Genomic DNA, 72,089 nt, shown 5'->3' on the forward strand with positions numbered 1-72,089 from the left:
TTTAGACATTAATGGCTGTGTGTTGAGTTATTTTGAGGGGACGGCAAATTTACACTGTTACACAAGCTGTACACTCACTACTTTACATTGTAGCAAAGTGTCATTTCTTCAGTGTCGTCACATGAAAAGATATCATCAGATATTTACAAACATGTGAGGGGTGTACTCACTTTTGTGAGATACTGTAAATAAATAAATAAATAAATAAATAAATAAATAAATAAAAATGACTGTAATTAAGAAACAGGGCAACAAAATGGACCTTTTCAGCAAGAAGACAGTGTAGTCGTTCGAATCCCTTTAATTCTTGGAGCTTTGATTCATCTTTAGCTCATGAGCAAGAATGAATCCCCCCCCCCCCCCCCCCCCCCAGCATGAATGTACATGTAATCTCCACTTAAACGTCCTCTCTATGCTGGTTTAACAACAGACATTACAGTGTATTTTTCTGCTTGAGGTACGGCATGCTAAATGTAACAAAAGTGCTTAATGATAACGGAAATGCATCGAATAACGGTTATTATCGAACCTTCCGTATAACCACTACTCGTACGCGTTCACGTTACGCATTTTCTACAAACATCCACACACCATCCCCAAAGAGTTTTATTCCTCTTATACCACAATCCTTCGGCAACGCTTTTCGATTTGTTCAAGAACGACACGGGGTACCTTTTAAGTCACTTCCTGTTCTCGTTTACATTATAACAGCTCGTTCCATCACTGGCGTCTCGTGTTTTTCTCTCAAAACCCCGGAGTGTCTACGACTAGAAGAAAACAGTAACTCCGGTTAAGTACTGACACTGGAGACTCCTTCCAGTAATGTCAAATAAACATCTCCTTACAGAATCCTTCAACATATCGACGATGCAAACGGTTTCATTCGAATCGGTTCATTATTAACCTCAGACTATCGTTGTTTAAGTTCTAATGATACTGTGGTAGAATTCATGTAAACCGGTGATTACAGACACGTAATAAACACCTCCTGACCAATAAGAATGGAGAACCGGTATAATGATGAATCATTTTGTGATGCAGTTCTGTTATCATTTGATGTTTTGCCATGTTAAAGCTCTGGTTTAATGGGACTGGTTTAAATATGCGCTGGTCTCGGACATGTCCATGATGATTACGGGGCTGAAGAGCATGCTGAAGAAGTCCATCCCGACCGCTATTGATTTGCATGACCTCTGTGTATCTTTTCTTTTCTCTACTGAATCGATAATGATATTTCTGATATCTTTTTTTTCTGACAAACACGTTTAACATGCTTGATTTGGTTGACTGAACATGGACTCACTGGACCGGCCACGAAGCGTCCGATCTCGTCTTTGACTGGACCACATGGATAAAAATGTTTTCTGCCTTATTTTACAAAGCTATAGTGAATGAAATATTTGCCTTGAAGCTAACGCTCTTTGATATGCACATGTACCGTTTGTAAATGCAGTGGTGTGTGAAGCATCTTCTCTACAAAGCTGGGCAGTAGAAGATTTTGTAATGAATTACGGCATTGAAGTAAAAATCTTTATCCACTGAGGGCATGGTGTCAAATCTTTTTTTTTTTTTAATGAGTACTTTAACTGTGATGGACGTGTGACTGGTGAAACGTGACCGTGTCTCGGTGACCCACTTGGTTTGCTTCATGAATATATATTAACGTGTGTAGTGTATGTAGTGAAGCATGAGAGATCGATAGCAGGAAAGGTCATGAAAGGAAGCTCACGATGCTGCATGCTTTAGGACATTATTATTATTTCACATAACAGATGTTTACATATAGTCCAACAGCGTCTATATGATGTCGAGGTCCACCTTTTCACTCTGAGGACGACCGAGGAGCTCGTACACGACCATTACAAAAGGTGCAAACGTTCACTGATGCTCAAGAGTCAGGGGGGTGTAAACATTTGAACAGGATGATGTAAATGATTATTTTGAATGCGCATCAGAAGAATATTTACATGCTTCCCAGAAGACGAAATAATAACTATTTACACCGATCATCCTGTTCAAAAGTTTACACCCCCCTGGCTCTTAATGCATCATGTTGCCTTCGTGAGCATCAGTGAATGTTCGGACCTTTTATAATAGTTGTGTGTGTAATGTATAGTCGCTGCTGGAAAGGACTCAAATATGCAGAAGATGCTGGAAAAGTAAGGAATGTGCAGGACCTGGAGGATTTTTCTGAAGAACGGTGGGCGGTTTAACGGCTCAGGACAAACAAGGGACTCGTGAACGACTCTCACAGAACATAAGCACGGTCGTCGATCATCCAGGTAAGACACACGGGATTAAGAATCGAGCGCGTGTAAACTTTTCAACCGGTTAGTTTGTGTAAATTTCGTTATTATTGTGTCTCGTGGACTATATGTAAACATCTGCTATGTGAAATAGTGGATTTATATTATAATGATCTCTCTTATTATTTTTAATGAGGAACGTTTTTCAGATTCTGTAAGCCGTATGTAAACTTAGGACCTCAACCGTATCTAAACCAGGAAGCACACCGAGCGAAGATACGGGAAACAAATACTCGGACTAAGATTAAAAAAAATAAATAAATAATACACGGCATGGCATGTCAATGAGAAACGTTCCGTAAAAATGTTACAAAGCGCTGAGACTAGAGACTCCTTCCTTAAAACTGTTACATAAACTTGTGCGTACGGGAAAAATTTCACCGTAATCAACAATCACACCTTTTACACAAGTGTTAAGCTACGATGATGCTGAGAATCTGAGTGTTGAGTGAGAGATCGCAGGATTTGTTTTGGAAAACAAAGAACAGTCGACGATAAGCCCGTAGTTGTTTACATCTGAAGGGTTCAAATTAGTCCTGCAACGATTAGCTGACTTTATTGATTATGAAAAACGCTCAACACTCATTTTATATTCGACGCATCTACGACTTAATATACAACAGTATTGTGTTACAATGTCCAGAGCACATCTAGCGTCGATTCCTGGGTAGAATGTAATGCAACAGTGACGCCACTGGGGGCAGCAGAAGCAGCAGCGACACTGATACTATACGCGCAATGCTCTGTTCATGCTGATCTATCATCTCAAATTCTAAACAAATACATCGATTATACACTGTTTAAAAAAAAAAACCCAGACAGATTAATTTATCGATTTGGATATATTAGGCTTCATCTTAGGTCTTGCAGATTTGGTTGTTTTTGCATTGAGTTCATGTGGGGTTAAGCGTGAACATGCATGAGCCACTACTGCGGAAGAGAACTTTAAAAAAAAGGCTGCAATAAAGAGGAGTGTAGTATTTAGGTGGCAGTGGTGGCGTGGAGGTTAAGGCTCTGGGTTACTGATCGGAAGGTCGTGGGTTCAAGCTGACACTGTTGGGCCCTTGAGCGAAACACTTAACCCTCTCTGCTCCAGGGGGCGCTGTATCATGCCTGACCCTCTGACCCCAACTTCCTAACATGCTGGGGTATGCGAAGAAAAGAATTTCACTGTGCTGTAATGTATCCATGATCAATAAAGACTCGTTATAATGATCCGCAAGCAGCGGCACATGGATGATGCGTTAACATTAAAAACAAAAGCTCCTGATTGGTGAAATACGTAAGCGTTCATGTTCAAGCTTCATATTAGAGTTCATGGAACGGGCTTGATTGATCTGGCTTGCTAACATTAGTACTAGTGATTTAGTATAGCCTTGGAGAGAATTCAAAATGGATTTATTTTTTTTTAATATTTGAAACCAATTGCTCGTTTGCCGTTTAAACTGGGCGATGTGATGGTACTGGGAACAATGGGAATCGAGGGGAGAAAACCAGTAAAAGTAACAAGATGTTAAATGCTTAAAAGTTTTATTATTGAAAAATTTGTTCTCATTTATAAGCCACAAACAGACAGATTTGTTGATTAAGTCACATGTATGCTGATATATTGATTTGTTGAACTTCAAGACTAATGAATTAGGATAGAGAGCATTTAATGCTCCATCAGGGTTTAAACGCTGCAGAACTCTGACGAGAGTGTGTCCAAACAGCTCTCAGCTGCCATCTCTGATTATCAGGACAGATGGCTCCAATTAACCCAATCACCCAATTACTCAAAGCCACAGAAGAAAGTGCACTGTGCAGGCTGAAGCGCTGATATCCGAGACGCTGTATGGAGGTAAGTGGACCTTGTGTTTATTATCGGTTTAGAAACAATCTGGCTGTGATCTATTGTTTATGAGAACAGTTCACTGCAAGCATTCCTCAGCGAGAAGCTTGTACGTGCATGGGTAAATATTTACATCAATAGGAAGGTCACCAGGGATGTTTCAAGGACGTGTGTGTGTTCTTGTTTGAGCAACTGCTGGGCTCACTGGGGTTACACATGGGCACATGGTTCCACCAGTGATTGAGTAATACAGAGACACTGAAGGGGAAAAAACAACCTGTGGCGTTTCCACATGATGCAGTCATGTGACCTGTTGTGCTGCGAGTCCTGTAACTCCACTGCATGTACAACACTCATTCACACTGCCCTGGAGCTGCATTGAATAGACAACTGAACACTAGAAAAATGTTTTACTTTGTCTTTATTTAACACAATTTTAACTCTGCACATTGACGGAAAAGCTACATATGCAGTATCCTAATTATCTGTTTGTGTAGCATTTCCTTACCACTTTTATACTGTTAAATTATCAATAGATGACTATAAAAAGCTGAGTGCATTAACATAAGGGTGTACTGGGATTGTTATATTTTTTTTTTAGATATTTAATAAAAATATTAATAATAATTCAGTTCAATTTTAGTCTGCGGACCCCTAGTGGTCAGTGGTATAATTGCAGGGGTTCTGTGGGAAAGTTTTAAAAAGTTCTTTTTCTTTGTAACACTCAGTTTTGGGATTTTATTTTAAATATGTGAAAAAATGGTAAAAATAAATAATTGGCCAATTGATTATGAAAATAAGTTAGTTGCAGCCCTAATATTTAATTGATTTATATATTAATTTCTTTGTGTGTGTATATAATATATTACATTTTTGTGTGTACAGCAGTGTATATACAACTAAAGTGTGTGTTTATATATTATATAATATAATATAATATAATATAAGCTGATGTACAGGGGCAGGAGCCAGAGCCTTAAGCACTAAGCCATCACTACCCTTATCTTGTAAATATTACGTAGGACATGAATGCTTTCCCCCCCAAAACGGCATTTTTATGAATGCCACATTTATACCACTGTAGACTTAAAGGTACAAGGTCTTTGATGATCACACAAAGGAAGAACTCCCTGCAGAACTGGATTCATTAGGTCATGTGACATTTCAACCTGCTCACCTTTTAACCTCTACCTCGAGCCTTTTCTGCTCTAGCAATATGCACTTCCTGCACACCATCGAGGAAAATGATGAGTCTGAAGAACTCCTGCAGGAACCTGAAGGAGGAGGCCAGAAGGAGTCGGATGAACCTTCAAAACATGGTGGGGTTACCGGTTCATACTCCATCTATTTAAATTTTTTTTTTTCCTCTTATGCCTTCTGACTGATGCACTTGGGCTGTATACAGGATGGAGCGTGCCAAATTCTAAAAATTCATCCCTCATTAAATTAATCAGTATATAATTCAAATGATGAAATGAATCAGTTCTTTTATATATATATATATATATATATATATATATATATATATATATATATATATATATATATATATATATATATATATATATATATATATATATATATATATATAAATAATTTTTTTAATGTCCTGCATATAGAAACTGTCAAACATGGACAAAAAATAACCCTATATCCCCATTAATTCTGACAATAATCTTGCTAATATCCACAATCATCCGTCGCTCAAAGTGCTGCAATTATACCTGCTGCTGCAGCTCCTGTTTCTACCGCAAGTACTCATGATTTCTTTCAAGAGACAGATTAGCTATTGTATTTGTTAATCTGTAATTAGGGATATGACCTGTTGTAGCCAAATATAGTGACATTTATTCAGAATGAACAGATGTGTTCTAAACAGATGCAAATGGAAGGCTGTTAAAAGGTTTCAATATCTGCTAGATTGTCACATGAGCCCGAGACCCATACTCGTAGCATTACTGAATGAGTATCCGCTGCGGTCGGGACACTCTACTGGACATGTGAGGTAAATCGGTAGTACTGTAGGAGCTCTGGTCCCGGCGAACTACTATTCAATTCGTGCTTTTCAGTATGTATTACAAGATTACGCTGAATTGTTTATATACTTATTTATAGCCGTTTATTAAATGGTATATTGGAAGATTTATTTACGTATTTAATATTTTTTGGTTTGGTCCTCCAAGTTTGACTATTAGAGATGTAGAATTGATGGAACTCCAATGTGTTTCATTAGGCATCAGAAAGTCAAGACATGAGACTGACTCGGAGAGTTACGAGGCCACAATGGCTTACTCGGAGAAAGAACCGGTCTCGCATGGGAGGCGTGCTGACGGTGACCCTAGCACAGGTTTACCCTCAGTGGCCGTGAAGGATCGGAGAAAACCACACGATGAACCGAGTAAGAGCTTGAGCCCGTCGAGACGGAGAAACTCCAGGAGAAGTAGCTCCTCGACACACACGATGTCTGAGAGAAGAAGCTCTTCAGCAGCTAGAAGCCCTAACAGAAGAATCTCCTCAACACTACAGAGCTTTAGAAGAATGAGCTCCTCAACTCCAGGAAGCACTTGGAGAAGGTCCTCCTCAGCGTGGAGTTCTCCGTCCTCAAGTGCACGACGTGAAGTTCTGAGAAGTCGTTCTCCAGCGCGCATGTCTGGGCCTGTAGTCGGGAAGCGTGATGCACAAAAGGTAAGACCAGGTTCTGTTTACTGGTTTGTACTCGCATGATCCATACTGGTTCTGAACATGCGCTGGTCGTTTAAATCTGGAAAAACCTTCTGTACAAGTGATCTGGGTTTACCAGCTATGGAAGTTCAAGCAATTTTGTTCCGATTCTCACTTTCCAGCGTTTGGGGATGCACGTAGAGTAGACAGTTCTGGAGAATAAGTGGAAAGGAAGCTAGAGAAAGCTTTACTGGACAATGCAGCAAAGACTTTAAACATTTTGACGCCAAATGGTTTCATCATTTCTCTACACTCTAACCTGTCCATCAATGGATCCATCACTGAGCAGATATGATTTGGGTGGTGAATCACAGCAAGGACTCGGACATTGCAGTTGAAGAGTTTAGTGCTGGTACAAGGGCGTTATCCCGTAGCCCACCAGTATCAGCTCCTGACCACTGCACTGATATGGGCTAAATACACTGTGGTTGTCCCCATTCTTCTGGGAAGGCTTTCCACTAGGTTTCAGAGCGTGGCTGTGCAGATTAGTGTGAATTCAACCATAAGAGCATTAATGAGGCCAGGAACTGATGTTAGACGAGGAGGTCTGAGGTGCATTCTAGTTTTCCCGTTTCATCTCAAAGATGTTCAGTCGGGTTGAAGTCCAGCATTTCAATCCCGGACAACACCGCACCATACACGCCACCATGTCCGTGCCACTGCCGTACTCCGAACCAAACACCACCCAAGTAATAAAGCTCCGTGGTGGTCCATTTCCTTTGATTGATGTAACCTAAGGTAGTGTATTATTTATATTTCCCATAAAAGACTACTTCAACAAAGAGGACCGGTGAAAAAGCGCCATCTTGTGCACGGAGACGGAGACGGCGTACACACCCAGCTCCTGCACATGTGAGTAATAATACAAAACCGGACAATCTTTTTATTTCACGTGTAACCTTAAACGTGCTGTTCTAGCCAAATAATCCAGTGGGTGTGTTCCTCCAGCAATTCCTCAATGATTACTTTCAAACTTGCAGCACTAATGACCAACACCTCAGTCATACTTCTTATCCATTTAGAGTTCCATTTATTGTTGAAGATTGTGTGTGTGGGGGAAAAAGTTGGTTCCTGTTCTGACTTGTGTTTTTAGCAGCTCAGAAACGGTCATTTCCTCACCAGCCTCTGTTTTTCCTCTCTCTTGAAGAGGAAAAATGCAGCTGGTCATGTTACCGTTGAGCGTAAACTCGACTGCAGAAAACGTACTTATCGTTACAAAAGTGCTGGCACTGGAGACTCCTTCCATAAATGTGAATACACACAGAAAACAATCCTTACAGAAAACCTCACCATATCAATGACTGTTTCTTTTGTTCAAATAAGAATGTACGTCTTCGATAATGCAGAACGCCTTCTGACCAATCGAATTTGAGTTCGACAGTATCCACGCCAATAGCGCTGCTTCATCACACCAACCTGTCGTCGATTATTTTCCTATAAAGCCACACCATGCAGTGTGGGTTTTATTCCCTAGTTTAAGAACAAACAAGTCATTTTAAAAATAAATAAAATATGGGCCACCCCATATTTCAGAAGGGCCTGTGGGGTGCCCAGGGGTTCATGCCCCTCCCACCCTTCCCAGAGGTGCCATTGTTTTATAGACTACACTGTATTTAGTGGTCTAACAGACATCCAGTCATTACTCCGCAGCACATGAGCCTTTTTAGTGCATGAACAAGCACAGGATTGACCCAAATGATCAAGTCCAAAAAAAAAAAAGGAATTTTGCTTGCAAAATACTTGCCTTGTTGAAACTTTTTAAGTTTTTATCGATCGGTGTTGCTTTCACTTGGCACTGGTAAATGGATCGTGATCATCTGGGTCAAGGGCTGAACCACAAATCAAACACAATAAACATCAACTATTTATTTATTTATTTATTTATTTATTTACTGTGTGTGTGTGTGTGTGTGTGTGTGTGTGTGTGTGTGTATTGGTGTACAGGATGACCTTCCTGCACCTCAGTGGCTCATCGATCTTATGTTTGACATTGAAGAAGCCAGCAAGCACGAGCTGACCGTGGAGTGAGAATACAGTATTCTCACAGTATTGTATAGAGATAAGGCAGGTTAACTGAAGACTGGGGATGCTTTAAAGGGGTTTTTTTTTTTTTTTTTTTTTTTTTTTAAATTAAAATCCTGTTATTTTCAACACACCACTGTAAAACTACATGTAAACCTAAATAAACTGTCACAGTTATTCTTTCCTCCTACAGCAGAGGTAAAAATCCACCTCGAGCACCAACCGGTTCTAACCTGCTGCGCTTACATAAGCCTGACGGGACAGGAAGATTTCGTCTTGTTTTTCCAACATCACTGTTGATGGACTGTTTTCCTTTCTTCTTGCACAACCCTGTCCTGCGACACGGGGGCGCTTTGTTAATCATTGGCTCGGCGTCTGTAGCCTATTAAGGCGATGGAAATTTCACATACAGACTAATTCCCAAAGAAGTCTTAAAGGGAGAACTACGGACGTGAGTGTCCTGGGTCTCTCGCAACACCTTAGCTCGAATAAAGTTCATCGACGTCGCACGTTTCGAACAGTTTTAAAGCGTGTGTGTTTGTGCAGGAGATTATTATTATTATTATTATTATTATTATTATTATTATTACAACTGGCGTAACACGGTTAAAGCGTCAGTGTGTGTAGATGATGGGTGAAATTAATACTACACCAGGAAGCTCGTAATTACCGTCTAGGACAAACATGTTGTGATGGAGGCAAACCCCTGAAGAACCCGTCCTGTTACTCAATACACTGATAACCTTGTTATTGTGACCTGTGTCATGGATGAAAGAGAGAAGGTCTGACATCTGATGGGAGCGATCACTGTGACTTTAAGGGGGTTGGGGTAAAACAACAACAACAAAAAACGAGTGAAAAATTCTGTAACCTTAATCTCCGGATAATAGCACATTTAGTAACCGAGGACTAAAACACTTCTAGAAAAATAATCAACGCCAAGATGGTGTGTTTTTTTTTTTTTTTTTTTTTTTTTTTTTTTTTTTTTCCTCCAATATTTTCCAATGACTTACTTCCTGATGCGTTTTATTCCAGCAGATTGCTTATTATTATTATTATTATTATTATTATTATTAAATTAAAGAATTGTCATACTTATCTGTTTATAGTCACGTTTAATGTTACATTTCAGCATTTGGCAGACGTCCTTATCCAGAGTGACTTACAATTATCTCATTTGTACAACTGAGCAGTTGAGGGTTAAGGGCCTTGCACAAGGGCCCAACAGTGGCAGCTTGGCAGTTCTGAGATCTGAACACACAACCTTCTGATCAGAAGTCCATCATCTTATCCGCTGAGCACCCACATTCCCCAGAACGTCTGTGAAACCAGTTCGTTCCTTTCGTTCTCTCTGAAACTAGGAAAAAAAATACACTGGAAAAGTTACAGCTTTTACCTCTGACTGTTACCGGAGACTCCTTCCGAAAAAATCTCCTTATCTTGACACTCAAAAATGTGTTTAAAAAGAAAACGACCTATGCGTTTTAATCTGTTCATTAGTAGTCTTGGATTACGCGGCGCGTCCGCCGTACACGTACCCGTGCGTGAGCTGTTACCGTAGAAACGATAACGCATCGAACTAGCGCGTTAGCGCTAAACATGCGCTTTGTAGCTGCACTACTGTCACCGCTGCCGTTCTAGAAAACAAATCAACTCAACCTGGACCAATCAGAATCCAGGATTAAACAGCGCCATGGTATGACGTGCCGTAAAGACTGTTGTATTTTTATATACTTAGCCTATCGTATGGAATTCTTAAGAGAACTGAAACGGACAACGATGAAAGCTAGAGGAGGATCAACACACCGTGTGAGGGGGAAAAGTAAATTACACACACTATTAGAACCACCTCGTTGTTCCACCTTCTCGGGTACTAAAGCGTACCTTCTCTTATCTCCTGTGCCTTTAATTTGTGATATATAGCTGAGAAACGGCGTTTAATTAGCTTTTAGCGTATAAATTGTGAGATCGGCAGTTATTCGGAGAACGATCGGGTCAGTACCTGTAATCTGAAAAAGCGAGTACGTAGCGCTTATACCGTTTGTGTACTAAATAATCGCAATACTACACTACGTTTGTTAATAGTTCCTCATTGCTAATAGTAATACTTGTAGAAATAAAGATATGACGCTGTACTTTTTAATATCAGTATCATTAAATGGACGTGTTTTACTGTGTATGTTTGGCTTAGGAAAGGGAATGGGGTGTACAGTTTTAAAGGTACATGGGTCGTCCTTCAGGTCTAATGACCTGAGATGATTTTTTTTTCTTTTAAAGGTAATAGATAGATCATATACCAAGCTGGATAAGATGCACCCATGATTGTACCACTCCTGCAACAAGGAAAAGGGCAGTCATTCCTGAGAGTGGAAGTATTCTGGCTAAATGTAAAGTTTATAACTGAAGCCAATGTTTCATCCATTTGAACTGCTGTCAGTGTGACAGGATTGGGCATTAGACCAGTCCTGGCTGTGGAACAGTAAATACAAGCTTCAAAGGCCACAGCAGGAAGACAGGGAGTCCTGGAGAAGGGGGACATAAATATTAACCTGTGTGGAGGCTGGGTATCTACGCAAATCCGCCCGCACTGTTTGGGCGCAAACAAACATTTGCGAACAATTCATACAAGGGGCACGTGTGTCAAACATTAACCCCTTGTGAGGTCAGGGTACGGTATAAAAGCAGCGCGCTCCGACCGTCAGCCAAGTCAAAAAGTCTAAGGACAGGAAATTCACTTCAGCGCGCGCTCTGCTTTGTCTCCGTGTTTACGCAATGCGCGGATTAGTGCTGATTTCCACGCTCGGATTCATCCTGATCCTCATCCCTGCTCCAGCAGAACAGTCCCCTGTTCCAGAGCTGGTGCCGATCCGGTGCGCACCGTGTACCCCGGAGAAGCTGAGCGCATGCCCGGCCGCTCCATCCGGCTGCAGGGAGCTGATGAAAGAACCGGGCTGCGGCTGCTGCATGACCTGCGCGCTGCCCGAGGGCGCCCTGTGCGGGGTCTACACGGCGCACTGCGGCACGGGACTGCGCTGCACGCCGAAAGAAGACGACCCGCAGCCGCTCCACTCGCTCACCCGCGGACAGGCCTTGTGCACCGTGGACCGCTCCGCGCAAGGTGCGTCTCTTCTCTCTACCGCCGAGCCCCCGTACCTTGATCAGCGTGAAGCTGAAAAGTTGCACGACCTAATGCTAAACCATAACCGTCTCCTTACAGAGGAGAGCGGGGAGCACGGCTTCTCCTTACACCAGCTGCTGGGACTGGATAAAGCCGGAGACCCGGAGGCGCACGAGAGCATCAGGGCTAAAGTAAACGCCATCCGGAAGAAGCTGGTGGAATTGGTAAGAGTGCAGATGACAGAATGTTCTCCTCATTGCAGGATTTAACCGGGGTTTACCTCTGAAACGCACTTACCGGCCATGACGTAGACATGACGTCCTAACCACGTGACCCTCTATAATTCATTCACGCGGCTACAAATAAACAAGCGTTCATACCTTCGTACCTTTTAGTATGTATCTTTTACTTATTTGGCACATGATTGGGCCTCTGATGTATCTGTAATGTAGCCTTACAGCTATTTATCTGTTTGTTCGTTCGTTTGTTTATTTATTTATTTATTAAATACAGCATATGTGCATTTACAAATGAACAGGGCACAAATAGCAAAAGGAAAAGGAACAAAAATGGGAGAACTACATTCTATAAACAAACTAGAGCATACATATATAACATTACTAGGCTATATAAAATGTATCATAATAATAATAATAATAATAATAATGTTTTAAAAATATCAGAATGAGAGACTTTTTATTGGTTAAGTAAGTTTTCACTTACAACTAATGTGACTTGGCAGTTTTAACCATTAGCTTAAAACAGAGCATTAAACAGAGTGTGTGTGGGGGGGGGGGGGGGGGGGGGGTATATTGGATATTTTTTTATCCAAATAGGATAAAAAAAAAAAAAAACTTTGAATAGAATACAGCATAAGACATCCATGAAAACAGAATGATATGAAACTACACTATAGATACTCAAAGTTAAATAAAAATGAGGGTTTTAAATAAAGAATACTTCTGAAAATTAATGAGACATTCAATATATATATATATATTCATCTATCTTCTCTATCTATCTATCTATCTATCTATCTATCTATATATATATATATATATATATATATATATATATATATATATATATATATATATATATATATATATATATATATATATATATAATCATTGTGAGAAAATTTCACTAACGAATATTCGCCCATTAAAATCATAATATTGACAATAACCATATCTTTACATGAGAATTATTATGCCATGTCACATCATATAACTTTTACACTTCTTATTTGATGTCCTGGTAAATGAAATCAGCATGTCCTACCAAAAGGTGGAGACAACGGGACAAAGAATAAAAAGCTCTGAACTGATTCACACTCCACTGGACAAAAAGCTGCTGCTAAAATGTCTTTTTTTTTTTTTTTTTTTTTTTTTTTTTTGCATTTTGCTATTTTCTTTACTTATTGGTTGGGTTTATTGTGTAGAATCTTCAAATGAACTTCTCTGGCTACATTGGGGATGAAAGATTTGTAATGAAAGATTTTGTTTTTGTTTTGTTTTTTACAGATAGTAGATAACAATCCAGTTATTTAGCTATTTACGTTTAGCTACGTGCATGTCATGTGATACCTTATGCCACTAACTGTAAAAAGCATAGTTAACCACAGGGGAGAATTCAGCCAATGTCCCTCATGTCTGGCCATCAGAAATGTGCAGTTACTGGATTCCCCAAAGATTGGGGGGTTCAAAATCAATATTTTAGGTGTAACAGAACACTTGAAACTGCATGGTAATGTGTAACGAGGGGTGGGGGAAAAAAAACTTTACACTGTGTGTAATTTAAACTGTGTGACCCTAGGGGGCAGTGTTGCAACACTTTCTCAAGAGTCAGGTTTACTTTCAGACTCACTGTGGATTCAACACCAGGCCATTCAAGATAGTCCTTGCTGCAGAACCAAAATTGCAGGGGGTGGAGATGGATCTGATCCAACTCCTTCTATACGCCTAACCCCTAACCTCTAACTCTTAACCCACACAACACTGTACTATACAAAGCAATCTTTTAAACACATTTATCCTATCTGAAACAAACTCTGGACATTTGGCTCAACTCTGTCCAGCTCCGCCCAAGTAGGAGGAGCTGGATCAGTTCCAACTTCACCCGTTGGAATATTTGTTCTGCAATAAGGGGTAATTGGGCCATTTTGAGGTGTTTTAAGGTCTGGTTACAGATCCAGTTTTGGGGAACTAATGCCAGTTCACATTTTTCTTCAAGCTTCAGTGGAAAATGTGGAATACGTGGAATCCTGAGTGTTAGGAAATGGGAGACAATACATTTTATGAAATTGTGTACTTGCTCTGAGTTTATTTGGCAGCGGTGTCCAATCCTATCCATAATGGGGCAGTGCGGCTGCAGGCTTTCCTTCCACCCGAGCAGGAGCCACATCTGATAGTCGATTAAAGGCCAAGATGAACTGATTAAACTAGAGTGGCTCTTGATTGGTTGGAACTGCAGCCATACAAGCCCTTTGTGGATATAACTGGACACCCCTACCCTTACGTCTGGATTAAGAACGCTTGCCCTAAACCTATATACAGTTCCTTGGACCATAAATCAGATGTTCTCAGTGACCCACAGTCAGTCCTTAAAATGGCTCTATTCCAAGTTTAACCAACCATATCCAGATCATCCAGAGCATGTCCGATCTCGTTCTCAATCAACCTGTGTGGAAGCAGGTATTCATTCAAACCAATCGAGAGCCACCAGTTTAATCCGTTCACCTTGGGCTTCAATTGACTTTCAGATGTGGCTCCTGCTCGGCTGGAAGGAAAGCTGTAACCACGCAGTCACTTTGCAGATAAATTTGGACACCCCTGATTACTGGACTATCTGTCTATGAGCGTCAGAGAGCCTCCGTTTTTAACGCCCACTGTAGACAGGGTTAAGGTATAGGGTCCTTAATCCAGTCTCAGAGCTAGTATACGTTTCCATACATGCACTGTATTCTAGTTCCTAAAATACCCGGTATTCCAAGATTGGACTCCCAGGATCCAGGCGATCAGGAACCAGCAAAGAAACCCCTAAAAGTAGAAAAATCTCTACGGATCCCTAATGACCGGATCGAGCTTCTCCATTATCAATTCAATTCGATTTGCATTGCACTTTTAACAATCGACCTTGTCACCAAGCAGCTTTCCAGAAATCCGGATATAGAATTAGATCCCTAATGAAACCAGCCAGAGGGGACAGGGTGTAGAAGCGTAAAAGACAAACCGTACTGAGTGTGTTTACAGGATGTTCAATATGAGCAGATTGTGAAGAGTCCTAAGATAAGCACAGGACAGTCGTTATGATTACAGCAGCAGCTCTTAGGTTCAAATCAACACTGTCCACGTGAGACGTAGAGCAAGCCCGAGACTTGGCCGTATGAGTCTTTAAGGTGTCTGTGTGGGTCCACGTCCGGCATCTGAAAGCGAGTCACACTATTCATTGACTAAAATTCTGATCAATGATCTGTTGTAGGGTCCATGTCACACCGAACTGCACTCTGCCCTGGACCGTATCATGGCCTCGCAGCATGCACTGGGCGAGAAGTTTACTACGTTTTACCTTCCCAACTGCGACACCAATGGCTTCTACAAGACCAAGCAGGTGAGCGTGAACGTCAAGACCTTGCAAAAATGTATTCGCTCTGACCTCCACTGACGGTGTGGATCCATACGGTCATATGATCGTCAGGTTACATGTGTGTACACGTGTGTCTCAAACACAGTGCGAGACGTCCCTCGTCGGACAGGCTGCACGTTGTTGGTGTGTGTCCGCTTGGAATGGGAAGAGGATCACAGGATCCAGTGATGTCCCCGTAGATGCCCTCTGCCACCAGGAGATCACTCACTGAGCCCTGCTGCTCTTCTCTCACACACTTACACACAAGCTGAAGTTCATTTAAGAAAAAAAAAAAAAAGCACTTTTCTTAATCAGGACTGGCTAAAAAAATATTGTTGGGACATTTGCTTCCAACATAGAGCTTAATATATTATGTACAGACACCAAACCTTTTCTTGACAAAGAGATTGACTTTCTTAATTTATTTGTTATTTTTTGGGTTTCATATCGCTATATATATATTTATTGAATGTTCCTAAATAAGTAATCATTGACAAGTATTTATATTTGCTGGAATTCTCTGGTTACTGTTATATTTTTATTTGTATTTTTAATTTATTACAACTATTGTTTGGACTAAACACCTCTGTTACTACATAGAAATAGCAGTAGAACCATGGGACATATTATAAACCCATTGCAACACACCACTGTTTAAAAAAAAAAAAAAAGGCAGAGTGGGTTTGTGTACTTTTAGTCTCACCCCCAGTTTAGGAGTTTTGTACTTCAACAGCTTCAGCGTTCATTTGCTTTACAACGTGTTGATTCGGCCTACGTTCGTGCGAGTCTACTCAACTTTTTGCCTCAACCTGCGACGCCCGTGTTTGTGAATTTGTCCAGGCTGTTATTTTTTTTGTTTTTTTTTTTCCCCCTGCCCTAGCTCTGGATTTTTCCACTTACACGGGACAGCTGCCAATTGATCCCAGATGTTTTGAAGTAGATCGCAGATCTGGGCCGTGTTTGTGACTCGTATAATGCTGCTACCTCTCCGGAGTGCAGGTTCCTCCGTTTCCTCGCGTCCCCCGCTCTGCGCCGTCGCTCTGGAAATCCCGTCCGTGTCGGATCCTGTGTCTTTTGAGAATATGAGAATCTCAGAAAAGCTGCGTTTTCCTTTAACGGCAAATGGACTTCCTGTTGGTTTGGAGAGCAGGAGTTATAACACCATTGGGATTCATTTTAGCTACAAGCAGGAACGCTTTATGAATATGGTTCCAACATTGCTGCATGCCAGGACATTTTTTACGCAGGAAAAGAGAGAAAAACCAGACAGGGATTTGTAAAAACCCATGTTGCGGGCGTGTCCCTTGGCTCTCTGCATTAAAAAAAAAAAAAAAACACATCCATCCATCCATCCATTCATCCATCCATCCATCCATCCAACCAGCCCGCCATTTAGAGCACTGTCTGAAGTTCACAGGTTCAAATAGATTTGGTGCATTCTGATTGCACCATTGGAGGACTGGGTTACCAATGTCTTCTTGCATTATGCTTCAAACATGGTTATTGAAAGAAAGCGTGATGGACCATTTACGTATTCGTGTGGATTTGTAGTTTGTCTTGCATCAATGCCTTTGACCTCAACAGCCTGAACATTTATATGCTGCTACTGTTCACCTGTGTACCTACCAGGGTATCAAGTTATGTTTTGTTTGTAGTAAAATGTAGAACTTCTCTCAGTGTATGCTGTATAATTTCTGTAGTATATCTATTCTTTTAATAAAGATCATCGCTTACGATATGCCGGGACCGTGAAACTTCCGTTTCTTTCCCCCCTCACACAGGTACGTTTGAGCATGCAAGAAGAAACACACAAAAAAATGCCAGTTCCTTAAATTAGATCTTTAATTGTTGAAAGTAAAAATATACACAGATATATCTCCCTGTTTTAAGGCACTGGGAATAACCTGACACTTATAAAAAATTTTTTTTTAAAAATCTAGCCACACAAGTTAATAAATGTCAAAATACTGTTTACACATGGTGTGCTGTAATGTCCCCAGGTAGCAGATTTGGTTTCTTGTTTATTTTCTTACTTATAGCTTATCACTATGGGGATTTAGTCCAAAACAAGCCAGTATAATGAAGAAAAGAAAAAAGAAAAGCCATACTCTTAGCTACATTGTACTGTACTTGAAGCATTTGAATATCACTAGAAGCCTGAGTAGGTGCTTAATGTGTACTAAGTTTCCCTGTTCGCAGCAAAGTTTGCCTTTGGTCACAAAAGAATTTAAAAAATGTAAAAAAAAAAAAAAGTGAAAAAGAAACATCGAAAATAAAGCGAAGAGTGTGCAGTGATTAAAGTCTTTGGCCTCGTATTTTAATGCGAATTTGATCAGACTCTCGTCAAGTTGTCGAAACAGTTGCTTCGCCGATTTGTACTCCGAACTATTTACAGATTCACACGGGCTTTATAATGCGCTAGCTAAGTAATTAGCATTGTATGTAGCTGACCTAGTGACCCGGCTTGGGTAGCGCTGTAGGGTTTGGGCTTACAATACGATTTTAATGTAGCAAATCAAATATTTAAAAATTTTATTTTAAAAGTAATAATTCCCGATTACACGTCGACTCCGGATGATTCTTCGAAGCAGGTTTGTCGGACTTTTACAGATGGCAAAAAAGATTCGCATCAAACTGGAACGCCTTTCGGCTTCAGTTTTCACAGAGATCGAATCGTTTCCTCGGGTCTTTCAGGATTCATTTACCAAACCTGACTCAAGACGAAGGAATGGAACAGTTAGAAAAAGTTCACTGGATTTCTAGAATTAGAAATAATGGATAAAGTACGTGCAGACCCCATCATCGGCTCCAAACTGGAACACGTGTAAACGTGTATAAGCTAAAACGTTTCAGCTCGTCATTGGCTATGTTAGCATTTTAATCAAGTTCACGTCAGCTGAGGACGTTAACAAATTTGCACCGGTTGGACGGAGTAAGATTTTTTACGCCAGTTGGGAATTGAAAATTTTTTGACGCCAGCTAAAGTTTATGAATTTTACATTAAGTGACCATCTGACAGTTTTACATCCGCTAGTTTCACTCGAATTGCGAATCGTACACAAATGGAATGTGTCTGAGTTTTATTGCACTTTAGGATTTGGAGATTTTACAGTTGAACTCCAGTTAACTCCAGGGCATTGTTTATAGTAGTACACTAGTTGGATGCTTTTGAATTTGACTCTATTTGGGGAATTTTATGCTAGTCTTAGAGTTTTCACTCCTGTTGGAGTTTTTAATCTAGTTGGGGATTTGACAAGCTTATGCTAGCGAGAGTTTTAGTATTTGACTCCAGTTGTGAATGTTCCAATTTTACACAGGTCAGAGGCTCTTGAATTTTACTCCAGTTGAAGATTTCACCATTTTAAAAATTATTTATTTATTTATTTATTTTACACCGTCGGAGCTTTATCTATTTATTTATTTATTTATTTATTTATTACAATTTTACACTATTTGTAAGTTTTAGACTTTCACAACAGTTAGGAATTGTCCAATTTTTTTTTTTTTTTACACAAGTTGGGAATGTGAACGTTTTATGCCAGATGGAGGTTTTTCAGAATTCTACTCTATTAGGGGATTTTTACACCGTTAAGTCAGTTGGCTGTTGTGAGAACATTGAAAGGAGAAAGGGGAAAAAAAAAAAAAAAAAAAAAGACTGAGCAAGTGATCCAAAAATTCCAGCATACATTTAAAGCCACAGTCAGAAATTTCATAACAAACATCACTTCCTAGAAAGATAATGCAATGAAGCAAAATCTAGTGACATCATGACAATCTTTCTATACACAGTCTGGGGGAAAAAAAAAAAAAAAAACACACATCGTATTTTGGCTCATGTTAGGGTGCGTGGAACAAGGACGTCTTCTGGAAAGAGTTCAGCTTCACACACTTGTTTAAAAGCCAGAAAAATGGCCGGCTGTCACTCGAGCAAGAAAAAAAGCGTTGCTATGTTTAGAATGTCTCTTAAAGTGATTGCAGGCATGTTTATAGGACGTTTTCAGACCGACGGTTAAGACATATTGTATATGCAGAGGAAATAATACGGAAGTGGATATGGAAGCCATGAAGGTTTTATGATGAGTCCTGATATGGTGAGTTTATACCCACGCTGTACTCATGCATCATGCACATGCTCGTGATACGGAATCCGTTTCAATCGATTCACTCTTTTGTTCTAATTCCCGATTTTACGCAACAGGTGTGTATTAACGGTGAAACTAAGCTTTGAAAAGCCACTGATAGGTATGAACATGGTAAAGTTATTATAATAGCCACATACACATAACACACACACACACACACACACACACACAACTTTTAGGAAGTGCTCTGTAGCGGTAGTGCCTTCTTCCATGTCCTCTTTTTTTTTTTTTTTTTTTTTTGCGGTCAGCCTCGTCTCAATTGCGTCCACTCATTACAGCTCTACTGCCTCCTGAGACATACCCACATCCCTTCATCCATCAAATTCTTTCTCTCCTGCAAGCATCTAGGGTTCCACTGCTGCAAACGCGTGGAGCACAGAAATAAATTAGAGCTCGTGGAAGCTCAGGAAAGCCTAGAATTTTAAGCTCCCCCATCGATATTTTTTTCCCAGGAGGACCGACGTACAGTACGAGTCTGAGATGGAGGGTCTGAGTGTGGAGATTCTTCAGTGTACACACACACACACACACACACACACACACACACACACACACACACACACACACACTCCATCGATCTCGCGTTCTCGTTCCTTCACCCGTCTGCTCTTTTCTATTGGCTGTCCATGGTGTAGCACTGCGCATTTCCTCTCTCCTTTCCATCGAAGCCTGGAAGGGGCTGGCCGTATTTGTCTACGCACCAGCATATGCCGCGTTTTCGGCCCTTAGACGGCCAGCACTGAGAGAGAAGGACAGACAGGAAGTATTAATTGATTTACTCGTTTGCGTTTTTGTTTTTAAACAGTTTTAAATGACCTCATGACCTTGAGTTTCCAAGTGAACACCTAACACCCCCCATACTCAACCCCCCCCCTTCAACAGAGTACGCAGATGTGACCTGTGACTACGTATTTTCAGGAAGTTGTGATTTTTTTCCCCCCCTTTTCTACGATGCACATCCTGTTTTGTGTTCATATAGAGCAGCTTAAAGGTAAACACAGGGAGGCTGAAATATTTGCTCAGGGCCAGTGTGTGAAGCTCGCCAGCGCCAACTTCTATTTTCAGCCTCCCGCTGGCCAGTACAAATCATCCATTGCTGATTATACCCCCGGCTCCAAATTATGGGTGCTACAAATGACTTACAGAGCTTGGCGCTCCAACCCAGAGGGCTGTTATTTTGCTGCCAATTTAACTAAAGGTCAAAGTCCTGTCTAGTGTGTAAAAAAAATACAACAACGCAACAAAACCAACGGTTCCATGAGAGCATAAGAGGACTCGATGAGTCGTAAATGGCCCATTGATTCATTCCTCGCAGCGTGCGATACCAAGGGAATTTGCTCGAGACTGGGAGGCCTGTGTAGAACTCGCGAAACTAAATGAAGTGAGAGACAAGAGACAATATCCAGACTGGGAACTTTACAAAACTTTGTGTGGGAGGGTGAAGGCGAAGGATCTTGTTTTTGCCGAACTTTCAGCACGATGCTTCATTAATATAATCTCAATGTTCTTTTAAAATAAACAACAACGTAATAATAATAATAATTGAATAGTGCATCACCCGTGAAGGCCACTAAACGTCCACATGAAACCAAAATAAACTCTGAAAACTGACCGCAAAGCAGGCTAGCGTTCTGCTAATGAAATTTGCACGATGCAGCAAAAACGCTCAGGTTTAATCATTAGCACGAGGCTAAGCGTAGTGCTGACCGCAAAAAGTAAACACCCCGTCGTAAAACGGTCACCACTCCCTCTCCTACAGGGGGGGCTTATTTTCATAATTGTCACAGTAATATATATATATATATATATATATATATATATATATATAAAGATAATGATGATTTCAATGTGAAGACAGGTTTTTTAGATTGCAGGTCAACAAAAAGACTCCCATTAAGCAGGACCTGCCATGTTGTATAAATATTGCTCTTGACGATGGAGGATAAGTGCATCCATATGAAGGCGTCTGGGACACTCATTTATTATAAACCAATTGTGGGCCGACCGCGTGAATCTGGAAGTGGCTCAAATCTATTTTCATGCAGCCGGCACAAGGAGTCCGATAATTATGGGGAGAGGCTCAGACCCCAGTAGCCACCTTGACGTCGCTCTCTCAGGGCGGGTTACGCAAGATGGCCACCACGGCAGCCACGCTTGGTTTGGCCCCGTGGGAGAGAGACGGGCCCTTAGCGCTAATCACCCGGAGAAAAACAACCGAAAGAGACTGATACGCACGTCGCGAGATCACGTGTGGAAAAAACAAGGTGCATTTTTGATGTCATGCCCTGAAATGATGCTTGCGAACTGCAAGTAAACCAATAACGTCATGTGTTCATGACACCATGGTGAGAAATGAATCCAGTCACTTTCCTGTAAGGGGAAATTAAGCCTTATCTCCTTATAGTGTAACTTCTGGGTGTTGGGTTTTGTTTTGGGGTTTTTGTTTTTTTTTTCCAGACAGTTTTATTTGATTAATATTTCAGTTCTGATACAATTCACACTCACAGTAAACAACAAAAATGTTCATCTAGCACCTTGATAGGTTCTTCTTAAAAGAGTTTTTCGGAAAGGGTTGCACCTAGACCCCCTTTAATAATAATAATAATAATAATAATAATTCCTTACATTTATAGAGCGCTTTTTTCTAGAAACTGAAGGAGCTTTAAATAGATTGTGGGGGTCACATCATCCCGGTGCATGCGACACACTAGTGATCACCCATCACTAGTGTGTAGCATCCACCTGGATGATGTGTCGACAGCCAACGTGCACCAGAACTCCCACCACACACCAGCTATTAGTGGAGAGGAGAGGAGAGTGATGTAGCCAATTCAGAGATGGCGATTATCAGGGGGCCGTGACAGAGAAGTGCCAATGGGGGGAATTTCGCCAGGACACCGGGGTCACACCAGGACCTCGGTTTACCGTCTCAACCGAAAGACTCGTTAACACTTCAAAACACCTTTGAAGAACATTGAGGTGCTAGATAAGATTTTACCCCAAAAAACCCTTTCCTTAGCTGTTGTGAAATCTTTCAAACATCGCACGTGTCTCTCACCTGTTTTTTCCTGTAGAAGCCTTTCCTGTCACAGTTTGGGATGCGGAAGCCTCGGGGGTTCACCTTGTCGGTGATCTTCAGCATGTTAAGTATGCCATCCATTTCGATTCGGCATGGACCCTGCACACACAGCCGAAAACACCGAAAAATAGTTTCATCTATATATCTATCTATCGATTTAAAAATAAAGACATCTAGCAAAGAGGGAGCTGGATTTGGCGGCGTATTTGCTCCCGGTGCCATTTCCGAGGTAGGGTTCTCATAAAGACCTCCTTCAAAGACCTGGACCTAAAATGCACAAAGGCATGATGGAAGAAACCTTGACAGGAACCAAACCTCCAAAACACAGACTGCGCAAAATAGAGACTGCCATGAATTTGGACATTAGCGGTGATTTTATGAATCTGTCTGTGTACCTTGACTCTAATTTGTCCCCTGGGAAATAAACACTGAGGTTCATTTCCAGGAAATGCAATCCTTTCAATGAAAACAGCATCTGGCAGCGAGCCTCTGACCCAAAACTCCACGAAACCAGCTAAACACACCACACCGCAAACCGTAGCTCAGAAATACGGGATTAGAAGCACTTTAACGCTGTAACAGCTCCAGAACCCGAGCAAACACAGGTCTACAGGAAGTACAGAAACCGGTCTGAAGCCGTGAGAGGTTAAAAACAGAATGGTGAATTAACGAATGAGGGTAATGAGGAAGTCAAATGTGGAAGCCGAGCAGTGTAGTCTCGACTCAAAGACCTTCCTGTCCCAGGGGCTGAAATTCAACACGGCTCATAAAATATCACCAACCAGTTGATTTTTGAATTTCAGAAAATATACATTAATGTATTATCTCATTAACAATCTCTTTTCTTTCGTTTCTTTTCTCCACAAGAATCGATTTTCTTACAGGATGTGTTTGCTCTTAAAATCCCCATCAAATAAAAATGGAAGTTTTGTGGTTACAAGCTAGTGCGCTCCAACACAATGAAAAAAAGTCACATTTAGAACATGTATGCGTTCGTATATGTACAGTTTCCACCAATACGGAGAAACCATTCTGATGACATCATTCTGCACTTCGGCTTCTCATCAGAAGTGTCCCGCCCCCAACGTTCTAAAAAAAAAAAATCACCTTGCATCGTCATTGCTCGGGCTCGCGTCCGCGGTAGTAACTGTCAAGTACGGCTTGGCCCGGGCTACGAGGACGTTTAAACGCTATTGGCTATTTAAAATGCAGAGCAACCACTCGATATGTCCCGCCCTGACTTCCTGTTTCAGTGGAAATTACGCCAAGACGTCGAATAATGCTGGGGACTTCACGGGGACTTCACATGAGAAACAGGATTGGAGTTTTTAAGCACAGAATTAGCAAAACTCATCATTTTCAAATAAATAAATAAATAAATAATCGTTTTATAAGTTAGTTAACAGGGTTGTGAAGACGACTAAAATATTAACAATAAATAAACGAGAATGAGAGAACTTCCTTTTCCTTCTTCCCGCGATCCTCGGGAAATTCGAATGACTTCGCTTCCAGGTGACGGTATGACTGGTTGCTCGTGGAACGTTCCAAATATTTCATAGGGGAGAACGGTTTCAGGGAACAGGGTTGAGTGAACGTTTTGTGTAAAAGGATGGACGTGTTAGACAGATTCAAAACGGAAATATTTTCATGACTATATTTCAGAGTGAAGTGTAGTTATAGTGAAAAGATGTTTCTTGTATGTCGTTCACCTTCACTTTACATACAGCTCTGTAAATGTAATAACGTTCAAACCCAATTAAGGCACTGTCCAGCTAGTGGAGGTGAATAAACTAAAGAAGACCTATTAAACACAACTAGAGTTAAATATAAAGCTCTGCATTTAGACAACAAACATGTTCCTTTTGAAGCGCGATGTTCTGACTAACACTAGCTAAAGCGAGACTAGCAGTGCTGTTCATCGTCTCTGAACAGCTTTACGGCACATGAAGGAAGGCACAAGCCACATGAATCGAATCCCAAAAAACCCCATCCCCTCAGTGGCGTCCAGTCAAAGAGGCAGAGCTTGTTTACAACAGAAACGGACCAAAAGCAGGGAATGTGGCCATCAAAACAGCCCTAACACACAAACCAAGAGCCACCAACTCTAGTTACTCATCAGAGTCCACAAATACCACTCACACACACACACACACACACACACACACGGCTGGAGGAGAGATCCAAAACGCCACCACAGTTTGGCTCGTGCCAACATGGTAGCGCATAAAACGAGACAAAAAAAAAAAAAAGCACAAAAGGTTGTTCACAAATCATGCATTTTATAAAGTTTACAGCTCACACACACACACATACGAACACACACACACACACACACACACACACATACACCTTCCCTACTAGGATCCAAAGAGCTTCATCATCCAAACACATATCACACACACTCACTCACTCACACACACTCACACACACACACACACACTCACAGAAAGTCACCGCTCAACACTCGGACTCTGTAGAGACGTGGATTTGAAGTAGATATCAAGAAACAACACGAGATATCTCTGGAATGTTTGAAAAATGGTGCATGGCTCCAAAATCAACAAATGTTATGAAAGACATACTTTGATAAATCTGGAATATTACTTGCGGTGCTACAGATGGCCGAGCTTTCTATTGCGAAAAAGGTCGAGCTGTACCTTTTGTCCATTCGATTTGGACGAATTCAATGCTGGATACATTCTTTATGGAACGATTGCTAGGCAATACAAAACACAAATATAACCTCTCGAAGACGTGGGGGGATTAAAACCGGATCTAAAGCCAGTCGAGTTTTGAATTATTGCTGGTTTTGGCAGTTTTCTTGCAACTTATATCAATGTGGTACATCCCTGAATGGGGATGGAGTGGAGATGGGTGCAAGAACCCCAAATAAATATAGCTTTGTTGCTCTACATTCCCACCTTGAGCCATGATTTCAGCAACAAGCGACAGTTGAAGTTAGATTCCCAATTCCTAGGCTAATTAGGTATGACATGATAAAGCGACAGTTCCAACAGATTGGCTCAAATGAGTCCTCAGACCATTAGCATGGTGGTTTAGTGGTTAGCATGTCTGCGTCACACCTCTAGTATCAGGGGGTTGATTCCCACCACCGTCCTGTGTGTGGGGAGTTTGTATGTTTTCCCCGTGCTTCGGAGGTTTCCTCCCGCAGTCCAAAGACACGGCTGATTGGCATCTCTAAATTCTCTGTAGTGCGTCAATGTGTGTGCGATTGTGGTCTGGAATGGGTAAGCACCCTGTCCAGGGTGTCCCCCGCCTTGTACCCCACGTTCCCTGGGATAGGTTCCAGACTCCCCCTGTGACCCCGTGTAGGGTAAGCGGTACAGAAAATGAATGGATGGATTCCTCAGACCTGTCCTATGGCATATATGGGCCAACATATCTTCAGTTCTCCACTCACTACTTTAATTCCTACCTGCAATTACAGTTTGGAATTTAAAAAAAACTATAGCTGTGTTTCATCTTATTCGGTCATATACAACCTCTTAATAAATGTCTTTGGAGACACTGTGAAGAAAAAGAATGCTTGGAAGAAAGATCGTTGGTACCTCTGGTGAGTGTACATAGCTTGATGTGCTAATCTGTGAACGAAGCTAGTAGGAAGCTGAGCACGTAACATGCTTAGTGCGTTATTTAATTTGTGTTTATTTAGTTAGCTGTAGATACTATATACACTCAAACAAGCAGACAAAGTATTTATTTCAAATGTTCCCAGTAGTACAATTGTCAAACTATAAATACAAAGAACAATATAAACTTCAATAACTCCAAAAGTCAAAAGACTAAAAAGAGACAAAAACTTGTAAATAAAAATTCACGGGTGGGCGATATGACACTGCATGTTGATACGTGATCCAACGGTTGAGTTCTTGCTGTAATGCGTTTATTTATTTATTTATTTATTTATTTATTTATTTAAGTACCGATTTGACAGGACTACATGAAGTGAATGGCACTGAGGAGCGACGGCGAGAACTTCCTGAATACGGAAAAGGAAGTGGTTAATGTTGAGGGACTTAGTAATGTGATAATCTAGAAAGAGAAATCAGTTTGGTCTTGTGTGGTGTCTTATTGAAGACGGCCGCGTGATTTCTGTGAAAGTGTGCTACGTGATTATTTGCAGTGTTGCGGTTGAATGTGAATGGCAGAGAGAGAGACAACGTTAATAATTGTCTCTCGACTCGGTCACAGCAGGCAGAGTTGGACCCGCACTCCAGGCTGGAACCTCCACCTCGGCAGCGAGTAGCTCCGCTGACCGGAGTACCTTTCAACGGTTACAGTAAACGGTATTGTCCATCCATCCATCTTCTACCGCTTATCCTCTTCAGGGTCACGGGGGAACCTGGAGCCTATCCCAGGGAGCATGGGGCACAAGGCGGGGTACACCCTGGACAGGGTGCCAATCCATCGCAGGGCACACTCACATACACACTCACACACCCATTGATACACTACGGACACTTTGGACACGCCAATCAGCCTACCATGCATGTGTTTGGACTGGGGGAGGAAACCGGAGTACCCGGAGGAAACCCCCGCAGCACGGGGAGAACATGCAAACTCCACACACACCGGGCCACGGTGGGAATCGAACCCCCGACCCTGGAGGTCTGAGGCGAACGTGCTAAATGATATTGTCAAGCTGTTTTATCCCAGGTACGATAACTAAGAAAAATACTTCAGCTAACATTAGCTAAAATAATCCAAGTGTCTCCCCCATTAGACTAGTTAAGGTTAGACTAAATAACAGCATTCTGTTATTTACTGTTATACTTAGAACAAACAATCGACATTATCTGATCCACTTACCACTGTCTTGCTTCCTTTTTTCCTCCTTTTTTCTCTTTTTTCACTTCCTGACGGAAAAGTCCTCTTCATTGATGTTGTTTTCTGAAAATATTATCGCCGAAAAAGTCGACGGTAATGACATGGGGCCCTTTTCAGGAGGTTTTCAACTGTCATGTCATTGCAAGTTGTCGCTGCGGTTGACACATTTTGAGACATTGCTGTGGCGTAAAGTTTGTCAGCCCTCAGTGGCCCCCTAGTGGCCTGGGGCCCCAAGCAGTTGCCTGTTCACAAGTTGCACCCCTGATTAGGGAGCCGGCTGCGTGTGCATCGCTAACCTGAGGAAGAGATGGCACCACGATGCACTGTGAGAAGAAGGCAAGTCGGCGCAGGAGGTGTGATACTCTGGGAAATGTTCCTGCTGGGAAACCTCGGGTCCTGGCGTTCATGTGGATGTTGCTTTGACATGTACCACCTACCACACATTGTTGTAGACCAAGTACACCCCTTCATGGCAACGGTATTCCCTAATGGCAGTGGTCTCTTTCAGCAGGATAATGCGCCATGCCACATTGTAAAAATTGTTCAGGAACGGTTTGAGGAACATGACGAAAAGTTTGTTGGACAAACAAGTCCGATCCATGGAGGCGCCACCTCACAACTTACACGACTTAAAGGATCTGCTCCAACATCTTGGTGCCATATACCACATAAAACCTTCAGAGGTCTTGTGGAGTCCATGCCTCGATGGGTCAGAGCTGTTTTGGTGGCACAAAGGGGACTTGCACAATATCAGGTAGGTGGTTTTAATGTCATAGCTGATCACACACACAAAAAAAAACGTTGGCTGAGACAAACCTTTACCAGTTACACATAGAAATCAGAAAAATCCCAGAACTTAAAGAACACAGAGCCAACTCAACATAAATTATTGCCAACACAAATGGCATTTCCGCAGTTCTACAGGTCTTTCCTTTGGCTCAGTTTAGAACCTTGCATCTACAAAAAAAAAAAAAATGCTACAACCCAAAACACATGGCATGTTTGATTCACTTCCTGCAGTTGAGCCAATTCAGCCTTAAGAACCGCACCAAAGTGGAGAACACACCATGGTTCCAATCAAACTGACGGATCACTGCATATGGGAAAACACCTGAAGTTCTCACAGATGTGATTTCACGTCGGAGTTGATGTGGCAAGACTTATTTCATGTTGGCTCTGTGACTATCCTCGGACTAAACATGGTAATGGTTAACAGAATAATCGCCAGCAATCCAGTAAACAGTGTTTTCGATTTGAAGCATGATGGTATAGCTTGTGTAGGCAAGTGAGTTATCTATGGTAAAGGTTAAAAATAAAGTATGTAGTGTAAAGTAGCACTGTATACAAATTCTGTGCGCTATTCATAAGGCTGGCAACTTTGGAACACTGCTATACGGCTGTTCCTGGGATTGCAGTGTTTCCACGAAAATCAGTCGACAGACTACATATCAGACTGAGCGTAAACATCTAGATTTGTTGATTTTGACAGCATTTAGGACAATTAGATAATAGACCACTGCTTACTGACATGTTCACTTCATTACTTGCTTCTATGTTGGACATGGCTAACGTGGCTTTGAGCTAAGTGTATGTTTGTGTAATCTGGGGTGGCATTGTGGTGCAGCGGGTAGCTCTGTCACCTCATAAGTAAGCTTACTGATCACACAGTAACTTCTGTTCCGTCATGTGCAGCAGTAAAAGACCTTGGAGCGATTTTTGACTTCAGTCTTTTATTTGAAGCTCACATAGATAATATTACTAGGATAGCCTTCTTTCATATCAGAAATATTACTAAGATAAGAAATATAACGTCACTACATGATGCAGAAATATTAGTTCATGCTTTCGTCATGCTTTCATTGGATTACTGTAATGCCTTACTGTCTGGATGTTCCAGTAAGAGAATAAACACGCTCCAGTTAGTCCAGAATGCAGCTGCTAGAGTCCTCACTAGAACCTGAAGATACGTCCACATCACCCCGATCTTATCCACACTGCATTGGCTCCCAGTGAAATCTCGAATTGATTATAAAATACTGTTATTGAACTATGAAGCATTGAATAGTCTCGCTCTACAGTACGTGAGCGACCTTTTGGTCTTTTATGATCTGCCACGCCTACTTCGATCAAAAGGTGCAGGCTATTTGTTGGTACCTCGAATAGTGAAGGTTACAGCAGGGGGAAGGGCTTTCTCTTACAGAGCCCCACAATTATGGAACAGTCTTCCTATTAGTGTTCATGAGTCAGACACAGTCTGTGTTCAGGTCTAGCCCGAAAACATATTTGTGTAGTCAAGCCTTTTGTGAATAGTTCTTTCATAGGTAATGGAGTAGATCTAGAGGTCTCATGGGCATAAAGTGCTGTGGTGAACTGGGATGTTTGGATGCTGTCGCTCCCCTTGCTCCATCTTAAAAACCATGAAGATGGCTTCGGACCTCAGTTCATATGAACAATTATGCTATGAGGGGTTAGGACTTCAATTGCTATGATAGCTTTAGGACTGCAGTTGCCACAAACAGTTTTGCACTCAAGTCTCCATCAGTGAACGGTGGAAACGTTCAACGAAACAAACTTCATGTAAAAACTGCAATGAATTTTCCTGGTTACACAACTGCACTATATTACCATGTAGTATTAGCACATTTATAGAAGGGATTCATTGATAATTGCACTACATAGTGTCACTCAGACAAGGATGGGTTCACTTTTGAGCCTGGTTCCTCTCTAGGTTTCTTCCTCATATCGTCTCAGGGAGGTTTTCCTTGCAACCATCGCCTCTGGCTTGCTCATTAGGGATAGATTCACACACTTAATATCTATATCCTGAATTGATATATTTCTGCAGAACTGCTGTGGGACAATGCCCATTGTTAAAAGCTCCGTACAAATAAAACTGGCTTTCATCTGTTCTCCACCAGGTAGGTGGAGAAAACTGTTGCTAGGTGTAAAAGAGTGTGTAAATATGTGTGTGCATAGATTGGTGTCCAATCCCAGATGAAATCCCAGCATTTCCTGGGCTAGGCTCTGGATCCACTGAGACACTAACCAGAATAAAGTTAGCTAAAATTAGGTTAGCCTATATACTGCATCTTTAAAAAAAAAACAAACAAACAAATAAACAAAAAAAAAAACCTGGGGTTAAAGACAACAACTGTGGAAGGAAACTGTGGCTGCATTTCTACATAGTCTTTAATTAGTTAGCATAGCGTTATGCTAGCTACACTTTTTCATTAATATAGCCTCTTGATTTGTTTTTAATTAAATAAAACATTGCGTTGGGTTTATTTTGGTTTGTTAATGGTTAATTAGCAAGTAATTATGGTCATTTAATTGTCAAGGAATTAGCAGATATTTGCATTCTACTCAGCTGTCACAGGATCTCCATTCCCAACTTGCCTTGTAGTTCCCATGGAGACCACATGCTTCGGTTTTGGTCTTATTCCTGTCTTTGTCTTGTAATTGGTCCATTATCCCTGATTGTGAACACCTGTCCCTTGTTTCCCCTTCATTAGTCTGTGTATTTATACCCTCGGTGTTGCCCTTTGTTTTTGCAAATATCATGTTGTTCATTCGAGTCAATTCTGAGCGTTGTTTCCCCTCGTGTTCCGCACCATCGTGTTTCCTGTCTTTGACTTCTGCTTGTTTACTTCATTTAAGGATTATCCTGTGCTAAATCTTGGCTGCCTGTGTTTGGACCCCTGCTACGGACTATGGTTACGATCCTTACACACACCCTAATAAACTTAATGCTGAGCTTGTGCACTTGCATCCAGTCTCCAGCTTAACATCTCGACTGAACTACAGACGCTAACACAAGCAGCAGCAGGAGAAGCCAGGCAGCCAAACTGCAAAGCGAAGCTCTAGAGCCGAGCGAGAGAACTGAAATCAGATGTCTTTCGTAAAAAGATTTTCCTTGGTGCAATGTTCTTGAGAACAAACAAGTTTAAGAACTATAAAAAGACAAATTCCAGTACCAACAGCAACTGTCAAGGCAGACGGCGTTGAGAGCCATTGTGGGGAAATAAATTATATGCGTCCATATACTGACTGTTCTCACAGAGTCTGCCCATTGTAAAATGTCATTCTTGTTCAAAGCCAGCATTATGCAATCCCTTTCCTGGTGTACCACAGGGAATGCAGGTCTGGTGCCAAGCCTACACTGACACACCTACTTCAGCTCGTTAAAATACTGAGTCGTCTCTGATTTTTAGGCACAGGTGTGTTCGATTAGGGTCAGAATTAAAATTCGACATGAGGCCAGGAGCTCCAGCTTTATATCCATTCAACATACGTTGTGCTACCTTAAAGGACCTCAAAGCCACATGTTGTATAAATGGTTGATTGTGTACTGATCTGAAGCGTACAAAATCTTTTTAAAAGCCAACAAACAAACGTTGCTACAAAGTTATGAAGGGCACTACCATCTGTGCCCACGGCCTTCCAGGTTAAATTTGGTTATCCAACAGATCCTGGCATTGTACTTACATACTCTCGCTCATGCTTGGACTCGAAGGCGATGTTCTCATGGTTGGAAGGGGCAACTGCCAGAGGTTCCTCTATTTTGAAGCTCTGGCTCTTCCGGAGTTGCTCACGTTGGAGGTCCTTAGATTTAGGGTTACGCCAGTAGGGTGGGGGACGCTGACCGAGGGAGGGAAAGACATCCGTTGACTGCTCGTGTCCAGCTGGCACCGACGGACTTGTTGTGTTGCTGCTGGAATCTTCCTCAGGCATCCTGGCACTCTCGACTGAAAATCAGACAGAAGGAATGCTGGGAAGATGCAAAACTAGGATGCAAACCTGCCAACTTTTTTTTTTTTTCCTAGAGAAGAATCTAAGGAACAACACAATCATTGTATATGAATACCTTTTCCACTCGATATATACGTTTTTCTTGTTTCAATGACAGGTTCTTAACGAGACAGTTTTTTTCTCAGAAGGAATAAAATGAAGCCTAATTTCTAGATCTGCAATTTCCTCTCTGTTGTTTATCCTTGCATTCATCACCTACTGCACACCCAAGGTCTAAAGCTGGGTTGTCGGCTGTTAAGGGCCTGTAAAGCCCATTAAGACATGCTTGTGATTTCAGGCTTTATAAATAAACTTGACTAAATAAAAAGTATGCCAAAGTACTGCACTAGAGTCCAGAAGGAAAAGAGGATTCAGGAGACCAGAGAGAAGGGTTTTTTAGCTCTGGAACCTGCCCAAAATAAGGACAAACTTGGAGAAGCTAAACTCTGAAGGATTTCTGAGATTTCTCTACCACAGTTCCAGCCACCTTTATGTTGCATGTGGTACATTTGGAAAAGTCCAGCTTTCTTTGAAACTTCCTGTCCTGAGCATAAACAAATGGCACTATCCCTTCAAACCATACAAAATGTAGTATTTTTTTTCTTTTTTTAAATCTATTAACTTCAATTCTATAATCTAGTCAGGGTACCTAATGGGAAGATCACACTCCATTGTATACATACTAAATTAAAACTTCCATTGGAATACTATGTGATAAACTACACAACGCTATCATTCCTTTACTATCACACTGACCGTACGTTGAATTTATACTCGGCATTTATTTATTTATTTATTTATTTATCAAGGAAGGATAATTATTTCGATCAGACCGCCCCAAACACCTCCCATGCACGCACTCCTCGTCCATACAATCCTATTAAATCACGCAACCGTCGTAAAATGGCGATTTGTGAGCTTTAATCACACCGGACTGAAGGAAAAAGATGGCGTAACTGAAAATTATAGTATCGTTCAGAAATCATTTCATTCGCGACTAGACTGGAGCCAACTCAATCTGGGTGTTTTGAGCATGCGTGCGCAGACAAATTTATAAATCTGAATTCGCCCACTGGGAAAAGTAAAAGCTCCAGCGGCATGTTTGGGCTGAGACCTATTTGACAAGGCTGAAAATTGGAAGCTAGCATAATGCAATGATGACCGGCATGCTAGTTAGCAAGCTTGTGCTTTTATATTAATGCTTGCGCTCTGGTGTGGTCTCTCAACGGTTAAGGATCTGAGTTAATGATCAGAAGGGCAGGTGGTCAAGCCCCGACGCTGCTTAGCTGCCACTGTTGGGCCCTTGAGCAAGGCCCTTAACCCTCTCTGCTCCAGTGGTGCTGTATCATGGCGGACCCCGACTTCCTGACAAGCTGGGATATGCAAAGAAAACAAATTTCACTGTGCTGTAATGTATGTGTGACAAATAAAGGTTTTTTATTTGTTTGTTAGGGAAACGAATAAGTACATGATCACGTGGCACTTCATGTTAGCAGCCTCATCGAGTCACTGGAAAACATTTTGGCTCACGGGATGGCATGTGTCCTCGAATCACACGTAAAAGATAGTATCTGGCTAGTGTGTTCGTTTTTTTGGATTCATCAGTATTTCCACATACATGAGTGTCCCTGATTCTGACAATGATTGTCATCCGTCCATGGCGATTAGTTCGCCTAGTAAAAACCGCTCTACGGTTTTGCTCTACTAGATCATGCCTTGCTAGATGTGTGTAGTGCAGCAGGCAGTGGGATTCGGAAAACTGTGCTATATGTGTAGCAGCAAGGTGGCGTCACATCACTGCCATCAAGGTTATTTTTTTTATTAGTACCGGGATGCCACTATCAGGTCATGGCCTCTTGATAATTTATAACACGTCGGTTATCATATAATACAATCAGGAAATAGTGGACGTAATCTCCGGAAGATGATCGTACCCAACACGGAGGAGACACTGTTCTCATCACCAGAGCTCAATCAGCTATTATTTGTGATAATTGTTCTGACCATGACACAGACTATCGGTTAGATAGAACTGTTTGATTACTTCATGATAGAAATCGTAATCAACTCTCGCCACTTTTTCCATCTCATCCAATAGCATGTACGTGCATGAATACCATTAATCTTGGGGGGTGGGGGGACGACAATAGTTGCACTACAAAAAAAAAAAAAAAAAAAAAAAACCATCATGGTCCATGCATAGCTTTCATTCATGTCAGGAGTCGGTGTGCAGAAACACACTTCAGTTCTTTCACTCACACCTCAGCGATTCCAGTTTCCAAAGAAACCGGATGCATGTTTAAGAACCCGGATGCTGAAGCGAGCATCACGTGCTCAACCTAACGCTGGACACACACACGTGCAGATGTCACGTTTATACTTTGCTGTTCCCTCAGGAAACAGCAGGAGATTTGGTTTATTGAATGAAAAATAGCTTATGCTTTGACTCTGTGCTTCCAACTGGATTTGGAACGCCACAAATCTGGTAGGAAATGGGCTGCACGCGCCAACTTAGCAAAGAAACATGCCACTTCTGTGAACATGTGGACAAAGCAGATGAACCTGTTCATAATACTGGTGAGGTTTCAAGCTGGTTTTATTTAGCTATGAGATTCATTTCTTAGAAAACACATTATATATATATATATATATATATATATATATATATATATATATATATATATATATATAGATAGATAGATAGATAGATAGACTACACATTTCTGTTTTTCTGTCTTGGGAATGGATACATAATACATACATAAGTCTATGTCCATGCATTGAAGGCAGTGATGTCCTGACCATTGTGTTAATATTAAGATCGGATATAAATATCAAGCAGATCTGGCCAGACATGATCATACACTCTCAGAACCAAGCAGTGCTAATGGGACCTTTCACTGACACTGTCAAAGCATTTCGCTGCATCACTGGACTGTCATTCGTTTTTAGAATAAAGATTTAAAGCTACTCATAGATTTCTTAGTGAGAGATATTAAGGGTGCAAAAGGTGTACGCTGCGACAAGGAGAGGTACACTTAGTTTAGTGCACTTTGCATGATCGCGTGCATAAAAAGCAAGTGATTTTAAGCTCCATGTATTGTGCACTAATGCAGGGCTGCATGCCACTCCTTGACAGAGTTGTGACAGCAGAGGGAAGCATGAAGGGGACGCTCGTGGGGGCTGGAGAGAGGGAACGCTCGTGCATCTTCATTATATCAAATCAACAAATGCTCGTGCACACGCCTCAGTGCATTAGCATGCAGAACAAACTTTATGCATAAGTATATGCATTTCCACTTTCAACCCTTTTAACACACTATGAATCACGCACGCGCGCGCGCGCACACACACACACACACATACACACACACACACACTGTGCAACCTCCTGCAGAGTGAAGGACAGTTTTACGCATGTTATAAAAGTGTTGTACCTTGTCGCGCGCTGACGGGAGGAGGTGCGGTCTGATTCACACACCCCCCACGTCCCTCCAGCAGCGCGTGCAGCGGCCTCGGTTCGCCCGGCCGGGGTCGGCAGACCAGCCCCGCACCGCAGCGCCCCGTGTAAACCCCGCACGCTCGACCCTCGGCCAGCGCGCATGTCACGCAGCAACCGCAGCCCGGCTCGCGCACCCGCTCCACGCAGTCCTCGGGCACGGGGTCGCACAGCGTCCGCGCTCCGGCGTCACACGGCTCGCAGCGGATCACCGCTCCCACGGCGGAGGACAGGCGCGCCACCGCGGCCAGACTCACGGACACGAGCAGGGAGCGGAGCGCGTTCACCATGCTCACGGAGATGAAAAAAAAAAAAAAAATCTAATAATAATTATTATTCTTATAATAATTATTCTTATAAAATAATAATAATACTAATACTAATACTACTAAGAATAATAATAATGCCCAAAGATGTTCAAGTTTAGCGTCACGGGTTTCGCCAATCGGCCACGTGAGACGCGTTTTAAATGGAAAACTTCTCTCTATATATAGACACCGAGATTCAGAGACACGCCCCTTTCATGAATAATGCAGCAGCAACTGTGTGACGTCACTCACCGTCTGGTTCAGCACGAGACCTCAATGTTACAGTAGTTTTAACGTCGCTTCTGGTTTTACTATTTTTAACCTTTAATGCTGTGATTTATTTTCGTTTTATTTTCCCTTCTGAAAGAAAAAAAAAACACACCACACAATAGAAACCATCACAGAAATTCTAATGGGTTCCACTACAAATACAATTACAAACCATCAGCTAACCTAGCACGTTCGCCTCACACCTCCAGGGTCGGGGGTTTGATTCCTGACGCTGCCCTGTCTGTGCGGAGTTTGCATGTTCTCCCCGTGCTGCGGGGGTTTCCTCCGGGTACTCCGGTTTCCTCCCCCAGTCCAAACACATGCATGGTAGGCTGATCGGCGTGTCTAAAGTGTCCGTAGTGTATGAATGGGTGTGTGAGTGTGTGTGTGATTGTGCCCTGTGATGGATTGGCACCCTGTACAGGGTGTACCCCGCCTCGTACCCCATGCTCCCTGGGATAGACTCCAGGTTCCCTGTGACCCTGTAGAATAAGCAGTATAGAAGATGGATGGATGGATGGATGGAACCATCAGCTAACCATTAAAACTATGACCTACTTAGTGGTATCCACTAGACATAACATGTCACCAAAAGAAGGTAACAAATCACCAGTAGAGACCCACAGGGACCATTACAGTTTCCATTAAAACCAATACAATTCTCATTAAAACCATTACAAATTTTCTGAGGGTTTCTATTGTTTTTTTGTTTGTTTTTTTTACTTTCACTTTGGTGTTCAGTTACAAGTCATTTATATATATATATATATATATATATATATATATATATATATATATATATATATATATATATATATAGTTTTCTTTCTTTATTTTACTCAATAGCCTCTTACTATTAAAGATTAACAACAATAAACAATAAACATAGATCTGGTGCCGAACAGTTCCATGGGCCAGGGTTCCATACTAACCTGTTCTCCCGGTGTCCATGTGGGTTTCTTCAGGGTTCTCTGGTTTCTTCCGACCTCCTAAAACATGCGTGTAGGTGTACACTAAACTGCCCCTATATGCGTGAATGTATGCACACACACGTTCCCACATACTGGCGTCAAATACAGGATGTATTCCTGCCTCCTGTGCAGTGTATCTCGCATTAGACTCCTAGGATCCACCATGTAACCAGGACCCTGATCAGTGGTAACTGAAGATGAATGAGTAAATGAATGAATAATGCCCTAAGCGAACCTTTTACAGGCTTTTACAGGTGACTGAAGCACCACTGCATACCGCCAATATTTACATCAAGTGTAAGTTCCTAAAGAAAATGGCTGAAAGGTTCTTCTTACTTGATATCACTCTCGAGAACCTTTTTGTGGCACCTATATTTTTAGCAACATATCCACACGTAACACTTTTATCAGATGCACGTTGTAGGTCTATCTGTGGCTCTGCTCAGTGTGTCGGCTCTCCTCTATCTATCCTGGAGTGTGTGTGGTGCTGGGAGGAGTGTATCAGTGGCGCACATACAAGGTAGTTATGTAAATAGTGTTAGCAGACATAGTGCATAACCGTGTAGTCAGTAATATACCACATCTATCAAAAAACAATTGTTGTTTCCTCACCACACACAATTATGCTTTAGAAGACAATTTAATAATCGTTAGATCTAATACACATCCTAGGAAGTGTAGAAAGCTCTAGATCAGTGGTCACCAACCTTGAGATCTACCTTCCTGTATGTTTCACCTCCAACCAAAATCTAACACACCTGATTGAATTGATCAAGAACTTCTTAAAGCAATGATTAGATGGTCAGGTGGGTGCGGTTATGGTTGGAGCTAGTGTCTTCAGGAAGGTAGAGCTCCAGGAACATGGCGATCATTGGTGACCACTGCTCTAGACGAAGAATCAGTCGGAGTAGAGCATCGGGATTGATCAAGCAGGAGAACTGTGTCAGGGCCGGGTATAAGCTAGCTTCACATTCTACATGCTGTGTAAAAATCGTAAACGAATTCTTTGATTGAGATCAGTGGTTTTGGAATGTACAATTTAGTTCTGTTGTGATCAAAGACTGGCAGTTCTACTAGTATCGGTCATTTTGAGTTATGCTGCTACGAATACAGATACAAATACGAATACAATACTACAAATGCAGTCTGTGTTCCAGTTCATCCCGAAGGTGTCCGTTGGGGTTGAGGTCAGGGCTCCGTGCAAGTTGAATTCTTCCACTCCAGCTTTAACACACCATGTCTTCATGGAGCTCGCTTTGTATACAGAGCATTGACGTCCTGGAGCAGGTTTGGGCCTCCTAAGAGAAATCTTAATGCTACAGCACACAAAGACATTCTATACAATCGTGTGCTTCTAAGTTAGTGGGAACAAATTGGGGAAAACCCACATATGGGTGTGACGGTCAAGGGGGCACAAACTTTTGGCCGCATCGTGTACGTCAAGCTCACTTTGAAGGATGTTTGTGCCGATGCGAGCCTGTTTCCTGTACGATCACGCTCGTTAATGACGCGAGCGTGATCGAACGTATTCATCCTCTCTTGTTGGAGGATCTTTATCCTACTGTATATACTGACGCATTATGGTATAAAATTCAGGCCAGATTTTACTGAGGTCTCATACAACGTGACAAGTAATAATATTAAAACACAGATGTAATCGCGCAATGGAACGTACCATTGATGCCGGCGAGGGGGGTGTAATTCATTTGTACGATACAGTAATTTGTTCTTTAATGAGTAATCATTGTTTTCTTGGGTGGTTATTTTTTTATGCTTCTAAAAAGGGATCCAAGGAAATTTGTAATTAGAGGAAACTATTTGCGCCCACTTTACTTCATGCTACGCCAAGAGCAGGTGCAGAGAAACGTGACGATTCATGCTAACGTGCTTTCTATGCAATAAATAAAAGCCCCTCCTGTCAGCTGTGGAGTCGACACTTGGCTCTGTTACAAGATTACACGCAATGCAGATGTAACCCTGTGACAACAGGAGAACAGGACGTGTTAAACTTGTGTATATGAACTATTACAGTGGGGTTTTTTTTTTGTATGGCTGGATTTAAGAGTCCATCGCTACGTGCTACATGAAATAAAATGATAGACAATGCGTTCTCCTGTGTTGGTATTTTGATTATTGCTGGTATTTTTCGACCAGTATTTAATGCCGTTCTTTGATGTGTAACGAGACTCTTTCAGCCTCAGACTGGCCTTTTCTCATGTAAAGTTAATTTACACTGAAATGGGAAGATCATGTCGCAGCGGGGAGTCAGACTCGTTCTTGGCTCTCAAACATAAACAAAACAACACACTGTAAAAGAAAAGAAAAGAAAAAAAAAAAAAAAACAATTACATTTTATTTGGTTATTACCGTGACCAGCTGCTTGGCGTATTTCTTTCTGACTGTGTGCCTACCCCTGTGTAACCTCGACCGGCGGTTTACATTTCCCAGAACAGGAGGCGCATGCGTTTTCGCACTGCATGATGCAGTGTTTCCTCTAATACATACGATTAAGTTCGGCAGATAATTCCTAACACTTTTACTGAGTGGAGTTTGATATTTCAGAATGAGGAGAGCTGATTACGCCTTGATGACAGAACAGTAGAATATGTGTAATAATAATAATAGTAATAATAATAATAATAATAATAATAATAATAAAAGCTGAAAGCAGCATTTTTAGGGGCCGTCACCCGGACTCAGTGAGCTGCACATTCAATAATGCGCTACAATTGTTGCATAAACAATCACAAGAAAGCAAAGCTATAACTATACGCAAAGGGATTCAAGAATAATTCGTAGATTCACACATTTGCCAGTCCATTATGGGAGAATTTTTTTGAATATCAGAGTTCCTTTAGATTAGACTGGCCTCAAGATGAAATGAGCCAAATTTGGTGAGGATTGGATAACATCCTGAGGAGGAGTAGCAAAAAATGGCACTCAGATGGAAGCATTTTCAGCATGCAATTTTAACTTTTGACCAGTAAGTGGCGCTGTGATGAAATTTGTTGCATAGCCTCAAGGCATGGTCCTGAAGCTGCCTACCAAGGTTTGCGTCAGTGTGCAAGGTTGTTGCTGAGATACAGCATCACTTCCTGTTTGGCGGAAGTGTCTTTTATCAGATGTGATAAAAGAATAATACGTCTTTTTTTTTTTCCTATTTATTTTTTTATTCATTTTCATATGATTCATTTACATGTGATTCATTTTCATGTGATTCATTTACATGCGATTCATTTTCAGAATAGTACGTTTTCAATCTATTCCAAATAAATAAAGGACATATAACTGTACACAAAATAGCAGACTGTATAGCAGGCCAGGACAAAAAGGTGAAATCAGACACAGTTCAGATGCAAATGAATTGGAATAGCACAGACTGACGATTTGTGCTTTATTTCAGCTTTAAGATTTAAAATAAAATAAAATAAAAAAAAGAGATCGGAGGGGCTTTGAGGAAGTGAACTGCAAAATTTGGCGTCTATAACACTAAACACCATTCCACGTACCATTAGTGTAAGGCAATGCGTGTATCTGTTTAGTGCACTAAATATCTGTATTCAAATTTCAAGTGGGCGTGGCCTAAACCCAGAGAGTTCTTCTTACTACTAAAGCCCATAGAAATGGTGGCTAGCACTGCAAAAAGAAAACTCAGATGTAGATGTGTCAGCACGGTGTGTGAAGGCTGGCTCTGGCAGTTCCTCAACCTCAGCTACATCACCACAGTTCTCCAGAGATGTCGACTGGACTATTTTTTTTAATCCAATTATTTTTTTGTTTGTACCTGCCTGCGATATTTAGTTCCCGAAATATCAGTGTCATTTAAACCACTGTGACCTTGATCAGGCAGTCACTAAGGATGAAGACCAAATGCATCACTCGACACCACATGTTTATGTTAATCAACGAGGTCTATGTTTGTTATGGGCGCTTCATATCTAAGTGCTCTGTTAACCATCCTGGCAAGCGTGTAAATAAAAGAATAAAGATAAAACACACCTCCTACTTGTATCTGTATTTGTACTGAACGGTGTACTCGTATACGGCTACACCTACCACCTATTGAGGCACGCCATACGAAGACCAGTACCAGAAGAACTAAGTATACAGATAGAGTATCTGGGTCAGCAATATATTGTGGCACGAGACCAAGTTTGTCATAAGAACTGAGAAGGGGCAGGTAATCAATGCAGTTTTGTACAGAACGGCTGCCCTGAGTTTTGAATAAATTGGCTAATTTATAGCGGATGAAGATGAAGACTCTATAGTGTAAATACTAAACCGTGCACCGTATTCCAAATGAAATGCAACTGTTAATCATTTGTTACCCTCCACACAGCTGCTTTGTGGAATGGGAGTGAGGGTGACTGATGGTTTCAAAGCACGAAACTGCATGGGAACCAGGCAGCTGAGTTCATCTGGGTCATGCTGTAGTGGTAATGTCCGTATACTTGCTAACGTTTCATTCTGAAGAATTATTTCCCAAAAATATTTGCTGCTGTGAACCATTTCAATACCATCTGACATTTATTAATCAATAAACATAGCATCATGGCAACTCCCTGCCTGTCACTATTTCTTATTATCTTATCTTTATTCTTATTGCTCATGTCCGAAACCCGCTTTCACATTAGCCGGTGACACAATATGTCATCAAATATTTAGATTTGAAACCCACAATAACCACTTAACCCTGTTACCTGAACACATTCACCCCTACGAAACATTTGGAAGAGTCCACAAGTCGTACGTTCAACGAGAAGCGACGAGAGACCTTCTGAATTTCTCCTAGATGAAAATTCATTCTTTTTGATGTTGATATTGACTGGTGAGGGCACTTTGAAAATAGCACTGTATAACTATAACAAAATAATCATCAAAGTAAATCATTAGAATGCTCTTACTGTCCTCATGCCATTAGCATGGATGCCAGATAGCTACATTTTACGTATTAGCTAATTCTAAGCCAAAAATCTCCACACTAATACTTATTTAATGCAGCCTGCAGCAAAGAAAACTTATAAAAAATCTCGATATCGTTGCTGGTTAACAGCTTTTAATTGTTATTTCGGATTCTTAAAAGTGTAAACAATATAAAAAAAAGTTAAATTTCTAATAAAGTCACAAGAGCTAAATGTCACAGCAACCTGAGATCCAGCTGTACTCTCCAGCTGTGAGGAGGGCTGTTCTGGAGCAGGTCAGCTTGACCGCAGAAGGACATTCCCAGGAACTGACCTGAGACATTTGACGAGCTTAAGACACGATGCCAAGCTTTCTTTTTAATCATTTTCCATAGTAACATGACAGTAGTAGACAGCTGTTTGGCTTGCTTCATTCTGACTATGTGCCTACCTCCGTGTAACCTCTAACGTCGGTTTTCAATTCCCAAAACTGGAGCCTCATGCACAGCGTGATGCAGCATTTCCGCTAGTGCACGCAATTCTGTGCATCAGATAATTCTCAGCGTCTTCATGATTATAGTCAGATGTGTCAGAAGAAAAGCCGTCTCATCGTGTCTTAACGATAACACGGTCCAGCTCGAGATGACAAAGCACCGTGTTGCGTAAACAGCAAATTGGACATTTGTAACACGGGGTGTGGTTCATGGAGGGCTGATGGAGCACAACTGATCCTTGTTTGTATTTATGTCATCTATCTGTCTCTTTCTTGGAAATGAGTGTGTGTTTTGTGGCTTTGTGTTCACATTACACTGACTAGCTGAAGAGCAGAGTGAGATGGAAAGCCGCAAGCTCGGTTTCCTTTCGGTTCCAGGAGCTGACACTGGAGAAAGATGATCGTTTTTTTGTTTTTGGGTTGTTGGTTTTTTTTTTTTTTTTTGTCGTTTGATGTGATGTCTGAATTTGCAAGAATACTAATCAAGAGCAGCAACATTCCCACCAATATGATCCTACCCAGCTGTTCATAGGAAAAATCTGCTGCAACAAGGGGCACCAGGAAAATTGGCCCCCGATCGGGTACATGTATGACTGAGAGAGCAGGGATGAGACTTGGCATCAGACGTTGGTAATCACAATTCCTCCTCTACACTTATGAACATCACATTCTCAGTTTTCATCCCCAAGCAGTTTACTGCCACTGCTTTCCAAAGCTAAAGCAGGTTCTGGCCAGATCTGTGGGGGTTGTGGAGGGAGCACCATCTACCCCCAAATGAACCTGCAAATCCATCAACCCCATGTGCATTTGCTTCTCTTTGAATACTTGTATGCAGACTCTGACCCACCAAGACTTGAATCAGAAGGGTTTGTAGGTTCATTCAAATATCACTTCATACTAGTTATAGCTCAGTCCATGCAGCTCAGTATCAATCTATCTATCTATCTATCTATCTATCTATATGGCCAAAAAGTACGTGAACACATGACCATCACTCCCATATGAGATTCTTTTTCAAACTGTTGCCAGAAAGTTGGAAGCACACAACTGTATAGCATGTCCTTGTAGGTTTCCCTTTAATGGAACAAGGAGGTCCAAACCTGTTCTAGCATGACAATGCACCTGTGCACAAAGTGAGCTCCATGAAGACATTGTTTTCCAAGGTTGGAGTAGAAGAACTCAAGTGGCCTGCACACGACCATGAACTCAACCCCAGTGAACACCTTTGGGATGAACTGGAATGCTGATTGCACCTCAAGCCTTCTCACTTGACATCAGTGCCTGATGTCACAGACGCTCTTGTGGCTGGATGAACAACAAATCCCCACAGCCACGCTCCAAAAAAAGTTGAAAGCCTTCCAAGAAGAGTGGAGGATATACTAACAGAAAAGGGGCGACCAATTCTACGTTAATCCCTACGGTTTTGAAATGGTCACACAGGGGTGTGATGGTTAGGTGTCCACATCCTTTTGGCCCTAGAGTTTATGATCTTTCCAAACAGCATAGTCGAATTGTGCTCCTAGTCGGTTGGGATCCTGAAAGAGAACCAAACAGATCAAAGGACCTTGTTTTATGCAATGCGTGTACACAACCTTTACTAATGATTAAGGATAAACTACATTCGAATGAGCATTTATTCCCCACAAACTGATGGGTTCGTAAATTCTTTTTTGGTTTACGAAGCTAGCAGAAATTGGGATAAATAGTTGGAGCCCCTAGTGTTTGCAGTCTGGGAGGTGGCCCAGGTTTGAATATATGGGTTTACCTCATTCGAACTGTTATATTGGTGGAAGCCCAGGAAGAAAACTGTAAACATGGTCTAACCTCTGAGCAAAAATAAAATTCAGTATATCCTGGACATGCAAGCGAAACTCCACACACTTGGTGACTTATCTCGGGAGAATTCACTCCAGGTCCAGGAAAAACAACAATGGTTCTACAACAGGCACTCCCAGCTGAGGCAATATTCACCACAAGATAAGCTCCTTGTATTATTCTTTCCCTCCCTATCTATTTTTGTGTTAGTTACTTTAAACATCACCAAGAGAGACAAAAGAGAGACAAAATAGAAAAGGTTCTGCTATGTTCTCCAGGTGGAGTGCTCCCAAATTTGTTATATCATATCAAATCTCATCATGCTGACGCTGAGCATTTCAATAGTGACTTCCTGGCACCGCTTTACCACTCATCGATTAGGACAAGGGTACCATAGAACCAGTTTGAGCTGTTTATATTTTACCACTCAAAATCAAATCATTTAGCATCTACACACACAACTGACATATCATTATAGACAATTACAATACAACAGATACAGAGTTTCCCCTCGGACCAGCTTTGACAACTGCGATATTTAATTTGAATTATTACTTCACTGATCAATAATTTTACTGGCACCCTGTCCAGGGTGTACCCCGCCTTGTGCCCGATGCTTTCTGGGAAAGGCTCCAGGTTCCCCGTGACCCTGAAGGAAGGATAAGCGGTATTGAGGATGGATGGATGGATGGATGATCAATGATTTTCCATGGAAATTACTTGATGGCCAAAAAAATGATCCCCTGGTTCTTGGCTTCAGATTAGCAGCGTTTTAGTGTTGGACCTAAAGTAATATTGCTTGCCAGGAATGTCTTCTTAGATGAGTCAGAATATTTATGTAGTTGCTGGCTGTATTGAGTTGTGTATGTCATCTGGGTAAAAAAAAAAAAAATGCTTCAGAAAAAAATACCTAGTTAATCAGAAACGGAAAACGGCTCATGAAGGTAACCCGAGATGAATCGACGTATCACATGAGCATGGAAATGTAATTTTAATATGATGTCTGTTACATGGTTGAAGAGTACATTGTGCATAACGACCTGATGCTGTTGTGTGCTAGCTGGGCTTCACTGGAACATGTTGCAGTTACAGTGTCCTCTCAAAACTGTAACATTATACCATTATATAGCTTCGCTAGACCAACACATTACTTCATTGTTGGATAGCTTCTTGATGTATTTCCTTGCATACAAATGAGATTTTGATTTTGATTCCACCAAGGACTTTTACACTAAAGTAGTAAAAAAAAAAAAACATAATTATTGTAGGACCTGGTAAGTGTCCATCCATTTTCTGTAGTGCTTATCCTACACAGGTCAAGGGGGAGCCTGGAGCCTATCCCATAGAACTCAGGGCATGAGGATGGGGACTCCCTGGACATGGGGCCAACCCATCACAAGGCACAATTACAGACAATTTGGAAATACCAATCAGCCTACAATACATGTATTTGGAGTAGGGAAAGAAACTAGAGTACCCAGAAGAAACTTCCAAATGCAAACTCTGAGCACACAGGGAGGTAGGATTCGGACCTCCAACACTGGAGATGTGAGGCAAACGTTCTAACCATTAAGCCACAGTGCCCCGTCGCTAAGCGTCTTGATTTGGAATCGTATGTGTAACTGCTCATGTAGAACCAAACCCTTGAAGCACACCATCAATTTCTAGTCCATGATCATAAAAGCGAACAGCGATGGGGGTGTTTAATGGAACTCCTTCGTGGTTAAGTCTTGTGAAAGTTAGCAATATCGCAAACAATTCAGAGCAGGTTTAACCCATGGGCTAGCAATTGTAACAATGTGGAGTGATTTCATGTCACTCAAAAGATCTCTTCCAGATATATTCCTGCTTGGCCAAGCAAACAAACAAACAAAAAAAATGGACAACCAAATTTACAATCATAATATGGAAGAAATAATGTTTTGCTGTGGACCACGAAATAGTGGTTAGGCCTACCGCATGGGTTATGATAGAAACCATTCCACTGGAGGAATGTGTGAAGCACAACAATTTGAAGTCAATTGTAACAAAACAAATGCTTTTACTCCCGCTGGGCACTTGAGGTTTCTGTTAATAGACCTTCGGCTTCATCTGGTGCAGTGGCAAAAAAATACTGACTACAGTTTTCATGTATATAGCAATCTTTTTTCCCCCTTTTCATTCTTAGAAGCATCGTTTAGCTAAGAAATAGAATTTCATCGCAGGATACAGATGTTGGATGTCACTATTACTCTTTCGACAAAACATTGACCACCAGATCAATTTTGCCTTGATTTGAAAAGAGTCCTAATTGTGTATAAAGCACTAAATGGTGCCTGGGTGAACTTTTGGTCTATTGTGCTTCACGACGTCCAGGAATGTGTTGTGGGACAAGAATGATTACGGGCCAAACAAAATGAGAATTTTGTTTAAACCATGTCCAACGTGCACGCCGCTGAAAAATGATGCTTCCATTTTAGCCGTTCGGTCTATACCAGCTTTTTACACACCTCCCACAATCACAGGATGCTTTGAAAGTAACAACATCTCCGCTTCATCACGCCACCCTGGCACTGAAAATATTTGACTACCCTTTCAAAAATGGTCGGGGTCACGTCTCCAGATGAAAAGGTGCAGGGACTTTGTAGTTCCTAGTGTTTCTTTGCTTTCAAAATGACTTTATTTGTCTTATATTTGAAATGTATTATTGTACATAATTGAGTAGTGGTAAAACGAACACCGCGGGTTACACTGAGGTGAAGCTCTGAGCGCCAATGAGACATTGTACTGTGGGACGACCAAACTGTAATTCAAAACAGACAAACGGAATAAAAAACCGAGCAAACAACTAAAACAAAGGCAGGATTAACGGAAAACATGTAGCTGGGGGAAAAAAAAAAAAAAAGAGCAGGTCTACTAACTAGTCATTAGTGCAGCCCTCGATGTGAAAGGCGAGCCAGCTGGGGGAGCTTTGTGACGCATCACTGCCTGAGTCACCGCACTTGAATGTGAGGTTTTACCAGTGGAGCAGTGCGAGCACATGTGACCAAATTACTCCTACTCTGCCCATTACCATTAGCATTAGCAGTACCATTCAATGGGCACGCTGTGTGTGGTACAGAACGAGGGGGGTCTCTCTCTCTCTCTCTCTCTCTCTCTCTCTCTCTCTTTTCCTCTTTCTCGGCTCAGAGGGGGGCATTATTGCCGAGGTAGAGGAGAAAATAGCTCACGCATTCCACACCTAGACGCAGAAGATTCCAAGACATAATTACGAGTGTACATACAGAGTCCAGCGGACCACATCTGCAGCTCACCTCACACACAAAAAAAAAACACCCCACAGAAGGCGAAACAGGCGTACAGTTGCACAGAAAGGGCCAAGTGTTCTATTCTAACATGCCTCTGTGTTTTCTGTAATAACTGTCCCGGGTGGTAGGCAGGATCGCTCTCCAAACCCCCTGCAGCACTTGGCACGGATACTCCACCTCCCGACTAACTCCAGCTCTGCTCAGAATTTCAAGAATTCACCTCATGTGATGGCGCGCGTGACAGTGTGGACTGACACTTTTTGTTTCACGCTACGTTTCTTTCGCAAGTGTCGCCTCATGCTGCACCAGTCTGGACAATATGACTGCCTATTTGACTGCCTCACTTCTATTACTGTTCATGAGACGTACAGAGCTTAGAGACAGTATTAGCAGTAGATGTCTGGATTCTGATTGGTCAGATGGTGTTGATTCGTTTTCTCTAGCAGCAGATCTGATAGTGGTGCGGCTGAAAGTTTATATTAATGCGCTCGTTCTAATACATTATCGTTTCTATAGTAACAACTCACCAGGGGACTTGCTAAAGGTATGTTATTTAACCAAGAAAATGTTTTTTTTATTTATTTTATTTATTTTATTTTTTTTTATAATAATGCAGATCTTAAAAATTGAGAAAATCAATTTCACAGAAATATCCATCCATCCATCCATTTTCTGTACCACTTTTCCTACAAAGGGAGCCTGGAGCCTATCCCAGGGGACACCCATTCACACACTATATACAATTTGGAAATGCCAATCAGCCTACGAGGCATGTCTTTGGACTGAGGAAACCAGAGTACTTGGAGGAAATCCCCGAAGCAAAGGCAGAACACGCAATCTCCACACACACACACACACACACACACACACACAGGGCGGAGGTGGAAATCGGAGGTGGACCCCCAACCCTGGAGGTCAACCAATTCTGAAGGCAACATTCATTTGTGTATTGAAATGTTATTGGCTCTTTTATTTATTTCAGTATTGTGTTAAAATTAATTTCATCCATCCATCTTCCTTAAATGTTTATCCTGGTCAAGGTCACAGTTGATCTGGAATTCATCCCAGGATCACTGGGCATTAGGCAGCGATACAATGCACACACATATTCACAAACTAATTTACACCTAGAGCCACCAATCCACTTACCGGAATATTTTTGGAAGGTTGAACGAACATGGAGAACCCTGAGGACACCCACATGGACATAAGGAGAACATGTGAAACCACACAGGCAGTAACTCAAGCTCAGGATTGGACCGGTGACCCTAGAGCTGTGAGATGGGAACGCTACCCACTTACTTTCCGAGCATGCAGACCCTTGGAGAAATTAATTAGTGGATGCTAAAGTGGTGGAATAAGGGAGAGAGCGAGAGAGTGAAGGGGAAAGAGAAAATGAGCGGAACCGAGATAGAAAGACAGGAATAAGGAGAGAATGTGGCGTATTGCTATGAGGGCATAAAACCAAGAATCTAAAGAGAGCGCCAAAGCTCACAGATGGACAGAGACACAGTTTAATCAGCTGGGCTGTTCCGGAGTGTGTAGGAGTGTGCTAGAAAAGACTGGCATTTCAGACACACATACACACACTTGACTGGGATCCTGTAGAGAGATGAATGATATCCTATAGAGTCGGGGAATGTCTCACACTAAAACACGTGTAGTCTTGCTGATTCTCGGCCACAATAATTAGCGTTGGTTAAAGTTTGAAACCAAAAATGTTGATCGTTCCCCAAACGTATGATGAAATACTAGCATGAGGGGATTACTTACATCGCCAAAATATAGAACTTAATAATTAAAGCTCCATAACGCCATTTTGGGATGATCAGATTCCATCTTGAGCCAGACACCCAACAGCATACATTAGTTCACCATCTATCTCTGTTTCATGTTGGCGCTGTTTTTATGTAAAGAATAAATAAAACGCTTTGGAGTGTACCTTTATAGAAAAATAAATCATAATTAAAGCTGCAATCGGCATTTTTACGGGGCCAAGCACTGAGCACCTTGAAGGGATCAAACAGTGATTTGTCGTTTCCCTCATGAGGTGTATGTTTTGACCATGGACAGTGGTGGGATTCTCTGAATGTGGGAGGAAAGGTGTAGGTGGGCAAATGGAGAGCAGGGTGGCACTGCTGCTGCAGCTGCGCTTACTGCTCTGACTTGTGGTGTTTTCTGTTGCTACTTTGACCTGTGGTCGCGATTGCTCTTGCTCCTGTCTGAAATGTATTTTCTTATTGGGCCTTTTGTCCCACTTTGTGCAAGTATCTGCACCAAACTTATATCTTTCCCATATTGTCTCATTTTTTTTTTCTCTCAAATTCTATTTGATATTAAACCAGTCATATAATAGCGCACTGAATGGCGAGGATGGCAATAGACATTTGTTTAGACGGGTTTCAAGATGATGCGAACCACATTTGGTGAAGATTGGACAAAATTTGGAGGAGGAGGAGTGAGAAAATGGTTTTTGACAAAATCCAAGATGGCGGAAAATCTAATTTGGTGAAAATTGACCTCATAGGGTGAGTCGAACTTGGCCCAAATTTGGTCAAAACGTCCCTTAGATAATCCCTAATCAGTGTAGCAACTTTCACAACTTTTTACCAGATGGTTCTATGGCTGCCATAGACAACCTAGCCAGAAGAAGAAGAAGAAGGAGAAGAAGAGGAAGAAAATGTCGAATAACAATAGGGTGCCTACGCACATTCGGTGCTTGGCCCCTTAACAATCATCTGCTGTGTGGTGTGATGAAGTGTCATTACTGTAACTCAACCAAAGTTGATTCATTTCCTATGACGGCACATTCCAAAGTGTTTAGCAAAGCTAACTTTTCTTATTTTGTCATACTTCGTATCCATTTACAGTAACATTTAATGTTGTGCAAAATAAACAAATGCAGCATGTCCTGATACCAAGAAACGACAAGCTCCTCTGGCCTGAAGGCAGATAAGCTCTTATAAACTGTTGCAATGTACTGACACTGGAGACTCCTTCCATGAAAACTAATATATTCAGTCAGACATGTATAAAGGCTTCTCTTCAGGAGAAACCTCTTCCATCATTCTGAGGAATTGCAAAATACCTATTTTTGACAAATTGAAAAAAATACTTATTATATTAAAGCAGTGTTTCAGGAATGGTGTATCCAGATGTTTTCAGAACACCAGAACATTCCTAGAAATTGGCAAATTAAATATTCCTAGAAAAGAAAAATTTTGAAACTGGTCTGGTAACTGAAAGCAGTTGGCTGAGGTAGTGTGTGTGTGTGTGGGGGGGGGGGGGTGTTGGGGGGTAAGCGTTCTTCAGGGGTTTGTTAGTGGCTCCTTAGATATTTCAATGTTCTTAATGAACCCTTTCTGAGAAAGAAACATTCTGTTGTCGGAGTCTATACAGAACCAAAAGGAACAAAAACAAACCCTTTAAGGGTTAGAACTTACTTTTTTTTAGTGCACTGGGAAACACTCAGTTCTAGGGTTCTACAATGAACCTGAAGGCCAACCAGAGAAAGCTTCAAGAATGTAGATTAGCCTTTTTTGTTGTTGTTGTTGTTGTTGTTTTGTTCTTTGCTGTTCCTGGATCTCTCACATGTACCAAATAACCACTACACACACATATATACTTTTACCAAAAAAAAAATTTCCTCAATAGCGCAATGGATAGTTTAGCTTTGCAAACTACTCTTTTAAATTCTCTTAGGACAACCAAATAAGTCTTAAGGGTTCTCGATTTTATTTTATTTATTTTATTATTAGTTTTTTTAAATAATGCACAGATCATTTATGTTCAAGGATCTTCCAAATGTAAAAGCCTGCGAATGAGAAAATGTGAAAGCGTCCTCAATGGTTCTTTGGATGGTTAAGTTTTGATGGTCAGTTATTTTCTGATTGATCAGTGCTCTATTTCAGTTCCTTGGTTTTTCTCCTTAGTTGCGAGAGCATCGCGTCAAGTCAGGTTATTTGTCAGCGTTTGGTAGATGCACGGTTTGTTTGATAATTTAGTGTTTCCTAGTTATATATTTTTTTTCGAGTTTCTGGCTCTCCTGGTTCCCTAGTGTTTCTTGTTCCTAGAATCTGTTCCTTGATTCGGTTTCCCTGTGCTTTTTCTGTAATAAAGAAGCTCTGCATGTGCGTCTGTCTCCCAGGACTCTCCCTCATGACAAGTTCAGGGTTCTTCGCTTTCTCTCTGCGGGGAAATACTCCGTTTGGTTCCCTACAGTACTTTAAAGAGTTCCCTCTTATGTTTGCTAGGGATGCTAGTTTCAACCTTTACACATACAAACAAACACATCTATAGACCTGCACTCGTACAAATTCAGGTTCCTCAAAGGTACTTTGCTTACTGAAGAGCTTCTATGTAGAGCCAGAAGGACAACCAAAGAACCGTTAAAGGATGTAGATTTGGCCTTTCTCCTTGTCTGAGAGAGACAAACACCATGGCAGGGTTCTATACAGAAACAGAACCAGAACCATCTCCCGTGCACTCTTACAGAGAAACGTTCTTGGGATAGTTAAGGGTTCTTAGCTACACACATACGTACTGTATATGACATTTACACACTCTTACTAAAGAGAATCATCATGGAAGAAGCAAGCTGAAAGACGAACCTTCTGTTGTTGGAGAACCTTTAAAGGATCGGGTTCTCGAACGGTTTAAAATCCTACAACCAATGTTTTCTTGATTACATAATAATGGAAGTGAAGTGTAATTTGAGATATTTCTATCTGATAAAAGTGCGTTCTTCTTGTCACAATGCGATTGCTCTTAATCTGGCTTCTGGTCTGTTTTTCCTTTCCGTGTGTTAAGCGCTTACGTGTGTCCAAAAATGTCATCGCACAACCCATTATTCAAATCTTACATAACTTGTGGGTTGCTCTCCATTTGGGTAATTATAACTGATTGTCAGAAGTGTGCAGAGCGTAGCCTGTGTGGACAATAACAAAGGGGAAAAATATGAGCTGCAAAAGCAGATAAAGAGGAAGAATGTGCTGCGGTTTGCTGTTTAAAATCATTCTTGTGCAGCTTTCCCTGAACGGATTCATGCTGCCGCTAATGCGTTTAAAAAAAGGGAAAAAAAAAAAAGAAATTGCAGAAGGAGCTCTGCTTCTCGGCTTTTGGACAGCTTCTTCATCCTTAGACGTCCCAGAACTTTGTCGTGTTTACAGTCGACATTCCTAATAGCAGTAATTCTATACGATTTCCTCCAACAACGTCGTTCCAAATCACCAAACATGAGCGCTTTGAGCAACACCCTGCTCCGGAGCCCATAAAAGGCATTCGGAGGAGCTCTGCGTCCGCGAAATCGTTGACATATATTTCACGACAGTCTATAAAGTTTTACTGGTGGTATTTAGCGTAGACATACAAACCTCTCGGGATCTCTGGTACACGTTCGGTAACAGCCCGTAATACTGAGCGGCTTTAACCGGACGATGATTAGTTATTAATGAAATGAGCGAAAAAGCAATAACGCAGGATTAGCCAAAGCACGGAACGACAGGATGTTGGTTAAAACCCCGAATCCCGAGTTTACGTTTCAGTTCTGACGATCCGAGCGAGTGGATCGTTCGAGTCGAAACGCTGCAGAGGTTCACTCTTTGACCCCGATTCGATCTGGCCGGGACTGTGTATCGCTGCGGTTAGCATGTCTGACTCATTTGCTGGACTGAAGTGTGTGTGACCCGGGCCAGGACTCACAACGCCTCCCAGAGCTGGAATCCAAATTCAGATCCGTAGCCAAAAACACAGTGAAGAATCCAATCCCAGATCAACATTCCTGCTCTGAAATGCTTTGGGATTATTATATTAAATCAGTAACGCTTGTTTGTGAGGAGAGTGATGGATTAGCATGTGAACAAATCTTAAAAAGTTTCGAAATGTCTTCAATTTAAGAGACCTTTGACTGTTTTAACAGGATTTCTGAAATAGACTCTGGTGGATGGACGGACGGACGGACGGACGGACGGGTGGACAAACAAACAAGCAAGCAAACATATATAAAAATGGTGAACTTATTATGATTCTTTACTACTCGAGAGGCCATTTCTGCAAATGTCTCCGTCTTCATTCTTTCACCTTCAGTCATTGTTTCATCCTGTCCAGCGTCACCGTGGAAACCCGGAGTCTGTCCCAGGAACTCTGGGGGTGAGTTGGGAATACTCCCTGGATGGGATGCCAGTCCACCATGCACAGGGCACCCTGCACACACTCATTCACACACACACACACATTCACCTCTTCAACCTACAGGCAATTTAGCATAGCCAAACCACCGACCTGCATGTTCTTGGGAGGTGGGAGAAAACCGGAGAACCCGGAGAATCCCACACAAGCACGGATAGAACATGTCAAACCCCACACAGACAGTAGCCCGAGCTCAGGAACGGATGCTGGAGCTGTGAGTCTGGAACAAAACCCACTGCACAACTGTGCCGCCAAAATGTCTCCATATTTAAACTATATTTTATCACAAAGCTCAAATTTTCCTAGCATCTGTGCTATGGAGTCAATAGACATTTCCTTATAAAATGTGAGAAAGAATTAACTGGGATTCTGTTGTTACTGACGTTATGGTTATAGGCTGTTTCTCAAAAATGAGTCATTCTCCATGTGGCAAATCATTTTTTTCTAAGCTTTGAAAGAGGAGCATTCGAACAATTTCACACACTGGTTCACACACTGGTTCGCACACGGGTTCACTAGTTCATAACCTGTAAGGGAAATGTAACATTATCACATAATATATAAATAATGTACAAAATGTAGCTGTTTTTTTTTTTTTTTTAACTTAATAAAGTTATAAGATTTTGATAAGCTGCTATGTGAATTCTGAACATTGGGTGTATTATCAGAAAATAGTTTCTCATTTGCGTTGGAATAGGGTTTTTTAAATGAAAACTGTAAGCTAAAAACACGGTTGTATTGATGTAGATTCTGAGCATATTAGGGTGTGGTGTCTGGCTTTAAACTCCATCAGCTGTTGCGGTTTTACATTCCTCATTTGACCATTTCCTATTAATCTCAATGTAGTTCCTGAATAAACTGCTTGAAAATGAATAGCTGAGTAATCTTTGGGTTCTAGAATATCCCAGTGTCCCTATATGACCTGACCACATTGTCTAATGCACATGGTGGTCGGGGGGAAGGGTGGGGGGTGTTGGAGTTTCCCATTTCTCCCACATCTTTTACCTCCGAAAATGGCTGTTCTTCTGCCCCTACCCGCCTAATCCTAGAATAACGCTAGTTACATGTGTAACTGAGGTTTATGGACCCTAGATAACCACCAGGGACCTGGATACCTTTCAGTGGACACATGCGGAAACCTTTCAACAAAGTCTCGAAGCAAGGTATGTTGCAGTATTTGCAAAAAAGAAAAAAAAAAAGAAAAAAAAAAGGTTTCCCCAGGACGGTCTGTAGGAGTTCTCATTAGGTCAGCGTTGGGATAATTACTTGTTGTGTGTACAGAGAAACAAAAACACATAAATGTAGAAATCCCACTCAAATCCAGGAGGATGAGTGGTGTTTGTGTGAAGGGAAAATGGACTCCAATCAACTACCTTCAGTTCTGAATCAATTATGTCCAGTTTATGTCTGGTTCTGAATCAATTTTGTCCTTGTCTGGATGAACTATGTCCAGTTCTTAATCAGCTATGGATGTTTCTGATTAAACTATGTCTAGCTCTGAATCAGCTATGTATGGTTCGGAATCAACTATGTCCGGTTTATGTCTGGTCCTGAATCAACTATGTCTAGCCCTGATTCAATTTTGCCCTATTTTGTATCAACTATGTCTGGTTCTGATTCAACTATGTCTGGTTTTGAGACAACCACGCCAATTTCTCAATCAGCTATGTCCAGTTCTGAATCGACTATGTATGGTTCTGAATCTTCTATGTCCAGTTCTGAATCAATTTTGTCCTATTCTGAATCAACTATGTCCAGTTCTGAATCAACTATATATGTTTCTGAATCAACTATGTCCAGTTCTGAATCAACTATATATGTTTCTGAATCAACTATGTCCAGTTCTGAATCAACTATATATGTTTCTGAATCTTCTATGTCCAGTTCTGAATCAAATATATATGTTTCTGAATCAACTATGTCCAGTTCTGAATCAACTATATATGTTTCTGAATCAACTATGTCCAGTTCTGAATCAACTATATATGTTTCTGAATCAACTATGTCCAGTTCTGAATCAACTATATATGTTTCTGAATCAACTATGTCCAGTTCTGAATCAACTATATATGTTTCTGAATCAACTATGTCCAGTTCTGAATCAACTATATATGTTTCTGAATCAACTATGTCCAGTTCTGAATCAACTATATATGGTTCTGAATCTTCTATGTCCAGTTCTGAATCAACTATATATGTTTCTGAATCAACTATGTCCAGTTCTGAATCAACTATATATGGTTCTGAATCTTCTATGTCCAGTTCTGAATCAACTATATATGTTTCTGAATCAACTATGTCCAGTTCTGAATCAACTATATATGTTTCTGAATCAACTATGTCCAGTTCTGAATCAACTATATATGTTTCTGAATCAACTATGTCCAGTTCTGAATCAACTATATATGTTTCTGAATCAACTATGTCCAGTTCTGAATGAATTATGTCCTCTTGTGAACCAACCATGTCTGGTTCTGAATTAGCTGAATTGATTATGTACAGTTCTGAATCAACTATGTCCGGTACTGAATCAAGTATGTTCGGTACTGAATCAATGCAAATGAATCCAAAAGAGCCGAAAATCAATCCTACAATTCCTCATGAGAAGTTCCAGTCATTTCAGAGAAAGCATCACAATATTACTGTTGTTTATTGTAATTCGTCATACAGAACTTTATTGTTGTCTCTCTCTCTCTCTCTCTCTCTCTCTCTCTCTCTCTCTCTCTCGAACACACACACACACATCTGCTCCTCCACAGTTTCCTCTCCAGTACGCTTGGATCATCAGAAGCCATGGCGGCTCTTCTTTCACCTGCAGCTTCAATATCTCAAAGGTTTATCTTCCTGAGTTTCACTGAACCTGAACTCTATCAACAGGAATGTTTATGTTATTAACCAGGAAGGATCCAGTGTTCATATTTACACACCTGCAGTGCTGCCGGTACACATCACTTCACACGACACACGTCACGAACGTGTATTGTGTTTTTGCACTGTACTCTGCTCCAGGGCTGGGGATGAAAAAACGAAGCGGAATTCTACTTCAATGAGAAATAAAATAACTCAACTATAAGTGGAAGTAGCCAGTCAGAATGACATTATTTCACAGCTAATCACGCGGCTCTTAGATTCGAGACGGGGAAAACGTTCACTCGCTTGTATTAAGGATGTTCAACGATATTAAATGTAACTATAAATGGACAAAAATGATGATGTGTCATTCTTTAATCAAGAAAAATGACAATCGTTTGGACAAAAAAAATCGCTGTGGTGTAAGAGGAATAAAACCCGGCAGGACGTACTGTTGTAGGAACTTTGGAGTGCTAACTCGGTTATATTCTGATTATTTCCTCCAACCGCATGACACTGAATGTTTCATTCCTTAATGATTAAAAGTTCAAATGACTTTCCTCCAACAAACGTTTGTATTCAACAATTCTTTTTATTCTTCACGACTTGTACCGACCTGCACGCTGGCACTCAGCTCTACATGCCTTTTATTGGACAGCAATACGCACAGGTGTGTGCTAGTGTGTACGTGTGTTTGCACACCTGTGTGCAGCTGTACTGCGTGTGCACCGTGAGCCGATGTGCTTGTTCTCGAAAGTCCTCATGCACGAGTTTACAGAACCACTGAAGGCTATTTTTGGGAAGAACTGAAGTGTTTGTTAAATGAAAATGGCAGCATGCCCAGTAGGTTAGTAATGGATCTGTTAAGGCTTTTCATTGTCGTACGTGATGGAGCGTTTCACACAGGAAGTTGAACGTTTATTGAAGCATGAGCGCCTCCTGCTGTCAACTGTGCTAACCTGCTGAAAGGATCAGGGACGTTGAGCTGATTGTTTTTTTTTTCCGTATTTAAGAATAAATAAAGATATCGCGACACCCTGGTTGCTAGGTGAGGAGTGAGGACTCAGGAGGCAGGTAGAAGCAGCGGTTTTGGTCAATCGCTTTTGAACATTTTTGGATAAATCGCGTCTGTAACATGACTTCTCGTAAACTGCGGTGATAGTAAATATTGAAACAAAACAGGAAAATTATGTTTTATCCACGCAAATGCCATCAATGCGTTATCTGAGACTAAGCAACTTTGAAGACTTAAAGCTCCGCCCACTTCTTGATAACTTTGCGTCATATGTGCCGATTCATTCGTCATTATGGTATCCGTGTTGATTTCCTTTATAAACCTCAGAAACCTCACTGACTAGAGTGGACACACATTAAACCACATTATATTTAATTAAAAACAAATAAGAACCAAAATTTTTCATGTCCCGATGAGCTGCATTCACACTGCCCATGTTCATCTCTCGCAAGGTGTACAAATAAGCTTGTCATAAAGGACACAGAGGTGTAAACACTCACTCGTTACCCATTCGTTCACTCCTGGTACTTGACCATGCCCCCTCTGCCACACACTTTCCTCTAATGCAAAATATGTTGTAAATGTAATCAGGGGCTTAGCTAAGGTGTGGCCAGGGGTGGACAGTGCTACCCTAGCATAAAGCATGGCCCTCTCTCTGGCCAGCCCAATAAGATATCCATCCATCTTACATTTACATTACATTCATGATATTTGGCAGACACCCTTATCCAGAGCGACTTACATTTATCTCAGTTATACGTCTGAGCAACTGAGTGTTAAGGGCCTTGCTCAAGGGACCCAACAACGGCAGCTTGGCGGTGCTTGGGTTTGAACTCACGACCTTCTGAGCAGTACATCAACATCTGAACCACTGCCTCTAGTTTCTGTACTGCTTCTCCTACACAGGGTCACAGGGAGCCTGGATCCCATCCCAGAGGACCCCGGGGCACAAGTTAGGGGACACGAGAGCCGTAGGGCCAACCCATCGCAGGGCACAATCTTACACACACGCCCATTCACATACTATGGACAATTTGGAAATGCCAATCGCTCTACAATGCATGTCTTTGGACTGTGGGAGGAAACCAGAGTTGTAGCAGTTGTAAATATATGGATTGATTACCGGTCAGCAAGGTGGTAGACTGTAACTGCCTCGCAGCTGTGGTCCCCGGTTCAATCCTGAGCTCGGGTTACGGTCTATGTGGTTTCCTTTTGGTTCTCCGGTTTCCACTCACCCCACAAAAACATGCTAATTCATGGATCGACTATGCTAAATCATGCCTAGGTGAGACTGAGTGTGTGAATATGTGTAAGTGTAGGGTGTCCTGCGTTGCACTTCTGTCCCATCCCGGGTGTATCACTCTCACTCAGCGATCCCAGGATAGACTCCGGATCCATAGCAACCCTGAACCAGGATATAAGCAACTGACTAAAATGGTTTCATTCCCCACTCAAATGACATTACATCGCTCTGGAAAACCCATTTTTGGATTGACCTTTTATAAAAACCTGATAATAAATACACAACAATCACAGTAATTACTGTAGTAGAAGAGGAATCAAACTCCGGGATGTGCTGTTTTTTGGAAAACAATCAACTTCGAGATGATAACAGTAACTCGGGTTTATCACACTAGCCTGTCGTTGATTATTTTCCTATAACAGCACATTCTCAAGTGTTTTATTCCATATAAGGTGAAGACACACTCTCATATATTTTCAGTCTTATTGAGCGATGCACTGATCCGACACCCAACGATGAGTCCGCAGTGTTTATTCTGTCGTTCAATGCCATCCCATCCCATCCCATCAATCACTTCACTGTAATGAAGCAGCAATGAAGAAAAAAAACATTGTCTTTGATCTGTTTAGCATCAGAGATAAACTGTAATAAAACTAGCATGAGCATTTACATAATAACAGATACGCAACACTGTAATACTACAATCAGAGTACACACTGTTCAGATATATTCCTTTATCAACATGACGCTTTCGAAACAATCACTCCTATACACCGGCAGAGTGTTTAACAGCAATCAGTACAACATTAGTACAACGACTGATCTGTTCAATGTAACATAAAGCCACTGGATACTGAATATATTAAGGTTTACATAGAAAAATACAGTTTTTTTTTTTTCCTTTTACTATGCTTTCAAATAAACATGAAAATCACTTTTACAATAATTATTGGTCCAGTTTTTGGGCAAGCAGCCTAAATGCTTTTAAGAAAATAGGATATTTATCCCTTAAAAAAAAAAAAAAAAAACCTCAAGGTTGTGAATTAACATTCAGCCCTTACTCGTTATGCTGTACTTAATACACATCTTGCATAGGCAGAATCAAGCTTAAGTGAAATGAAATGAGATGCACAACATTGCGGGTCCGCCCTCCCCCTAGAAAAAACAAAACAAAACATATATATACATATGTATATATATGAAATGTGAAATTCGTGATCAATACCCTCAGTTACCGGCAACAACAAAAAAACAAAAGAAAAGAAAAACCTAAATGCAGTTAAAACTCTTAACTACAGCCACATTTGAGAAAGAAAGACATTTTTAATGAAACCCTCATCTACCAGCCAGATTTATATATATAAAAAAATAAATAAAATAAAAAAAAACCGGAAATTTTTACGATCAGACCCTCTAACTACCAGCTACATTTATATTAAAAAAAAAAAAAAAAAAAAAAAAGGGTTTTTTGGTCTTGTTACAAATACTAGTGACTTAGTTCATATAGCCCTTTAAAATATAAACACATAGTTCTTTATAAAAAATACAGCTAACTAACTAGTCCTCTAAACTGGCCCAGCTATGAGTGTGTATACGCCGTTCATCGATAGATGGTCAGTAGTAAAATTCCAATAAAAGCGAGAGAACACTCAACATCAACAATAATTCCCCGCACGTAAGACACAAGCAATCTGAAGTTTATATCCTGAAAAACGTGAATATTCTGCAAAGAAAAAAATACAATAAATACAGTTTGGGTACATACCATTACATACATATACAATATACATGACACTTAACGTAGACTTTTATTTTAAAGCTGAGTAGCAGCACAGTCCCAACCTACACACGTTTTCTCTCTTTAGCGCTCCGATACGTGTCCTTCGTCATTAACGATAGCTGTAGAGTTTGCGCTCATGTGACACACAGTGTGATGTCATCATCAGTGGACAGCAGGTCCGTTTGGAGAGGGAAAATGGGGGTGAATGGGGTTGATTTGGCGCCTCCTGGGTAACATGCCGAGCTGATCAGATCAGGCGTTCTTCTGTGAGCCGATCATGACCTTGGAGATGAAGTTGACGATGGCGCTGGCGGGCTGCTCGGGGTCGTGTTCAGCAAACAGGTGGCACACGTTGTCCATGCCGCTGCCCGTCTTCCGGGCTACGAAACCAAAAATCCTGCACAGCAATTTTTTTTTTTTTTTTAAAGAGCCGAGAGAGAACCAAATCAGCATACACTACAGTCACCTATCATAAATTGTGCTAATATGCTAATTATTGAAGTGGTACACGAATAATTAGCACTTAATATTATTAAAAGTGGAGCAGAATGTTTAAAGAGAATCACAACCACACTGTAAATATGAATAAACTATACGACTTACTTAGCTGATGGGTATCCGTCCCGTCTCCATCTGGGAATAAACACAATTCAGCTCCATGTCAACATGAGATCATTAGCAGAACCATTCTAAAGCTGGGATTAAACTGTTTGGTTTGTTTTTAATGGCCTGGAAAGCACTAAAATTGCCCAAGGAACATCACCTTTAAATAAATGTCCGGATTTATGATTATTACCCTTTGAAACACCACCATTTCCTTCCCAAATATCTCGAATGTTAGCTAGCTAGCCAGAGATACTGACAACCTGAGAGAAAAGTCCTTCTCAGACATGTCTTTCTAAGAAAGAAGAAAATTCAGGGATTTGTTCTTTTTTGTTTGTTTGTTTTAGTTTGTCACACAAACATAAACAAGGATGTGCAAAGATTTATCGTAATATATTTATCCTTTAACATAAGCAGCTAGCTAACTAGCTAGCCAGCTAGCTAACTGCTACTAAGCTAGCTTTGTCACAGAATGACATGAGATGGATTTTAGTGTCTGAGTCTTAATTTGCATCATTTTTGTTTCAAAAATGTAAAAAAAAAAATATATAATATGATCATAACAATCTCAGTTTTAGCTTTATTATTAGATAAATTAGCACCCCCAAAAAAATGCTTAGTCATGCAGGTGCTGTGAAGAACAGTTGAATGCATTATTATCCTCTAATCACTTACATATCAGATGTGATTGACTCAAATCTAAGTGTGGTGCCTAATTCGTGACATCAGATTAAACTCATGAAGTGGCTTGCATAAGTATTCACCCCCCGCCCCATGCCCTAGTCTGGAATTACTAACGAGTCGTTTCAGCTGTTCAGAATCGGTTCGTTCTTTTGGGAGTCAGTAGCCCGGTTTGTCGTGCGCTTTTGATTTTTGAAAGTTCCCAGATGTTTTTTTTTTTACGCTCACAGCTGCTATAACACACTACACGAAAGGTAATGTTTGATCAACCATAATAGGTGCGCTTTAAATCTGTTAAAAAATGGAAAGAACATTGCACAACCATGACTTTGCTTAGAGGCGGCCACCAAGCAAGTCAGAGTAGCAACCAAGACGTCAAGGGTAACCCTCAATACGGTGCTTCCACCAACATGCTTCATGGACACTGATGACATATAATCCCAGTTGAGTCCATTTCATTTCCAGGTTGTAAATACAGGGTGAATACTTATGCAAGCTACTATGAGGAAAAGAAAAGGATTGAACCATTTCAAAATGACAGCTTGGAGTTCGGGTGTGCTTTTGAAGAATCCTGTATTGGCTGTTTTTGTGCTTACTTCCTGTCCTGAGGGTCCAAAGCACAGAATATAACAGTGTTGACAGCGTAGTGTCTCCTGAAGAACAGCCTGTCAGGAAGACACGAGTCGTACGTCAAACAGGAAACGTATTTATGGTATTTAAAAGTGTGAACAGACAGACGCCGACTCACTTCCTCTGGTTATCAGTGAGAGTGATGCCCTGTGAGGACACTTTGAAGTGCACTACGGTGGAGGAAGGCGCAGGCTCGGAGCTCAGCAGGTCTGTGGTGGCTTTCTGCACGGCGTGGTAACCTGTCAGAGACTCCAACTCCACAGAGCCCAGGAACCACACGTTACACGCTGCTCAAAAGAGAGAGGGGGGGGGGGTGAATCATGCAGAAGTGTCACCCCAGACTAAATATTCATCAAGGAACAAACATAGAAATAATAACATCCTGTGAAACATATTCCATAAAATCCAGTGACCAGTGTGATTCTATTACTTATTCATGTTAATCATTTCTGTTGCGCTATTTAATTAACATTTGTTATATTCTGTTTAGGTTAATTTTGCAAAATTACAGTTATTTATTTATTTATTTTTATTTTTTATTTTTTTTAAAAAAGGACTTAATTTTCCAAATTGGAAACGTCTTAATGAACCTAAGGAAACATGAAACATAAAATTATGTTGCAATAATCCATAAAAAAAAAAATAGATACAGTAGATTGATAGATAGACAGCCACATGGATGGATGGGTGGGTGGATGGTTGGATGGATGGGTGGGTGGGAGGGTTGCTTAGAAGGATTTGTGGGTGGATGGGTGGATGGATGGGTCAGAATGATGAGTCAGTGACTGGGTCAATAGATGGATGGGTGGGTGGATGGATGGATAAACAAATTACTTGGATGAATGATTGAAAAATGGATGAATGGATGGATAAACAAAGGGGTGGATGAGTGGATGGATGGACTGATGTATGGATAAACAGATGATTGGATGGACAAATGATGGATAGATGGATGGATGACTAATAAATGATTGGATGGATGAATGACTGAAAAATGGATGGATGGATAGATATGTGAAGGGATGGATGGATGGATGGATGAATGAATGATAGATGTGTCTAATAATGAATTCATTATTAAAACAGAGGGGAGAGAAAAGGAAGATGAAAAAAGAACCTATTTTTAAATATTTTGAAATGAGTAAGTGCTGTTAGAAAGAACCTTTGTGTTTTTTTTTTTGTTTTTTTTTTACTTTTTGTATAATATTTTTAAATAAAAATATCTATAATCCAGAAAGGTTGGGTTAGAGATTCCTCAGTGTCCCACTCACCTGCTCCCTGTTTCAGAAGCTCGGCCGCAGAGTTGGTGATGGACTGTGGTGCTGCTTCAACAGTGTCCTCTAGTGGATCTGAAGGGTAACACAGAGAGCAGTACGGTTCACCACACACACTTCTAATGCACTTCACACAAAATCATACTGTATATATTGCATATCAAGGTATGTCATGCTGCTAAAGATGATGTATTTTAGCTAAAGGTCACATGCTCATTATTAAAGCTACTTAAATCTAGAGAACGAGCAACATGCTAAACCCCACCCACTTCCTTTAATACAAGGTTTGTTTGTTTTTTCATATTGAAGGGGCGAAAAAAATACATGATGGGGGAAAACCCAGAATATTAAACCCTGAGGGAAAACCCAGAATACTAAACCCTGGGGGGAAACTCAGAATATTAAACCCTGGGGGAAAACCCAGAATATTAAACCCTGGGGGAAAACCCAGACTATTAATCCCTGGGGGAAAACACAGAATACTAAACCCTGAGGGAAAACCCAGAATACTAAACCGTGGGGGAAAACCCAGAATATTAAACCCTGGGGGAAAACCCAGAATACTAAACCCTGGGGGGAAACTCAGAATATTAAACCCTGGGGGAAAACCCAGACTATTAATCCCTGGGGGAAAACCCAGAATACTAAACCCTGGGGGAAAACCCAGAATACTAAACCCTGGGGGGAAACCCAGAATATTAAACCCTGGGGGAAAACCCAGACTATTAATCCCTGGGGGAAAAACCCAGAATACTAAACCCTGGGGGAAAACCCAGAATACTAAACCCTGGGGGGAAACCCAGAATATTAAACCCTGGGGGAAAACCCAGACTATTAATCCCTGGGGGAAAACCCAGAATACTAAACCCTGGGGGAAACCCAGAATACTAAACCCTGGGGGGAAACCCAGAATACTAAACCCTGGGGGGAAACCCAGAATATTAAACCCTGGGGGAAAACCCAGACTATTAATCCCTGGGGGGAAACCCATAATACTAAACCCTGGGGGAAAACCCAGAATACTAAACCCTGGGGGAAACCCAGAATATTAAACCCTGGGGGAAAACCCAGACTATTAATCCCTGGGGGGAAAACCCAGAATACTAAACCCTGGGGGGAAACTCAGAATATTAAACCCTGGGGGAAAACCCAGAATACTAAACCCTGGGGGGAAACCCAGAATACTAAACCCTGGGGGGAAACTCAGAATACTAATCCCTGGGGGAAACCCAGAATACTAAACCCTGGGGGAAAACAAAGAATACTAAACCCTGGGGGAAAACCCAGAATACTAAACCCTGGGGGAAAACCCAGAATAATAAACCCTGGGGGAAAACCCAGAATACTAAACCCCGGGGGGAAACTCAGAATATTAAACCCTGGGGGAAAACCCAGAATACTAAACCCTGGGGGAAAACCCAGAATACTAAACCCTGGGGGAAAACCCAGACTATTAATCCCTGGGAGAAAACCCAGAATATTAAACCCTGGGGGGAAACCCAGAATATTAAACCCTGGGAGAAAACCCAGACTATTAATCCCTGGGGGAAAACCCAGAATATTAAACCCTGGGGGGAAACCCAGAATACTAAACCCTGGGGGGAAACCCAGAATATTAAACCCTGGGGGAAAACCCAGACTATTAATCCCTGGGGGAAAAACCCAGAATACTAAACCCTGGGGGGAAACTCAGAATATTAAACCCTGGGGGAAAACCCATAATACTAAACCCTGGGGGAAAACCCAGAATACTAAACCCTGGGGGAAAACCCAGAATACTAAACCCTGGGGGAAACTCAGAATATTAAACCCTGGGGGAAAACCCATAATACTAAACCCTGGGGGAAAACCCAGAATACTAAACCCTGGGGGAAAACCCAGAATACTAAACCCTGGGGGGAAACTCAGAATATTAAACCCTGGGGGAAAACCCATAATACTAAACCCTGGGGGAAAACCCAGAATACTAAACCCTGGGGGAAAACCCAGAATATTAAACCCTGGGGGAAAACCCAGACTATTAATCCCTGGGGGAAAACCCAGAATATTAAACCCTGGGGGGAAACCCAGAATACTAAACCCTGGGGGGAAACTCAGAATACTAAACCCTGGGGGGAAACCCAGAATACTAAACCCTGGGGGAAAACCCAGACTATTAATCCCTGGGAGAAAACCCAGAATATTAAACCCTGGGGGGAAACCCAGAATATTAAACCCTGGGGGAAAACCCAGACTATTAATCCCTGGGGGGAAACCCATAATACTAAACCCTGGGGGAAAACCCAGAATACTAAACCCTGGGGGAAACCCAGAATATTAAACCCTGGGGGAAAACCCAGACTATTAATCCCTGGGGGAAAAACCCAGAATACTAAACCCTGGGGGGAAACTCAGAATATTAAACCCTGGGGGAAAACCCAGAATACTAAACCCTGGGGGAAAACCCAGACTGTTAATCCCTGGGGGAAAACCCAGAATATTAAACCCTGGGGGGAAACCCAGAATACTAAACCCTGGGGGGAAACTCAGAATACTAATCCCTGGGGGAAAACCCAGAATACTAAACCCTGGGGGAAAACAAAGAATACTAAACCCTGGGGGAAAACCCAGAATACTAAACCCTGGGGGAAAACCCAGAATAATAAACCCTGGGGGAAAACCCAGAATACTAAACCCTGGGGGGAAACTCAGAATATTAAACCCTGGGGGAAAACCCAGAATACTAAACCCTGGGGGAAAACCCAGAATACTAAACCCTGGGGGAAAACCCAGACTATTAATCCCTGGGAGAAAACCCAGAATATTAAACCCTGGGGGGAAACCCAGAATATTAAACCCTGGGAGAAAACCCAGACTATTAATCCCTGGGGGAAAACCCAGAATATTAAACCCTGGGGGGAAACCCAGAATACTAAACCCTGGGGGGAAACCCAGAATATTAAACCCTGGGGGAAAACCCAGACTATTAATCCCTGGGGGAAAAACCCAGAATACTAAACCCTGGGGGGAAACTCAGAATATTAAACCCTGGGGGAAAACCCATAATACTAAACCCTGGGGGAAAACCCAGAATACTAAACCCTGGGGGAAAACCCAGAATACTAAACCCTGGGGGAAACTCAGAATATTAAACCCTGGGGGAAAACCCATAATACTAAACCCTGGGGGAAAACCCAGAATACTAAACTCTGGGGGAAAACCCAGAATACTAAACCCTGGGGGGAAACTCAGAATATTAAACCCTGGGGGAAAACCCATAATACTAAACCCTGGGGGAAAACCCAGAATACTAAACCCTGGGGGAAAACCCAGAATATTAAACCCTGGGGGAAAACCCAGACTATTAATCCCTGGGGGAAAACCCAGAATATTAAACCCTGGGGGGAAACCCAGAATACTAAACCCTGGGGGAAAACCCAGAATATTAAACCCTGGGGGAAAACCCAGACTATTAATCCCTGGGGGAAAACCCAGAATATTAAACCCTGGGGGGAAACCCAGAATACTAAACCCTGGGGGGAAACTCAGAATACTAAACCCTGGGGGGAAACCCAGAATACTAAACCCTGGGGGAAAACCCAGACTATTAATCCCTGGGAGAAAACCCAGAATATTAAACCCTGGGGGGAAACCCAGAATATTAAACCCTGGGGGAAAACCCAGACTATTAATCCCTGGGGGGAAACCCATAATACTAAACCCTGGGGGAAAACCCAGAATACTAAACCCTGGGGGAAACCCAGAATATTAAACCCTGGGGGAAAACCCAGACTATTAATCCCTGGGGGAAAAACCCAGAATACTAAACCCTGGGGGGAAACTCAGAATATTAAACCCTGGGGGAAAACCCAGAATACTAAACCCTGGGGGAAAACCCAGACTGTTAATCCCTGGGGGAAAACCCAGAATATTAAACCCTGGGGGGAAACCCAGAATACTAAACCCTGGGGGGAAACTCAGAATACTAATCCCTGGGGGAAAACCCAGAATACTAAACCCTGGGGGAAAACAAAGAATACTAAACCCTGGGGGAAAACCCAGAATACTAAACCCTGGGGGAAAACCCAGAATAATAAACCCTGGGGGAAAACCCAGAATACTAAACCCTGGGGGGAAACTCAGAATATTAAACCCTGGGGGAAAACCCAGAATACTAAACCCTGGGGGAAAACCCAGAATACTAAACCCTGGGGGAAAACCCAGACTATTAATCCCTGGGAGAAAACCCAGAATATTAAACCCTGGGGGGAAACCCAGAATATTAAACCCTGGGAGAAAACCCAGACTATTAATCCCTGGGGGAAAACCCAGAATATTAAACCCTGGGGGGAAACCCAGAATACTAAACCCTGGGGGGAAACCCAGAATATTAAACCCTGGGGGAAAACCCAGACTATTAATCCCTGGGGGAAAAACCCAGAATACTAAACCCTGGGGGGAAACTCAGAATATTAAACCCTGGGGGAAAACCCATAATACTAAACCCTGGGGGAAAACCCAGAATACTAAACCCTGGGGGAAAACCCAGAATACTAAACCCTGGGGGAAACTCAGAATATTAAACCCTGGGGGAAAACCCATAATACTAAACCCTGGGGGAAAACCCAGAATACTAAACTCTGGGGGAAAACCCAGAATACTAAACCCTGGGGGGAAACTCAGAATATTAAACCCTGGGGGAAAACCCATAATACTAAACCCTGGGGGAAAACCCAGAATACTAAACCCTGGGGGAAAACCCAGAATATTAAACCCTGGGGGAAAACCCAGACTATTAATCCCTGGGGGAAAACCCAGAATATTAAACCCTGGGGGGAAACCCAGAATACTAAACCCTGGGGGGAAACTCAGAATACTAAACCCTGGGGGGAAACCCAGAATACTAAACCCTGGGGGAAAACCCAGACTATTAATCCCTGGGAGAAAACCCAGAATATTAAACCCTGGGGGGAAACCCAGAATATTAAACCCTGGGGGAAACCCAGACTATTAATCCCTGGGGGAAAACCCAGAATACTAAACCCTGGGGGAAAACCCAGAATACTAAACCCTGGGGGGAAACTCAGAATATTAAACCCTGAGGGAAAACCCATAATACTAAACCCTGGGGGAAAACCCAGAATACTAAACCCTGGGGGAAAATCCAGAATACTAAACCCTGGGGGGAAACCCAGAATATTAATCCCTGGGGGAAAACCCAGAATACTAAACCCTGGGGGAAAACCCAGAATAATAAACCCTGGGGGAAAACCCAGACTATTAATCCCTGGGAGAAAACCCAGAATATTAAACCCTGGGGGGAAACCCAGAATATTAAACCCTGGGGGAATACCCAGACTATTAATCCCTGGGGGAAAACCCAGAATACTAAACCCTGGGGGGAAACCCAGAATACTAAACCCTGGGGGGAAACCCAGAATACTAAACCCTGGGGGGAAACTCAGAATACTAAACGATGGGGGAAAACCCAGAATACTAAACCCTGGGGGAAAACCCAGACTATTAATCCCTGGGGGAAAACCCAGAATACTAAACCCTGGGGGAAAACCCAGAATACTAAACCCTGGGGGAAAACCCAGAATACTAAACCCTGGGGGAAAACCCAGAATACTAAACCCTGGAGGGAAACCCAGAATACTAAACCCTGGGGGAAAACCCAGAATATTAAACCCTGGGGGAAAACCCAGAATACTAATCCCTGGGGGAAAACCCAGAATACTAAACCCTGGGGGAAAACCCAGAATACTAATCCCTGGGGGAAAACCCAGAATACTAAACCCTGGGGGAAAACAAAGAATACTAAACCCTGACATGAACATCGTGAGGTGAGGATGCAGTAAATAAATATCTGTTAGTATCTTAGTTAGTATAATATCTGTTAGTATAGTAACAGAGCTGCTGTGCTATGTACCTCTATCTGGAATGATGAGTTTACATGGCAGAGCCAGCGGTGTAATAGAGTGCTGACAAACCAGTGCAGTCAGACTCCCTGCAACACACACACACACACACACACACACACACACACACACACACACAAACGTATAAGTTCATTTTGTCACAGGTGGGTAATGAAGGATTGATGGATGGATAAACAGATGATTGAATGGATTATCCTATAATCCATGATGGATGCATGGAAGGATGGATGGATAAACAGAAGATTGGATGGATGCATGGATCAGAATGATGGGTCAGAGGATGGATAGTGGGATGTGGATGGATGGAAACACGGACGATTGAAAGGATGATTGGAAAGGGGGATGGATGATTGACAAACGGATGAATAGCTGGGTCAGTGGATGTAAGTATGGATGGATGGATGGATGGACAAATGGATAAACAAAGGATCTGATGAATGGATGAATGGATGTATGGATGGATGGATGGATGGATGGATAATTTACCAAAGTAAGGCTCATTAGGACAGCCCTTCAGTCGAACTCCTTTAGGTGTGCACTCAATCAGGAAATGACGGACAAGCTCATTGGACAAATCTCCACCTGAGAGAGAGAGAGAGAGAGAGAGAGAGAGAGAGAGAGAGAGAGAGAGAGAGAGATCCAACTTTAATTTTACAAGCAAAAGTAAATTAAAGGAAAATACATGAGACAAAATGCAGTTATATTCAAGTTCACATTTCAGATCACTATCTCTCACTCTCTCCATTTTCCTTTGCACTCTCTCTCTCTCTCTCTCCCTCTCTCTCTCTCTCTCTCTCTCTCTCTCTCTTACACACACAAACACACACAGGTGGGCTTGTAGAAAGAGGCGGGGCTTCTCCACAGGGCCTCAGGAGGCAGAATTCCTTGACAAAGACTTCAGCGTTGTGTTTCACGTTCTCAAGGGGTTTTCACAAAAGCTCGACTTAAGCACCGAGACACATGATGTCATCACAGGTGCTCACACACTCACAGTGTATGTAATAGAATGGTAGATAGGGGTGTGTACCAGCACAATGTTCAAAATCAAGCTTAAAAACGATATTTTCAGACTTTATGAAGCGCAAACGCATTTGGAGCGACGTTTTTTTCTTTCTCGCTCGGGTCGTGTCTTCCTGTCTGCACTCCAGGTCATGTGCTGGCTATTTATCTGATCTTCACTGACTCGACATCACGCTACATCAACGGGGATGCAAACTTTTGAGTTGGCTGATAAAGATTCAGTAGAAAAACACCCAAGAAAACGTGTCCAAATGGCTGAGAAGTTAAAAAGCCCTGAGCGCCAAAACCAACACAGTGGACGTATCGATGGAAGGCAACACCTATCGGTTTCCATTCCGAGTCACGGATGAGTTGTATTCAATGCTCGGGATAACAAAAGGACTCTTTCATGTCAGCAGGAGAAGAAAGCCAAGGCCACTGAAGAGCGGCGCTGAATGGAAAATACTCTGGAATAAAATCACACACACGTATCACAGTCAGCCATCCCTCAGGAGTTCCGTCCACCTGCCTGCTTTCAGCCAATCCTTACCCTTCTTACTCTGCTGCACCACGGAGGGAGGGGGCGTGGCCACCTTCATAGCCAATCCGTAGGCGCCTTTAAACGAGTTGCTGTCGCGTACGATGAAGGAGCCGGGTTCTTTGTCCTTCAGCACTGCGATGGCTGTGTGGAGGGAGACGTGTTACTCATTCTCATCACACACACACACACACACAAAAGTACGCAAACTATCTATTTACTCAGAGATCATATTCTGTATAACATTCAAATCATTACAGTTCGAACATGCACTTGGTAATTTACCCTGTTCCCTCGCGATGTCCGGTTTGTACCAGTATTTGGAAGTGTCCTGGACGAACTT

General features: G+C 41.7%; 4 protein-coding genes across 7 annotated transcripts in view; 2 read left to right on the forward strand and 2 right to left on the reverse strand.

The window, feature by feature from the left end:
* The first annotated feature begins 4,044 nt into the window (after positions 1–4,044).
* Positions 4,045–9,398, forward strand: LOC108268026 (serine/arginine repetitive matrix protein 2). Of its 2 annotated transcripts, none has more exons than XM_017472662.3 (5): positions 4,045–4,146; positions 5,350–5,456; positions 6,371–6,822; positions 7,627–7,710; positions 8,803–9,398. In XM_017472662.3, exons 2-5 carry the CDS (start codon positions 5,354–5,356, stop codon positions 8,884–8,886), a joined length of 723 nt encoding a protein of 240 aa, XP_017328151.1. In that variant the 5' UTR covers positions 4,045–4,146; positions 5,350–5,353; the 3' UTR covers positions 8,887–9,398. The 2 variants fall into 2 exon arrangements, with proteins under 2 accessions (XP_017328151.1, XP_017328152.1); XM_017472663.3 differs by having other exon boundaries at positions 4,055–4,146; positions 5,335–5,456.
* A 2,168-nt stretch (positions 9,399–11,566) lies between these two features.
* On the forward strand, positions 11,567–16,962 carry igfbp1b (insulin-like growth factor binding protein 1b). 2 transcript variants are annotated; one of them, XM_017472661.3, is made up of 4 exons: positions 11,572–11,998; positions 12,098–12,222; positions 15,482–15,610; positions 15,732–16,962. In XM_017472661.3, the coding sequence occupies exons 1-4, from the start codon at positions 11,653–11,655 to the stop codon at positions 15,855–15,857; spliced, it is 726 nt and encodes a 241-aa protein (XP_017328150.1). In that variant the 5' UTR covers positions 11,572–11,652; the 3' UTR covers positions 15,858–16,962. The 2 variants fall into 2 exon arrangements, with proteins under 2 accessions (XP_017328149.1, XP_017328150.1); XM_017472660.3 differs by having other exon boundaries at positions 11,567–12,222.
* A 487-nt stretch (positions 16,963–17,449) lies between these two features.
* Positions 17,450–36,447, reverse strand: LOC108268023 (insulin-like growth factor-binding protein 3). Its single transcript, XM_017472659.3, has 4 exons — positions 35,920–36,447; positions 32,180–32,439; positions 22,826–22,945; positions 17,450–20,506 (listed from the first exon to the last, which is right to left on the reverse strand). Exons 1-4 carry the CDS (start codon positions 36,269–36,271, stop codon positions 20,381–20,383), a joined length of 858 nt encoding a protein of 285 aa, XP_017328148.1. The 5' UTR covers positions 36,272–36,447; the 3' UTR covers positions 17,450–20,380.
* A 23,387-nt stretch (positions 36,448–59,834) lies between these two features.
* Positions 59,835–72,089, reverse strand: part of LOC108267844 (tensin-3) — a 68,093-nt gene continuing 55,838 nt past the window's right edge. For both annotated transcript variants that reach the window (XM_017472297.3, XM_017472298.3), the window contains 9 exons: positions 72,032–72,089; positions 71,759–71,890; positions 70,696–70,791; positions 70,200–70,277; positions 64,286–64,363; positions 63,133–63,301; positions 62,981–63,049; positions 61,704–61,733; positions 59,835–61,497 (listed from right to left, as the gene is read on the reverse strand). The exon at positions 72,032–72,089 is cut by the window's right edge and continues 29 nt beyond it. In XM_017472297.3, the coding sequence (XP_017327786.1) occupies positions 61,353–61,497; positions 61,704–61,733; positions 62,981–63,049; positions 63,133–63,301; positions 64,286–64,363; positions 70,200–70,277; positions 70,696–70,791; positions 71,759–71,890; positions 72,032–72,089 (855 nt within the window). In that variant the 3' untranslated portion in view covers positions 59,835–61,352. The remainder of the gene's footprint in view (positions 61,498–61,703; positions 61,734–62,980; positions 63,050–63,132; positions 63,302–64,285; positions 64,364–70,199; positions 70,278–70,695; positions 70,792–71,758; positions 71,891–72,031) is intronic.

Source organism: Ictalurus punctatus, chromosome 7 (genome assembly GCF_001660625.3).
Source record: "Ictalurus punctatus breed USDA103 chromosome 7, Coco_2.0, whole genome shotgun sequence".
Classification (NCBI taxonomy): Eukaryota; Metazoa; Chordata; class Actinopteri; order Siluriformes; family Ictaluridae; genus Ictalurus; species Ictalurus punctatus.

What these genes read in the sequence shown, in the direction of transcription:
- LOC108268026 (XM_017472662.3), top strand. Translation starts at nt 5,354, where the DNA reads ATGCACTTCCTGCACACCATCGAGGAAAATGATGAGTCTGAAGAACTC. An exon ending in GGATGAACCTTCAAAACATG is followed by an intron (nt 5,457 to 6,370) that starts GTGGGGTTACCG and finishes GTGTTTCATTAG; the next exon opens with GCATCAGAAAGTCAAGACAT. An exon ending in GGAAGCGTGATGCACAAAAG is followed by an intron (nt 6,823 to 7,626) that starts GTAAGACCAGGT and finishes TTCCCATAAAAG; the next exon opens with ACTACTTCAACAAAGAGGAC.
- igfbp1b (XM_017472660.3), top strand. Translation starts at nt 11,653, where the DNA reads ATGCGCGGATTAGTGCTGATTTCCACGCTCGGATTCATCCTGATCCTC. An exon ending in GGAAGAAGCTGGTGGAATTG is followed by an intron (nt 12,223 to 15,481) that starts GTAAGAGTGCAG and finishes GATCTGTTGTAG; the next exon opens with GGTCCATGTCACACCGAACT. An exon ending in GCTTCTACAAGACCAAGCAG is followed by an intron (nt 15,611 to 15,731) that starts GTGAGCGTGAAC and finishes TCTCAAACACAG; the next exon opens with TGCGAGACGTCCCTCGTCGG.
- LOC108268023 (XM_017472659.3), bottom strand. Translation starts at nt 36,271, where the DNA reads ATGGTGAACGCGCTCCGCTCCCTGCTCGTGTCCGTGAGTCTGGCCGCG. An exon ending in TCCCGTCAGCGCGCGACAAG is followed by an intron (nt 32,440 to 35,919) that starts GTACAACACTTT and finishes TCTGATTTTCAG; the next exon opens with TCGAGAGTGCCAGGATGCCT. An exon ending in GCTTCTACAGGAAAAAACAG is followed by an intron (nt 20,507 to 22,825) that starts GTGAGAGACACG and finishes CTTCTCTCTCAG; the next exon opens with TGCTGGCCGTCTAAGGGCCG.